The sequence below is a fragment of the Piliocolobus tephrosceles genome, chromosome 2, assembly GCF_002776525.5.
Source record: "Piliocolobus tephrosceles isolate RC106 chromosome 2, ASM277652v3, whole genome shotgun sequence".
NCBI lineage: Eukaryota > Metazoa > Chordata > Mammalia > Primates > Cercopithecidae > Piliocolobus > Piliocolobus tephrosceles.
The window spans coordinates 100,121,322-100,192,657 of record NC_045435.1 but is presented as its reverse complement, the minus strand read 5'-3'; the positions used below and the strand labels follow the sequence as shown (position 1 = coordinate 100,192,657).

At 40.2% G+C, this 71,336-nt stretch overlaps 3 protein-coding genes across 4 annotated transcripts; 1 reads left to right on the top strand and 2 right to left on the bottom strand.

Moving 5' to 3' along the window:
• Positions 1-13,336: 13,336 nt before the first annotated feature.
• CRYGS (crystallin gamma S) lies at positions 13,337-20,749 on the bottom strand. Its single transcript, XM_023187620.1, has 3 exons — positions 19,127-20,749; positions 14,238-14,480; positions 13,337-13,852 (listed from the first exon to the last, which is right to left on the bottom strand). The coding sequence occupies exons 1-3, from the start codon at positions 19,145-19,147 to the stop codon at positions 13,580-13,582; spliced, it is 537 nt and encodes a 178-aa protein (XP_023043388.1). The 5' UTR covers positions 19,148-20,749; the 3' UTR covers positions 13,337-13,579.
• Positions 20,750-20,870: 121 nt separating this feature from the next.
• On the bottom strand, positions 20,871-39,774 carry TBCCD1 (TBCC domain containing 1). 2 transcript variants are annotated; one of them, XM_023187619.2, is made up of 8 exons: positions 39,697-39,774; positions 36,423-36,801; positions 32,734-32,889; positions 28,870-29,236; positions 27,369-27,555; positions 26,722-27,219; positions 23,620-23,770; positions 20,871-21,755 (listed from the first exon to the last, which is right to left on the bottom strand). In XM_023187619.2, the coding sequence occupies exons 2-7, from the start codon at positions 36,756-36,758 to the stop codon at positions 23,641-23,643; spliced, it is 1,674 nt and encodes a 557-aa protein (XP_023043387.1). In that variant the 5' UTR covers positions 36,759-36,801; positions 39,697-39,774; the 3' UTR covers positions 20,871-21,755; positions 23,620-23,640. The 2 variants fall into 2 exon arrangements, 1 of the variants encoding a protein (XP_023043387.1); XR_002725465.2 differs by lacking the exon at positions 20,871-21,755 and adding an exon at positions 23,987-24,146 and having other exon boundaries at positions 23,628-23,770.
• A 3,340-nt stretch (positions 39,775-43,114) lies between these two features.
• DNAJB11 (DnaJ heat shock protein family (Hsp40) member B11) lies at positions 43,115-59,984 on the top strand. The gene is made up of 10 exons (XM_023187641.1): positions 43,115-43,403; positions 44,547-44,703; positions 49,999-50,096; positions 51,825-51,957; positions 55,529-55,671; positions 56,155-56,237; positions 56,881-56,938; positions 58,033-58,144; positions 58,600-58,759; positions 59,527-59,984. The coding sequence occupies exons 1-10, from the start codon at positions 43,336-43,338 to the stop codon at positions 59,589-59,591; spliced, it is 1,077 nt and encodes a 358-aa protein (XP_023043409.1). The 5' UTR covers positions 43,115-43,335; the 3' UTR covers positions 59,592-59,984.
• The last annotated feature ends 11,352 nt before the right edge of the window (positions 59,985-71,336 follow it).

Genomic DNA, 71,336 nt, shown 5'->3' with positions numbered 1-71,336 from the left:
GCTCCCTCACCTTCGAAGGAACGAAGTGAAGCCTTCCTTTTACACAGCATCCCTGCCAAGCTAATCTGCTTCTGGTTGTAAATATGGCAAACCTGGAGTATTTTCTTTACATAAGTAAGTAAGGCTCCCACAAACAGCTCAGCTCATTTGCTTTAAACACTGGAGCAACAGGTTTTCCTTTCTGACCGTCTCTTGATACCCTGTCAATCTCATAGGATGTCATTTCTGCTTTTTCTGTTTGCTGATTTCACTGACACCTTTGGAAAAAGATAGGCAGGCTTAGAAAAGAAAAGACCCTATGTGTTTCATTTGGGCCAATTGTTTTACAATAAGCATTCTTCTATTTCCAGAAATACTACCAAATGTCCAATTTCAAAATAATGCCTTCAAAATAATGGGTAGCATATGAAAAAGAGAGAATTTGTACTTTTTGCCAAGAATTTTACATAAAGTATCTCATTTGTATCCCATAATAACTTCAGGCAGGAGATGGGACCACCCCATTTTATAGAAACTGGGGCTCAGATAAGCAGGTGGGCAGCAGGGATTCCCAGCAGATCTGTCTCTAAAAAGCATACTCCTTCTGCTCTGCCCCGCCACCTCCCTCCATTTGCATGGCACTTGCAGTTTACAAGGCAACTCATCTAAACTATCTGATTTAATCCTCACAACTCTAAAATCTAGGAATTATTTTAATTCTCATTTTACAGAAGGGGAAAATTGAGGCTCCGAGATAGGAGCACAGAGTCAGCATGACATAAGAGAGAGCGAGAACTGGTCTGGGTGGGAAAAGACCTGTGTCCTACTCCTGGCTTTGCACTTTGAACTTTGTGGCCAGTCACACATTCTCTCTAGCCGTTTCCTATCTCCAAGGCAGGTCGATGGACCAGATGGTCTCATGTGCCCAGCAGCTCAAACAGTCAACGATCCTAGCAAACCTTTTGGTGTTCCTTGTAACCAGATTAGAACTTTAGTTACAAGAGGGAGCCAATGGAAACTTATGTATATAAACGGCTCCTGTGGGATATTTGCTGAAGTTCACATTTCTAAGTTTCTATAGTTACAATGTCTTAATCATAATGACACTGCTTCTACAGTGCTAGTAAGATTCCTGTCAGAGCCAAATTGCTAATAGCACCCTGGGGATTTTGCAACTCTTGCTATCATCTGCCTTTGGTGATTTTTAAAAATCACATTTAAGTGTATTAAAATATCAGTTTTTTATTTAAAAAGAGGGAGCTCGATGCCAGCATCTGTACAAATGCAGAAAAAGAAACTCTGTCCACCAGAAATAAGCCAGCCACACGGGTACCAACTCTACCGAGCTGATGGAAACATCTGAAGAACCCAGCTCTGCCTGGTTGCCCACGATGTGGGGGGGTTCCCTTTGCTAGTGGGAGTTGCCAGCAGCATTGGCAGGCAAGTACTGAATTAAAGCAGCAGCTGGAACCAGACGTAGGTGGAAGCGCATGACCCCCATCTGTGGCACAAAACTGGAGAGAAAAGCAAAAGAGTCACACATGGTAAGGCAGTGGGGGCAAAATGGGCAGAGCTTGTTTGAATCTGGCTCTGTCACTTGTGCCTTGTGATCCTGGGCCATTACTTCATCTCTCTGAGCTTACCGGATGTGTTAGGCTGTGTTCCACTAAAACCAAAAATAAGGATTTGAGTAGAGGTAAGGTATTTGGGAGGTGACCCCAGGAAGCCCTGGTCAGAGAGTGGGAGAGTGAGACAGGAATGAGAAGAAAACCAATGAAAGTTTGTCATGGAGCAGGTGACAACTCTGTGGAGCTCAGCTCCACTGTGGATCTCTGTGAGACAGTGTGGAACATGCCTCAGGGTTGCCCCACCTGAGGGGTGAAGAAATAGGCATATTGTCTTCCTACTTCTACCCATCATTGGTCAGGAATGATCCCAGGAGCATTAACTTCCCAGCATTTCTGGCCATCCCCATGCATTGGCTGAGAATTGCTGCAAAAATTGAATGGACTTATGAGTCTTGACAAAAGGAAACAATCAAGAAAGTAAAGAGACAACCCACAGAATGGGAGAATATATTTGCAAACTACCCAACTGACAAGGGATTAATAACCAGAATATATAAGGAACTCAAACAACTCAATAAGAAAAAAATCTAATAATCTGAATTTAAAGTGGGCAAAAGATCTGAGTTCACATTTCACAAGACTCACCTAGCCTTGAGTCCAGAAACCAGCTTCTGTCAGCACAGTGAAGATGGGTGGGTGCATCCAGCCTGGTAATTTACAATGAGTAATAACTATCATAGGAAACGAGCCCTTATGACTAATAGCAGTCACATTACTTGAAAGCCAAGTCAGAATCAGAGGTTTGCCTGAGAAACATGGAGCAGAATGAGGGATGTTAGAGGATTCAAGTGTCTGACAGCTAGAAGCTTGAGTCCACCAGCAGTAGGTGAGGGTCCTGCTTGCTCCTGCCCAAGGGACAGCAACATCTAAAGGCACTAACCAAGGCTTCCTCTTTTGGGAACAACACCTGGACATACTCACCTACTCATCCAACCTTAGTCCCCAGGACTCAACTTTTCTTATATTCTGTGGCTGGCCATGGGCCTCCTGTTTTTTGACTTGTTTCTGCATATAAGACATTTTTTGTTTCCAATCAAAATACAGTTAAACTGGAAGGATGGGGAGCCTATCTGTCTTGTTAAGATGACTTTGAGGATCTCTGCTGTATCCTTAATAAGGATACTTGATACATTTACATCTTCAAGAGGACTCTTATTTCTTTTAATTCTTGATGTATCAGTACTGGTAACTACACAAATAGCCTGACACATAGTAAGTGCATGATAAATGCCCATTTAACAACAAACATCTACCCTGGTGATATGTGGGCAAAAGACACAGTCTTTGACCTCAAGGAGCTCACAATCTAAAGGAGATGAGAAACCACTACTCTGGATACTAAGGACTGAGATGTGGTGAAGCTGGAGTGTCACAGGAGCACCAAAGAGAGGTATGTTGTCAGAGAAGCCCCTGAGAGGACATCTAAGCTGTTAAGAGTGATAGGGAGAAGACTCACAGAAAAAAAAAAAAAAAAAAAAAAAACATAGGGAGGGTTATTCCCAGTGGAAAACAGCATGACACCCTTGAAAAATTACCAGTGATTCACTGCAAGTGTATTAGATTGGAGGTGGGAGTCAGGGTCCTGGGGGAGTGGAGAGCTATGAACCCTTGTGCCAGGTGGAATTAAGGGCCCCTCTGCAGGCCTTAGGCTTTCCCAAGCCCCTTCCTCCAGCGGCTCTGCAGCCCCTTGCATTAGTTCATTTTCATGCTACTGATAATGACATACCCGAGACTGGGCAATTTACAAAAGAAAGAGGTTTCATTGGACTTACAGTTCCATGTGGCTGTGGAAGCCTCACAATCATGGCAGAAGGCAAGGAGGAGCAAGTCAAGTCTTACATGGATGGTATCAAGCAAAGAAAGAGAGCTTGTGCAGGAAAACTCTCCCTTATAATAACCATCAGATCTCACGAGACTTACTTACTATCAGGAGAACAGCATAGGAAAGACCCACCCCCATGATTCAGTTACCTCCCACCGGGTCCCTCCCACAACACATGGGAATTCAAGGTGAGATTTGGGTGAGGACACAGCCAAACCTTATCACCCTTCATGCCTGCTGGATGCCTCTGTGTACTGTATCATGAAGGACACATATCATGGTCCAGGAAGTTGGGATTTTATTTGGCAAACACTTGGAACCCAGAGGATTAGAGGGTTTAAATTAAAGATTTGACACACTCATCACTGCATTGTAGAAAGAATGCTCTGAAGGCAGTGAGGTTCTTGATTTTTGAGGAGTGACAGAGAAGGCTGTGAGACCTGTGGGAGGACACGCCAAGGACGTGTGCAGAGGCACAAGGCAGAGAAGCAGAGGATGGAGGATGGCTTTGAGAAATCCGCAGAGGGTGGATTGGACAGGATTTTCTAACCAGCTGGATATGAGAGAAGAGAGGATAGGATGATGGCTGGATTTTGAAGTTAAGAGAGAGTGAGTCAGGAGAGGTAGATTTGGAAGTCATATGTAGGAAGAGAGGAAAGCTAAATCCATGAGAGAGTCAAGCGTGAAGAAGACCAAGAACAAAATGTCAGGGAACCCTGATATATTCGAGACAGGAAGAAATGTGCTGGAGTGGGAGGAAGTTGAACAAACGTCTTTCTTTCCTCTACTAAGTAGAAGGTGGAGGTATCTGTGGAGGCCAGGCCGTGTGATGGGGGGGAGTTGGGGAGAGTGAGGAGGAAGCAGCTGCTGCCGAGAGTGGGTGAGGAAGCTGACTGGGGACATAGAGGAGAACTGCCAAGCACGGGTTGTTTTCTCCTGTCCTGACAACTGCTGTCAGTCAGGGGACCAGATGGAATAATGAGGTAAGATTCTCCCAGCACAGAAGCTACACCCTGGGAGCAAAGCAGGTACTTCTAGCAAAGAATTTATTCCTCTGAACCACCAGAGGGCCGCTGGTGCCTGATGGAGTAATTTGGTTACAGGAGTGTAGGAAGAAACTGTGAGATGTCCTCCCTAGTTACAACCAGGAACAGGTCCTCCCTAACATTTGCAGACCTGGAGCAAATGCCAGCCTGCATTCCTAGCTTGCAACCCAGAGGCTAAAGGAGCCCAGGCCACCCCTGCCACCTGTGAACCTGGGAGTAGCTCAGATCTGCTGGGACAAGATGGGGCTAAAGCTGGACATGGGTCCAGGACTCCCAGCTGATGACCTTCTGAACCCAGGATAGAAACTAACAGAAGAAACCCAGGAAGCCAAGGCAGATGGGTTTCACTTGTCATTTTCTCAACTCAGGATTTCCAGGTATTTCTAAGCACCTGCCAAAACTCCATCACTGGAGTAGAGAGAGGGGAAAGAGCACAGTTATCTTGGGGAAACTAGCCTGGCTATACACTCACTTTGGGTGGTTTGAAGCAACTATAAACAATAGTAGCCTTTCTGGAAACAATTCAATGTCCTTTAACCAGTGAATGGTAAAACATAATGGGACCAACCTGATCAACATGGAGAAACCCTGTCTCTACTAAAAATACAAAATTAGCCTGGCATGGTGATGCATGCCTGTAGTCTCAGCTACTTGGGAGGCTGAAGCAGGGGAATTGCTTGAACCCAGGAGGCGGAGGTTGCAGTGAGCCAAGATCGTGCCATCACACTCCAGCCTGGGCAACAAGAGTGAAACTCTGTCTCAAAAAAAAAAAAAAAAAGAAAAAGAAAACAATGGGATACATCCATACATACAGTAGAATAATACTCTAATTAAAAAGAACAAACCACTATGCATGCAACAACATAGATGTATCTAAAGAGCATTATTCTAAATGAAAGAAGTTAGACACAGAAGTCTACATACTGCATGATTCCATTTACATGATATTAAAGGCAAGCTATGGGGAGAAGAAACAGATCAGTGATTCCACAGCAGGAAGTGAGGGGGCAGGGACAGAGATTAACTGCAAAGGGACATGGGGAGTTTCATTGGGTGATGAAAATGTCCTATATTTTGATTGTGTTGGTAGTTAGCCAATTGTATGCATTTGTCAAAAGTCAGCAAACCAAACACTTAAAAAGGGTGAATTTTATAGTTTGCAAATGATACCTTAATAAAGCAAACCCTTCAAATAAGTAATTAGTAAGCAATTGATCAATCAATCAGACCCTCTTTCTCTGGCTTCCCAGAGAAGAGACTGTGATTTTCTCCTTTCACCCACCTCCCTACTTGAGAATTCAGATCCGTATCCCCTAGTCTACAGGGTCTATTCCAGCCCATTGCCCTCTCCCATAATTTCCCTTCGCCCAACTGGTTACCAAACCAGACAGAGACAGACAGAGAGATTTAGACAGGAAAGCCAGAAAATGTTTTTTACTGTAGAGTTTGAGATATGTAGGAACCTCCCCAAGGCAGGGAAGGGCTCCTCTTCCCAGGGCCTAATGACACTGTGAGAATGTCACTGACTGAGAGAATCTGCTTTGGTAAGTCTGGGCATAGGTCAACTTTTAACATCCTATGGATTTTTCTCTCATTTAACACACAACTATCTGATAACAGACATTCTATGAACACTGAATTTTTGTTGAAAGTTTGAGTGTACATTTTTAAGACAGTCCCATGGTCATTTTAAAGTGAATATTTCCCCAATCTACTGGTTGTACAAATTTGAAATTGTTCATGATTAGATTTGCTTAAAAGGAAAGGCACATGAAGAGTATGACCTGAGCCTCCATTGTGCTCTGCAGATCTGCCAAATTCATCCTTCCATTATGACAGGACCCAGACAGAAACCAGAGAAATGGAGGGCAGAAGAGCAAAAGATCAGCGAAACCATGGATAAATACATTTTTTTTAAAAATCTAACTTTAAGTTCTGGGATACATATGCAGAATGTGCAGGTTTGTTACATAGGTATACATGTGCCATGGTGGTTTGCTGCATCCATCAACGCGTCATCTAGGTTTTAAGCCTCATATGTATTAGATATTTGTCCTAATGCTCTCCCTCTGCTTGCCCCCCCCCACCCCACGACAGGCCCCAGTGTGTGATGTTCCCCTCCCTGTGTTCTTGTGTTTTCATTGTTCAACTCTCACTTATGCGTGAGAACATGTGGTGTTTGGTTTTCTGTTTCTGTGTTAGTTTGCTGAGAATGATGGCTTCTAACTGCATCTGTGTCCCTGCAAAGGACATGAACTCATTATTTTCTATGACTGCGTAGTATTCCATGGTGTATATGTGCCACATTTTCTGGATAAGTACATTTCTATTTGTCTTTCGGGTACATACTCACAGATATTCACACATCCCCCCAACTCTAGCACTCTTTTTCCCACTTGTATTTCACTAACGTTACTTGAAACCATAGGGTCCACTTACACTGAAAGCATGCCTTAGACTTGTGACAAAATGAGGAAAATGGCTTTCTTGAAATTGTCACATCACGGAGAAGACTTTTGGCATGAACCCCCCCATCACACCAACAGGCTGGTCTTAAATATGGCGGCATAGAAAGTCTGTAATCCACATGAAAGTCACAGAGCCTCTTCTCATTCAATTTAGTGAGTTGATTGAGAATAATGAGTAATTATCGTGAGTAAGATGGGAATAATGATAACTATCTCCTGTTTCTCACAAAACCATGGTGAGGGTCAAATGAGGTATCGTATGTCAAAGAGCCTTACAAACTCTTAAATACTATGTGCAAATATGAGCTGCTGCTTAAGTGGTTGCAAGACACAGTGAATGTGGCAGGTAAAAGTGACTCCCTCACAACTGCTAGGACCTCTGGCCTTTAGGGAGGCCCCAAAAGCTTGTGAGTGGTTCTAATTTATAACTATCTTGCAGGCAACTCTCTTCCCCCTTCTTTCATCCTTTCCTCTCCCCCTGCTCACAGAAACACAGTCTAAAGATTCATCTTTCTGTCCTGAGTGCTGGATCCTGGAGTACCAGCCTAGCTAGGGTCACCAGGCTCACTGTGAGCTCAAGCAAACCATTCATTGTGTACCCAGAAATTGTGGAGGTCAGCATACAGCCAGGCCGCACCATTGTTCTGGCCCCATGGTTCAATGGACAGGCTAATGTGGCCTGTTCAGCGGGGTGGGGCATGAACAATAGGAATAAATCTCTGTCTGCTGTATCCCAGAAGGCAAAGTGCTGGCAGGATTTCCTCTGAAAGCTAATCAATTCCAGAACCACTCAACCAGGGTGCTGAGACTTGCAAAGGGGCACACTGGTGCTGGGGAAACAGGACTAAAGTAAAAGGAAATGAGATCATTTAGCTGAGATAAGAGAAGGCCAGGTGGGCAGCTCAGGCCTGGCAGAAATAGAGTGAGATTAACTTCCCCTTTCTGTGCAATCAGCTACCCCCCTCAGCTGTAAAGAGCTCTCTGGCTCTCCTGTACTCCCTACTACTACCTCCCCTCCCTTCCCCAACTCCCTCCCCAACTCCCTCCCCAACCCCCTCCCCTGCACTTACTCCCAGAAATGATCTCATAAAATCATTGATTATTAAAACAGAGTGGGGTTGGAGAGACAAACATCCCTCTGGTTCCCAATCTGTTTACCACAAGGGACTCCTCTTAAGTCTCCTCTTTCCAGAGAGGTTCCATCTTTTAGAACAGCTGCCTTTATTCAGTACCTGCTCCTTTGGGTCATTCACTGGGCTGAGAATTTTTCTCCTATTATCTCATCTAACGCTGTGAAGTAGTTATAACTACCTCTATTTTACATATGAAAAATCTAAGACTAAGAGAAGTGTGTTTGCCCAAATCCTGCAACTAGAAAGTGGGAGAGGTAGAATTCGACCTAGGTCTGTATTGGCTTCAAGGCCCTGCATGTTTCCAGCATTTAAGAAATAGCTCAGATGCCCAGCAATTATACTCCTAGGTTATACCCAAAAGAAATGAAAATACATGTTCACATAAAAACTTATACACAGTCCGGGCACAGTGGCTCATGCCTGTAATCCCAGCACTTTGGGAGGCCAACACAGGAGGACTGCTTGAGTCCAGGATTTCAAGGCTGCAGTGTGCCATGATCATGCCACTGCACTCCAGTCTGGGCAAAAGAGTGGGCCCTGTCTCTGTTTAAAGAAAAAAAAATCAAAATAGCCAAAAGGTGAAAACAGCTCAAATGTCTATCTACTGATAAATGGATAAACAAAATGTGTAATTTCCATACAATGGAATATTATTTAGTCACACAAAGGAAGGAAGCAACAACATAGGCCACAATATCTGTGAACCTTGGAAACATTTTGCTAAGTGAAAGCAGCCAATCACAAAAGACCATGTGTTTTATCATTTCATTTACATAAAAGGTCCAGAATAGGCAAATACAAACACACAGAAAATAGATTCAGAAATCTACAGAAAGTAGTTCTTCAGGACTGAGGGGTTGGAGAGATAGATAAAACAGTGATCCCTAAAGGGTACTGGGTTTCTTTTCGAGGTGAGGAATATGTTCTAAAATTGCCTGTGGTTATGATTGCACACACACTCTGTGGTAAGGATACTAAAAAACACTGTATTGTATGCTTTAAACAGGTGGATTTATGACATGTGAATTATATCTCAATAAAGTTATTTAAAAAGAAATAGCTCATTCTATGATAGACAAGTTACTATGGTTCTGTCTTGAAAGTTGAGAAGCAGAAGTTGCATGGTACAGTGGAAAGAATGAGAGCTTTGGAACCAATGACTTCAGACGAGTTGTTTAGCCTCTTTGAGCCCCAGTTCCTCATCTGTAAACTAGGGTTAGTAAGCCCCATCTCACTGTTTTTATAGTATATGGGGAAGCCCCAGCCTCTCCTGTTCTAAAATTGCCTGACTTTGAAGTTTGAGGCTTGAAGGAAGAGGTAAAGGTGTGAGGTGTCTGTGGACAGAAAGGTTTTCCCTTGCACTGAAGTCACACCCATGAGGGACTCCTGTGTGTGTCAGAAGCTGGTCACCCAAAGCTCAGTGATTAGCTACCCTCTGTCTCCTGAGGAACCTCAGAAAAGAGAGACAAAAATAAAGGGGACTTGTGTGAACTCTAGGGACAATTCTGCTGGCTGTGGAAATTGCTGGGAGCTAGAACCAAGGGAGAAGCTTACGGGAGAGCTAAGAAAATGCTGAACTCCTATGATAACAAAAATAAGGCTCTTTTTCAAGGTAGTAGGATGGGTTGGACCATTCTGATATATTTCTTCCCAATTATGGGGTATCTGCCAAAAATGCAGAGATGCTTTTCTGAAAACTAGGGGATAGAAACAGGCATTTAAAAAGCTAGACAAGTTAAAACACACACACACACACCCCCACAAAATCTGATAATAGAAGTACTTTAGTGCTCAGAAACAATACTAATGTGGCAACCATGGTGGTAAAGAACCGGTGACCCTCATTATAATGTAGATTCCATACTTGCAAATTCACCCACTCCCTCCAATTTCATTGTAATCGCAAAAATCACTAATTGTGGTACTCTTGTGATCATTTATGGATATGAGCAGAGCAGTGAAAAACCTGAGTCATCCAATGAGCATATTCCCAGTTAAGGTTGAACAAATGCTCCCCCTTCTCGTTTCAGCTCTCATACTGTAAACAAGTCTCCTTTCAGCCTATTTAGTGCCATGCTTTCCACAATGCATTGTTCTTTATTGGTAATGTCACTGTTGAAAACATCCCCAAATGTAGTGCTGAAGGGCTGTCTAGTGTTCCTAAGCCTGAGAAGGCTGCGATGTGCCTTACTGAGATATCTATTAGATCCTCTTTCTTCAGGCAGCACTTACAGTGCTGCTGGCCCTGAGTTCCATGTTAATAAATCAACAACATGTATTCCAGAGTCTTTTAACAGAAACACATATGAAAAAAGTTTATATATTGATCAGTTGACAAAAATGTGACCAGAGGCTTACAGGAACTTAACCTAGTATTTTATCTAAGAGCAATAGTTCAGTATTTGCAATTCAGTGTTTGGGGTATTTTTATGGAGTAAAACTACAGCAAATAATGAGAATTAACTCTATATGCTACGTATTTTTCACATACCATCTCATTTTAATGCCCACAAATTAGGTGTTATGTTAGTTTCACAGAAAATTGAGGATATACATACATGTTAGATTATGTGACTTAGAGCTAACATATGGAAGTGGCGGAATTTGAATCCATTTCTGTCTAACTACCAAAAGAGGAAGAGAACTCTTTAGCCCTTTGACTGGAGAGTTGGCTCTTAGGGAAAGGTAGCCAGTCATCCATACCAGGGCTGGGCCACAGGGAGAGCTGAGCTTAGTTAAGAACAGTATAAATCAGAGAAAAAAGATGAAAGAACTGAACATAATCCTCCAGCACTGGTCAGACTACATACAGCTATGACAGTGGGGAGAGAGAAATGACCATTAGCATGAGGAGAGGCACCAGAATGGTGAGGAGTCTGGGAGCCCACACATCAAGAAAGAAAGGATGAAAGAAATAGACATTGCTCAGTGTAGAAATGCCACCATGGAAGCAAACTGGAGGCATCTTTATATACCTAAAGAGCTATCCTGTGGGTGAAAACTAGGATTGCAGGTTGACAGCTTCAGGGATCAGATTTTGGCTCAATCCAAGAAACAATTTCTGATATTCAGAGTTGTCCTACAAGCCAAGATTGGAAACTGGTGGTCCACAAGCCACATTCAGATACAGATGTATTTTGTTGGTGTGCAGTGATTTTTTTAAAAAAAAATGTATTTAAATGTCCTTCTATTGGGGAATGTGCTCATTTTCACAGCTTGCACCACTCTCTGTTCTTAGCCCCATGTCACTCCTGTGTAACTTGCCTTGTCCTTGAAGTAGGGTTGTTGGATTTAGCAAATAAAAATATAGAATAGTTAACTTTGAATTTCAGACAAATTTTACAAATATTACATGGCACATATCTATACTATATTTATTTTTCTATCCCAATACTTGGAAGTTCTAGATGGAAGCCTTTGATATTTTGTTTTGAGACAGTGAGCTCCATGTATGGGAATATTCAGAGACTTGTCTTAGAGAAATTCTTGTGATGGAAATAGGGCCAAAATGGTTTAAGGTTGTCCTCGCTTTATTTTATTGAGATCCCCCATTTCAGAGCGATAAAACAATAAAAGGTAGGGGGAGATAACTGAATTATCAGGTGCTGTTCTGGGTGTGGGTGGCAGGTAAGACACCGACTTCTTGTCCTAACAGCCGAATGTTCTACCAAAACAGCTGGGACTGACTGACAGATAAGGATATAAAGTGTTTTTGACCTCTAATATCAGTTGTTAGTCAAACTCCTTTTAAGCGTAAAGTTGATTGGTGTGTCTGCAGCTGGAGAAAATGATAGCAACCTCTTTCTAGACCAAGGCATGAACCAGGAGGTATGCAACACTCCAAAATAATAATCCTGCTTTTATCTGTCAAAAGTCATCTTCTACTTCTCTGTAACTGTGGTTAGTCATCCTGACACTTCTTGTTTTCCTATCCTGCTGCCAGAGCTGCTTTTCTAGTTGTTTTGAACAGACCGTGAGCAACTCACCAAAGAACATGGCAAGCAGTTGATATAAGAGACTGATACTAACTCAGTTATCACAGCCTATTTCTTTGGCAAAAAATCAGTGGATCTCTGAGGTCATTTCTGGAAATTGTGCCTCTAAAACTAAGTGTCAGTAGTCCTTGGTCATCAGCTAGTTTTTTAGTGTCCTCCTGCTGGTCTCTGGGGAATGAGAATGTCTGTGTTAGATGAGACTCTGGAGAGCATTTGGCTCAACTCCCTTGTTTTGGAGATAAGGAAATGTAGCTTCACAGTATGGTGACAAGATTCAGAGCTCATGGCTGCAGTCAGCTCACAGGCCAGAGCTCTCTGCAGCTCAGCAAATGGTTTCCCATTCCTTCTCCATTTGTCAAGTTTCCCTCCCTTACTTACACCCACTTTTTTTCAGTCTCTCACTTGAAACAGACAAAATGACAAAAGGGAGGGGAAGATAACAACATGAATAAACATATTTTGGGGCAACTGTGCACTATACACTACAGAGTATACCCAAAGGGAATTTAGCAATTCTAATTTGTCCTTTTGGGGAAGGCTCCTAGACGACAGGGGCTTTGCTATCTTGTTTACAGATGGGTGCATTCCGCATATCCCCAGGTTCACCTGAATGCTCACTAAATACTCCTGGTCATACTGTTTCCTTCATCATTCTCCTCTTCAAGATTAAATAAAATCTCAGGGGTTACTCAAAGCAAGTAAAACTTGATAAAACTCCATTTCAACTATTAAAACATAGGGACATTTTTAATGTGTGTCCTTTCTTTACACAAAAAGTCTAAACTTAGGGTTGAGAAGTAACTAACACAGCAGTCTTTGGATCTTAAACAAGGACTTCAGATGGCTTATGGTTCCATCATTTTCAAATAATATCCCTGTTTTCACTGGTTGTTCTTGATAGATACTCTGTTCCCTCAATTGGAACATCAGTGGACCCTCTCTTTCCTACCTTTAAAATTTTTCAGGGGCTTCTACAGACACTACATGCACAGATCTCCAGCCAATGTGTTGAATGCATGTGTTAGAAAGAAGAACAATGATTTTGGGAGCAGAAGTAGCCCGGACTGAATCCTGGCTCCTCCATTCACTAACTGGTGAATCTGGGCAAATTTTAAATTTCTCTGTTTCCTTATTTATAAAATACAGACAAACTACCTCTCACAGCGTTGTAAAGAGAAAATGAAATAATGTAGGCACTCAATAAATGGTAGCAATTATTACTGTGCCTGTTGAATTAATGCAAAACATAAGCAAAAGGAACCACCACCTTTTAATGAGATCTCATTTTGTTTGGCACAAAGATCTAGATCGGTGATCTGGTGGATGTGTTGCTTAGTGTAACTGTCCACTGTGGCGAGCATGATATTGCTGGTCCCTAGAAGCATTTAAGGAGAGGCATTATAGTCAGCAGTGGGATGCATGCCAACTGTTTTATTGATGATGCCTATTTGGACCACAAGGCCAGCCAGCATTTGGGCCTCAGGAAGAATATGGCCCCATTCATGTCATTACTCCACAATGCGGCGGAAAGACTGGACAGCTGGGGAAACTGCACCCCAATCGATGGGCTTCCGGTACTCCTTCTTGTCCAGGAGGTACTGCCTGCCACGGTAGTTGGGTAGCTCATAGAAAATCCAGACACCCTCCAGCACCTTACAGGAGTGGATCTCTCGCATATGAAATTGCTCCATGATGGAAGGGCAATCTTCAGTGGTTTCATACATCTGACCATTAAAATCCCCTTTCTCAAAGATCTGAATCTTATACTGGCCTCCACTAGGCTGAAAAGACACAGGAGAAAATGAACAGAAACCATTATGGAAATCACCAGCAGGTCAAGAACTTAGAGAGCAGTATTGTTCAGAACTTATCACCTTGAAAGCTAGATAATCTGAACTCCCATCTCACCACGTACTGACTAAAATAGCTAACTTTCAATAAGAAAAAATTAATTCTTCAAAACAGTCAAGAGGCAGAGATAGCACCCTGGAAATTAGTGTAGTCATTCTTGTGATGAACTGCTCTAAGATGTTATTCAAGCCCCAGCAGCCAACAAGCAGCTACTTATTTAGAGGTAGAAAAGACTCAAGAAAATTTTCACCTAAAAGCAAGAGAAAGCAGACAGAGGTATGGGAAAGAGAGGGACTGCACAGTCCCCAGACTCACCAGATGAACAGCTCTGCAGGAGCTGAGGCGGTCATTGAGGCCCATCCAACGCTGGTATTCAGGGTACTCTCCCTGGGGTAAGATGTACATGTACCCAGCAAAGTTGGGCCTTTCGTAAACAGCCCAGGTGCCTCCTTCCACTTTAATGGAGTTGCAGCGACTTAGGTATGTGTGGAAATCTGCACAGTCGCAGTCACAGTCATAGCGACGGCCTTGAAAATTTTTGTCTTCATAGAAGGTAATCTGAAGTAGAGGGCCAACAGAGAAAGAGCTGAGGAGTTGGTGGGCTTAATTCACAGATAAAAATTAGGACTATAATGCCTACTTTAGAAATTTCTTTCTCCTCAATTTTGAGGAAAAATATGTAGTTGTACGTCACGTTACAACATTGCTTTCTGACAGACAACTTCAGTTGTCAACAACAGAAATGAGTACTTCCTGAAAGCTGAACATGAAGCAAAACAGAAGAGGGCCCTAAGAGAAGTGAACAGTCTCAGACTCAAGTTCATTTTCCTTCCTTTACGTTCCCACAGCTCTCTGTACTTACCACATTATATTATAAATTATCCATTTATATGTCTACGCCTCCCACCAGAATCCTAGTACACTTTTTCCAAGGCAAGTACACTTTTTCCAAGCCTTATTTGAGCTATCAATCCTCTATGCCCATCACTTGACTTCAATAATTGTTTCATGAAGATGAATGACTCCTAGGTGATATGGAAGATACAAAGAGAAAAATAAAACATAAACCTTAGCTTTAGAGAGCTTATTTTAGATGGATGTAGAGATTTCATATATGAAAATATATCATATTTATGTTCTTTATTATTAGTTTATTGCCAACAGAGTAGTTGCAAAGTAACAAAATGATAAGGTGCCTCCAATGATCAAGTTTCTACCACAATGCCTGGGGTAAGTCTCCGATGGCACTGAAAAATATGCAGCCCTGTGAAACCAGAAACAGTAAGTTTGGACTACAGAGCTCCCTCTCCACGATTAGCCTTACGATCTTCATCCAGCCACCTCTCTGAGCTTCAGCTTCCTATTTGAAGACTACAGCAGACTGGAAGTCCAGGCTTTAATAAACAACTCTCAGAGCTTTTCTGGCTAAAACAGGAGACAGAGGTCCTGGGAACTCCCAAGGATTCAGCAAGCGGTTCCTGAAAACCACGATGAAAACTACAAATGGGCTACAGAGCTTGTCCCTTGTTATTCAATAATTCCACAACATTTTCATCTTTTTTTTTTTTAAGATGGAATTTCAGATCAATGCTAGGTTATAAACTGAAATCACAGGTGTCATGCTTTGAACAGTTAATTACCTGGCATTATGCTGCCACCTTGTGGCTGATTTACTTTATGGACTTCAGGGGAGAAAATTATGTGAGTCATTTCAGATGAAAGGAGCAGAGCCCAGGTATTGTCTTGAGAGGATCTTTGAGCTGAGGATTGAAGGATAAGTAGGTATTTTCCAGAGGCAAATGAAAAGGAACAAACATGTTCAAAAGAATATAGAAGTGAAAGAACACGGCCCATTATAGGGACAATAAGTAGTTCATTAAACCCAGTACATATTGAACATGTGGTGAAGTATTAGAAAATAAAGCCAGAAAAATGACACAAGAACCATGCTGGAATCCCTTTGGTGATTATGAGCGAGTTGGACTTAGTAGTGTGTGTCTAGAAACAGATGGCTGCTGTGGGCCAGGTGAGATATGATGACGGCCAACCAAAACGCAACTCCAATGTGAATGATGATGAGAAAACGGTAAAGAACTTCAGGATTTGGTGACTAATTAGATGGAGGGAATGAGGAGAGGAAGAAACCAAGAATGACTCACAAAAAGGCATAAAACATCATTCTCCTCTACCCTGGGTATTTCTTTCTATCTAGATACTAATATACTAATAATTATTTCCCTCCACCTTAATCTTTCCCTTCCCTTCCCATTTATTTCAACTATTCTCTTTCCTGTTCCCTAAAAGGGTCCTTTTTCCTTCCCACCCCTAAATCATCTACTTCATCTCCTTTACCCCCTGCCCAAATTTCTTTATGTGTGTCCGTTCCCTTCCCATCTTAGCACAGTATATAGATTTAGATACATGGCACCTCAGTTTATGGATAAAGAAAAAAAAAAAAAAAAAACCAGTGCTACTGCTTTCTTGCTATGTGACCTTGGACAGGGCAATTAACCTTTCTCTACAGCTCTTCATTTGCAAAACAGCATGACAGTGTCTCTTGCAGATGGTATGTTCTGAGAGTCCAAGGGGATGTTGATAAAGTACTTAGTTTAATAGCTGACTCACAATTGGCAATAAGCTTTTGCTACAGTTTTTACAGACGAAGAAGTTAAGTGATTGGCCTAATGTCACTACCTAGTTACAAGTTAGTTGCAGACAAGCTGGTGGGCTGCAGTGCAAAACTCCTGGTTAGTAATCTGTTGTTCACTTAATTTTCCTTTGCTGTCTTTCTGCCTGCACAGTTAGCTTCGTTTAACATGGCAGCACTTACTCTCTTGGACAAGAAACAAGGCTGGGCCTAAGCCTGAGGGGCCCTTCCTCGTGACCTGTGGAGAGATCTTTAGGAAGGTCAAATAACTTATGAGAATGGATAGATTCTAAACTCCTTAATTCACATGTTCTATTTGCCTTTGGTTTTTGACCAAATAGTCACCAAGAAGAGCCTTTGCAAAAGATATCCTACGGGAAATGAAGTTAATAATACCATCGATTTCACTTCATAGTTTCTCACATTTACTGCCTTCTGCACATTTGCTTGACTAATTATCAATATCTGCTAAGTAAAAATATACACGACACCTGGTAAGGTCACCTGATGTCCACCCTCCCAGGAGACCAGCCAACCATCCAACAGTTGAAACAAAGCCCTCATCCTGTTGCTATGGAATCATTACTGAGCTCCAAGACTAAGCTCTCCTTTCAGTGGGAGACCTTCTATATCTCAGAGCCAGAGAATGTTGCACCGAGCTGTGCTCAATTTCTATTTGTAGAATAACCATGAAATCCATGCTATTGTCAGTTTAGAGGTTTTGACCCTTGGGCAAAACGTTTTGTAGAGAAGGCTAAGAAATGTGCAGAAAGTTTTCTCAGAAATTATTACAAAATTCCTATCATTATCAGGTTTATTTGTGGAAAAATGGGCTACTAATCTAATGCAGCAGAGAGAAAAATGTCTTGAGTATCCCAGAGGTAATGAAAACATACTTAGTTAAATCTATTCCTTTTGCCAAGCCCATAACTCGTCTGATTAAACTGCTAGCAGGATAGTGGGAAAGGAAGAAGCAATGAGAAAGAGTAAGAAATAATTTACTATCTCCTTTACCCTAGCAAGCAAAAGTTATTTAACTAAACGAACAACTCAGCTATAAATAAAAAAGAGTACACTATTACTACTCTGCAAATCTTTAAAAGCAGATGTTTTCATCTAAGATGGTTGTATAACAGCTTTACCTCAAGACACATGGATATCCCTCCTCTAAGGACTTAAAATTCTTTTTTAGTGGATTTGCATGGTATATTTTCAAGAACCTCAGAGCACTAAAGACACTAAATTATAGAACAAGTTAACAGGTACCTTCTGACATGATGCAACAGGAAGTACACACCATTCCCTATGTAGCTTTCTTGGCAAAGATATTTATTTTAAATCTAAACATGAGGAAACAATTAGACAAATCTAGATTGCAAGACTTCCTAAAAGACATCTAACCTAGGCTCTGAAAAATGTCAATGTCTCAAGAACAACAACAAAAGGGTAGGGGGACTTTTTTAGAGAGGCTAAAAAAATGGAAGAGAATAAAGAGACATGACAACCAAGTGCAATACACGTTTTTGATCCTGTATTAGGGGAAAAGGCCACCATGAAGCACATTTCTGGGGACAATCGGGGAGATTTGAATATGGTCTCAATATTAGCTATTATATTTATGGTAAATCTTGGGGACACGCTAATGATACAGTGTTTATACAGGGAAATGCCCTAGTTTTTAGGAGATACATGCCTAAATACTCAAGGCAAAAGTATAATAAAGTTTGCTACTAATTTTCAAATGGTTTAGTAAAGAGAAAGAGATGGAGATAGGAGAGACCAAATATGGCAAAATGTCAACAACTGCAGAATATAAGTGAAAGATAAACAAATATTCATTCAACATTTCTTTCCCATTCTTTGAAGATTCAATGGGTTTGAAAATTTTCGAATAGCTGGGGGTAAAAATCACGCAGTGGTTTTGTCTCATCAGTGGAAGAGCTAAAAAGAAAATGAAGGCATATTCCCTCATTCCCAAAGCCCTACCTGAGAGAATAATTTCCAATCCAGCAATCGTGAGTCAAATACTTTAGAGGCAATTTTCTGACTGTAAGGGAGCACTTCATTTGGGGAACAAGTAAAAATAATTGCTTGAATGAAGGAGAGATGTAGGAGTTTATTCACCTGATTAGCCCATCCACTTTGGCCTTTTAGAACACTAATGGTTGAGGCTACATTTCAGAAAACAAAATTTTAATTGATTATTAAAAGTTTTCTTCTCCATATAATCCCCATTAGCATGTCTTATTCCTATGGAGAATATCAGTTGCATAGAATATTCGTTGCTAGAAGGCAGAAATAATAGTGATATTTATAAATTATTTACCTGTATAGTATTCAATATAGCACCATACATAAAGATAAACCCTTAATAAAGTGTTTGGTAATTCTGTTAAGAGTAGAAAATATAATAAGCATTTCTTAATCTTCTCTCTCAATCCCAGTTCTCTAACCACTATCATACTCACCTCTAGGCAAAGAAGCAAAAGCTTTTCTGTGTGTTTAATGCATCATTAGGTGAAAAGTGGGTAGGCTAAAAATCAATGTGACTACTTACCTTGGTTCCAGTTTTAGACATTTTTGGTGCACAGACTGGTTTTCCCAGTGCTGAAAGAAATTCAGGAATGGCTACAGAGAGTTAGAGGCACAGTGACATTTATATGGGCTGGTTTCAGTCAAACATTTGCTTAGTCATGAGAACAGGATCCAAAAATTGAGTCAGTCATTTAGATGCTATTGATGGTTTCTAGAAAAAACAATTGGGATTATAAAATAAAGGAAAGCTTCAGTACCGCCTTTAATGCTTACCAAGCCCTGCTGCATTATAGACTTTGCTGAGTCAAGAAACCAAAACCCAGACAAAGTTGTAAAAATTAAAAACAAAACAGTCCCTTTTTGCTTTTTTTTTTTAATAGGAAGCAGCCTCTCTGAAATTCCTAATGTCCTTTTTCTTCAACAAAGCTTGTGAGAGGTAAGAGTCAGAAGACTATCTCTAATTCTGGACAGAAGCGACATGTTCTAAAAGCAACAAAACTTACATGACAACTAAATGCAATGCATGATCTTGTGTTTGGGGAAAAAAGTCACTATAAAGAACACTGCTGGGACAATCAGGAACATTTTAATATGGACTGTAAATTAGATAATACTATTGTACCAAAGTTTCACTTCTTGAATTTGATCATTGTACCATGACTAGGTAGGAGAATGTCTGTTTCTAGGACATGTATGCTATCATTTAGAAGACAGGTTCAAGATGTCTGCAACCTAACTCTAAAATTGTTGAGCAAAAATGAAACAATACTATCATGTCGAGAGTGGTAAACAGAATGTAGCAAAATGTTAACAACGGACAAATCGAATCTAGATAAAGGGTATGTTAAAGTTCACTGACTTATTCTTTCAACTATTATTTAATTTTTTCAAAACACAATTTCTTTCTAGAAAAAGAGCTCTAATCCATAAGAAGGGTGCCACTGTATGTAGAAAAGTGACTTGGGACTCCTGAATTTGCCAAGGGTTAGCTAACTAAACACAACCTGCTACTAGCTAGGTGGTCTTCTTGGCCCACAATACAACATTTGAACCTGTTCGGAGAACATTTTGTGGCCCTAATACACCTCTGACTTTAGGAATGAGATTGCATCTTATGTAAATACAAAACAACAACAACAACAAATTAACTTTTCTCCATTTTCAACTTTAAATGATCAAGTATATTCTCAAAAGTCCAACTTCCTCATCTTCCTATTAATAAAACTATCCAACAAATATCTTAATAAATGGGATGTATTATGGTCAATTCAGAAAATGGCAAACATGCCTTGATATAAAGATTACTGAGAAAATATTAAGCTATATGCTTAGTTTTCTGAATTTTATAAACTTTAAAAAAAGTGTCTGAGTATCATTTATTTCATTAACAAATAGCAATATCTAAAATATATTTCTGTTACTCCAGTGTTTATTTGGTAATAGTCTGCTTCTTAAATTTCTTCTTAAAATAAAAACTATGTAAACTTCAATTAGAATTAAACATTCTGAGGGTTAATTTTTACTTTAGAAATACAAAAGACTTTTTTGATAGAATTACTAATTAAATGGCCAGAGAGCATATGAACCAATGTTTATCAGCAATCTGATTCGTTTCACTCGTTTGGTAATTTGACAATTTCACTCACTTATCTGAAAGAAGGTTTTCCCAGTCAAATGGAAACTTACTTGACATTTTGAGGAATGACACTGGAAACCTTTTCTAAAATTAAAAGTAAAGCTATATCTTTTACAAAAAAAGGAAATAATTCTTCAGAGTTTGTTTATTGAAAATTTGAAGCAGGACGTGAAAAATAAAGATTTTTTTACACAATTTCATTAAGTTCCATACTTTAAGGACTAAAATATAGTATAAAACTATTTCTGCTATATCTATATACCAACAAATCATACTTTCTTTCCAATTATTTTTTAAAAGGAGTAGCAATTTCCTTTTAAATAGTTACAAAGAACTATAAAACTCTTATTTAACTCTAGAAAGAATAAAATTCTTTCATCACACAAATGAAGATACATACTATAGTTGCAAATCTACACTCAGTTGCTTTAATATTAACATACATACAATGGTACTACCTTCACCAACTTTTTCATTTGGGCATCACAAAGATGAGTCTTCTGATGTTCTATAAACAATACGTTTATATAAAAGTCAGAAGTTTAGCGAAAATTCAGCCTACACAGTAATAAATGAATATGGAATGGAAATCAAAGTTCTTAAGTAGGACAGAAGGCTGGGTGTGGTGGCTCACGCCTGTAATCCCAACACTTTGGGAGGCTGAGGCGGGTGGATCACGAGGTCAGGAAATCGAGACCATCCTGGCTAACACGGTGAAACCTAGTCGCTACTAAAAATACAAAAAAAATTAGCCGAGTGTGGTGGCGGGCGCCTGTAGTCCCAGCTACTCAGGAAGCTGAGGCAGGAGAATGGCCTGAACCCGGGAGGCGGAGCTTACAGTAAGCGGAGATTGCGCCACTGCACTCCAGGCTGGGCGACAGAGTGAGACTATCTGAAAAAAAGAAAAAAAAAAAAGGACAGAAAAGTCCCAATGTCTCTTAAGCAGCAAGAGCACCTTCCCAATTTAGTTTCAAGATGAGCACCATCCTCCATTTATCCTTGTATTTCCAGGGCCCTGAAGATCAAAGAAAAAATAATATTAATCACTTAATTTTCTATTGCCTTCATGTAAATAATTTTAAAACTCTATGTTTAAAAAATCACATAAATTATCAAGGTCAAATGATAGATTACAATGCAAAATACACAAAGTTTAAGGTTAACAACATTCCTTTTTGCTAGGTGTAATGTTAGATCATAATAAAAGAGAAATTCATACATGAATACAAAAAACTGTTAAGCAGTGAAAATTAAACAAAAATTTTTACCCGCTTATAGTTCACATTTCTTTTGCATAATCTCCATCAGATTTCTAATTCTTTTTTTTTTTTAAAGAGATAGGGTCTCACTCTGTTGCCCAGGCTGGAATGCAGCGGTGCAATCATAGCTCATTGCAGCCTTGAACTTCTGGGCTCAAGGGATCGTCCAGTCTGTGTCCAGAGTAGCTGGGATTACAGGCATGTGCCACCATGCTCAGCTAATTTTTAAATTTTTTGTAGAGACAGGGTCTCATTATATTGCCCAGGCTGGTCTTGAACTGCTGGCCTCAAGAGATCCTCTCACCTCAGCCTCCCAAAGTGTTGGTATCACAGGCATGGGCCACTGCACTCAGCAAAATTGCTAATTCTTAATTCTCAGTATTTATGAATAAATATTGCTAAATTCTTTAAAAAAATACACCCTTAAGAAATGTAAATATATAAAGTAAAAAATACACTTTTACAGCTTTGGAAAACTGCAGTTCCTTAAAAAGTTAAACATATTCCTCACAATTCCACTTCTACGTATATACCCATGAGAAATAAAAACAAATGTCTACACAAAAACTTGTACACAAATGTACACAGAGCATTACTCACAACAGCTGAAAAGTAAAAACAAGCCAAATGTCCATCAACTGATGAATAGATAAACAAAATGGTAGATTCACACAATGAGTATTATCTGGCTATGAAAAAGAATGCAGTACTGATACATGGCTACATGGATCAATCTTGAAAATACTACGCTAAGTGAAAGAACCCAGACATGAGAAGTCACATGTCACATGATTCCATTTACATAAAATGTTCAAAATAGACAAAGTAGATTAGTGGTTGCCAAGGGCTAAGGGGAAGAGGAAATACAGGGGGTTGGAGGAATGAGGAGTGGCCTACAATGTGTACGAGCTTTATTTTGAGGGTGATGAAAATGTTCTGGAATTTTTAGTGGTGATAGTTGCACAAACTTGTGAATATACTTAAAAACAACTGAATTCTTTACTTTAAAAAGGTGAATTTTACTTCCCATAATGTTATGTGGTAATATTTTATCTCAATAAAATTTTTAAGAAGTTTTCTCCTACCCTAGACACCCAATCTCATTCCTCAAAGACAAACACTGTTTATAATTTATTTATATTCTTTCAAAGATTGTTAGGCATATAATTAGCATATAAATACACTGCATTTGGGGTGTTTCTAGTCTACAGTTTTTTCAAACAATGCCACATCTAACATCTTTGGTTACAAAATTTCAGTTAGATAGGAGGAATACATTTAAGGGATCTAATGTACAACATGGTGACTGTCGTTAATAACAAAACTATGTATGGGGGAATATGGTATCTTTGGACAGTATAACTTGTGCCAGGCAAAAAGCAAAAAAAGACAAAATTTGGCCATTATATTGGCCCCAAATTCTACAGGCTCCATCTGAATATTTTGGTTGATTTTCTCACTATAAAATATGGTAAATATAGGTACACAAAGGTCTGCGTATGCTGGTAGGAGTGGTAAAAAAAATTTTGGGCATGTTTAGTATATAATATTCTGTACCTTTTTTATTATGCTTGAAAGATTTCCCCACAAGAATCTGTTTTAAGTGGTATAAATGCCTACCAGTGTTTGCATGTAAGATCCTTATCCAGCCGCTTGTTTGGAGCCTGCTGCAGGGGGTACAAGGCTATCCAGCTGTTGGCGATGTCCTGTATTAATCAACCATTCATAAAACTTGTTCTCTACCAGTACCTGGAACTGCTTCCTTTGATCCCTAAAATTGCAATTGAGAGTAAAAAGAATGTAAGAACATGAATTCATATAAATTGTACTCTAAGCAATTATACAATAATAGGATAATGTTAAATGATTATTTCTTGTTATCCTTTTGTTCTCACTGTTCAGAGTACACTGGACACCCCCACCCCACAAAGGATTGATCAGATACAATGTCCTCTTTCTAAACACTTATTCATTGTCAGATACTTACCAAGGACCAAGTGAACACAGGGTAGTGTTCTGACTAATGGGGATAAATGTATAAAGAGAAGAGACAAGGCCCCTGTCGAAGCAGGATGACACTTCACGACTCCAGAGGGCACCATTCACATTGTGATCTATGTAATCCATGCTCCTGAGGACTGTATATTCTAGCAGGAAAGATAGGTAAAAATAAAATAAATAGGCCGGGTATGGTGACTCATGCCCATAATCCCAGCACTTTGGGAGGCCAATGTGGGCGGATCGCTTGAGGCCAGGAGTTCGAGACCAGCCTGGCTAACATGGTGAAACCCTGCCTCTACAAAAAATATAAAAATTAGCCAAGCATGGTAGCACACGTCTGTAAGTCCCAGCTACTCGGGAGGCTGAGGGCAGGAAAATCACTTGAACCCAGGAGGTGGGGGCTGCAGTAAGCTAAGATCACACTACTGCACTCCAGCCTGGGCAACAGAGTGAGATGCTGTCTCAAAATCAATACAATACAATACAATACAATAAAAATATAATATAAAGTTAAGTAGTTCTAGGTGCCATGGAGAAAAATAGAGCAGGGTGAAGGAATAGCAAGTTCTAGAAATGTTATTTCAGAGAAAGAATGGACAGAGATGGCCTCCCTAAGATAACATTTAAGCTTAGGTCTAAATGAAATGATGGAGTAAGCAGAATGAGTATTTGAAGAGGAATATACCAAGCAGAAGAGACCAAAAAAAGTACAAAGGTTCTAAAGTGAGCATATTTCACATGTTCATGATAAGAAAGAGAAGAGTAGCTCCTGACAGCCAGGAGCTAGCTTAGTACTGTCAGCTAGGCCTTGGTGTAGGATCTGGACTTGCTATTGTATTCTTTTGTTGAACACAAACAATACCTCAAACCACCAACATTAGACAAAGCCACTCTGGGATGATGATAAACCAAAGAAAGAACAAGATCACTCTGTAATAGTATCTCAGTTCAGAAACCACCCCCCAACCTCCAAAAAAATGTTGTGACCCAAACCATAAAACACCAAACACTCCTTTCCTGGAGGAGTGGCTGCTACTTCTTTACAATTATAGTTTTAGCTCTTCCTTCCTTCCTCTTGCCTTAGATATAAAAATTATTAAACTGCCAAATCGCAGATTACTCTCACTTCCAGATAGTCCTGCTTCCTAGAACTCTCCCCCAAATCACTAATACAAGCCAAAATCCAACAACAGGTTCCTTTTAACACCTATTTACTGAGTTGAAACACAGTTTTCCATGTTCTCCAACCTTTTACTGAGAAGAAACACACTTCTCTCCCCTCTTGCCATGAGTCAACACAATCTACCTTTGTTCTATAGATGTGTTCCTGGTGGTCTTTGGTCAGAGGGCAGTGATTAAGTGATAGAAAGATGACTGCTGTATGCCGAGAAGGAGTAAATGAGGAAAAGAATGGCAGAAATTGAGGAAGAGAGCCTAGTAAGTATGGTAAAGGCTTTGGATTTTATTTTAAGTATGAGGGGAGGCCATTAGAGGGGTCAGAGCAGGGAAATGACATGATCTAATCACTGTTAAAAGGATCACACTGGCAATTTGTTTCAAACTGATTTCTGTCTTCCTATATTCCCCAAGTTAAATTGACTACTTTCATTGTTTCTGGCATCACTGTGGATCTCACCACTTGAAAACACTATGATTCAGAGTCAGCATTTATTAAGTGCTTACATCCCACACTCTGCACATGTATATGTATAAGCTTTTCACATGTAAGAGAATCTAAGTATTTAATCATTTCTTGGCCTTTTGACTGAGATCAAGTGTACAGAATCTAACCATTTAAATACTAGAACCATTCAAACAACAGAACTGCTTTAAAAGAATGTTTTTTCAAGATCATCCATTTTTACAACACATTATTATAATGCTATTATTGTACAGTATGATATGGTATGACAATATTTGAAAGAAAACAATGAAGACACTAGAGGCATTTAAGAATCTCTGATTACTGAGAAGCCAGAGCAGAGAAAAAAAAAGAACCTCTGGAACCAGGCTAAGTGTGAACCCTGGCTCCTGTGTGACTTTGTGTAAAGTATTTAATTCTTCAGTTCTTCAGTTTCCACACCTGTAATAAGGCATTATTACGAAGAATAAATGAGTTAGTACATAGAAAGTGCCTAGAATGGTATTGGATTATGTGGCATACTCTATGTATGATTTTTAAAATTCATATAAGTCTTATATTTGCTAACTAAACTTTAGCTTCTTAAGAAAAGGGAGTCTAATACTGGATATTTACCCACTCCCATAGCCAACCTAACAGTGTTTGAAATACTAATTTGAAATCCAAACCGCAATTTAAAAACACACTTTTTTTTTTTTTAGACTGAGTTTCACTCTTGTTGCCCAGGCTGGAGTGCAATGGCGTGATCTCGGCTCACTGCAACCTCTACCTCCTCGGTTCAAGTAATTCTCCTGCTTCAGCCTCCCTATTAGCTGGGATTACAGGCACATCCAGGTAATTTTTGTATTTTCAGTAGAGACAGGGCTTCACCATGTTGGCCAGGCTGGTCTCAAACTCCTGACCTCAGGTGATCCACCCACCTCGGCCTCCCAAAGTGTGCTGGCATTATAAGCGTTAGCCACCGCGCCCAGCCTTACATTTTTTATTACTTTAACACAGCTGTAAAAATGTGCAAACTAATTGTTTCTCCATGGAGTTTCACAAAAAACCCAAACTGTTACTTGTAAAAAAATACTCACTTTGTCAAATGAGCCTCCTTCACAGTTTTCTGCCAGATCTGTATCTTCTGTTCTCTTTGACCCAGTGCTTTCTGATATACAGATGGAAGACCCCCAGGTATCTCTGTTGTGTCCCCTTCCATTTCAAAGGGAATAATAAATACATAGAATTCACAAGGTGGTAAAAGTCGGAAGACACTTGTGTCGCTGTTCTCTCTGCACACAACCATTGGATTATCCCAATAGTTAGGCACTGTAGCAAGGCCAGTCCTGGCCATATGGTCCTCTAGCATTGGGTAATGGGTATGAAAAGGGGCAAAAGTTACTGTCTGGTTCCCAGAGAGAATAAGTGGGCGCGTAGGCGTCAGAATGTGAAAGATGCAACCTATTGTAGAAGAGATGGACAAACGATGGCAAACAGCAATGACCTTAACATTGTCACAACTGTGGAGGTGAAGTATAGTCCCTACAGGGCCCAAGACAAAGATGCTATTCCTGCACTTCTCAATTGTCACAGATCTGAAAAAAAGGAAAAAATGAGGTAAATTCCTCTGAATGACAATAAGATTTTAAAAATTTGACTAAAATATTATTCTCTGATGGCAAAAAAAGAATCACAGTCCAAAGAAAATGTCAGAATGCCAGAACACCATGAAAACTGTGCTTACCGTAAGGGAGAGAGCAGATATATAAAAGATTCGTTGCAACGATGAATCTTTACATGTGCCCCCACCAGAGTATCTGAGCTCTTAGCCAGTGTCTGCTTGTAAACCTGGCTCATCACCACCAGTCGGTGCATCCTAGGGGCCACATGAGTATTACAAGCAATCTTAGCTCTTTTGGTCGTCCCTTCAACTATTTAAGAAAACATATACATTTGAGACAGTTTCAAATCAAAGAAAAACAAACATATGAGGTTATACATGTCTACATGTATACATGTCTCAAGTTAGATACCACATGTAGGGACAAAAATGTTAGATCTCGGCTTTGGATAGAGGTATCTGCTATACTATTCTCTATTCTTTTCTGTATGCTTGGAATTTTCATTGTTGTTATTAAAAAAATTTAAAACCTATAATGCATTTAGGATTGCCTATAGGTCTAAGATACTTTTTTGTGTCTATCCTTCAAGTTAAGTAATGTGCCTAAGGTCATATGGCTAGTAAGTGGCAGAGCTGTCCTAACTCAAATATCTTCTCCTCCAAGATGCTTTACTTTATCATCCCAAACATAATTCACCTCTCTAAATCACCATAATATTAATTCTGTATCCTTCCTCACTTGCCACATTATCCCATAAATCCTATTTGAGTTCATGCCTTTTTTTTTCTACTTTTTTGTGAGACAGAGTCTCACTCTGTTACCCAGGCTGGAGTGCAGTGGTGCAATCTCCACTCACTGTAACCTCCACCTCCTAGGTTCAAGAGATTCTCCTGCCTCAGCGTCCTGAGGAGCTGAGATTACAAGTGCACACCACTATACCTGGCTAATTTTTGTATTTTTAGTAGAGCAGAGGTTTCTCCATGTTGGCCAGGCTGGTCTCGAACTCCTGATCTCACGTGATCCGCCCACCCAAAATTGCTGGGTTACAGGTGTGAGCCACCGTGCCCAGCCTGAGTTCATGTCTTTACTGTAAGATCGTTAACTACCTGAGAGCACATCTTCCTATCACACACAGTGTGTTGCACAAACTGACACTCAAAAAATATGTGCAGGTTCCCCTCCCAACACAGTCACACCATTACGTGACTGCCTTCTCAGACTGTACTTCCCGGCAAGCCAATGGGACACCCTTGTAAACAATACTGGTGAAATGTTGAGAGGTCACATGACTATGCTATTATTCTTCTTTTAAAACATTTCTTGTTCATTTTTATTACATATGCTTACTTTTATTACATATGTACCAGGTACATAATATATGGTTATTTAGAAAAATAACAGTTAAAGAAGATAAAAATAATTTGTAATCCTACCATCACTTTTAATATTTTAGTATAATCCTTGAGAGAAAAAGTCATGCAGAAAAGACAGATGTTCCTTTTTCTCTTTTATAGGAGCAGTATTGTTTAGGTCTTCTAGAGAAGACATGTGATCACTAACAGAAAACACTAGGTTCCTTAACTTGTCATTCAATTTAATGTGGATTAAAATATTAAAAAATACCTTGATGAGCCCAAGCCAATTTCTTTCCAGACTTGAGGCAAGCTGATGTACCAAATGGATTCCCAGTCAAACAGGACCTCAACCAGGTTTCCAGTTTGTAGAAAGAGAAAGTCTTAGAGATCTTTGAGAAGCCACTATCTGCATGCAGTGGTTGCCACAGTGCAAGTTCATGAAGTGGATAGACCTTCCTGGCTCTACTTATTGTACCTTCAATAAGGAAGCTGAGTGCCACAACAGCTTCTCGAGACACTAGACTACTATGGGTTGAATGAAATGATGCAGTGAGTTGTTCTGGATCTAAAAGCAGCTCGAGGAGATCAGACAGATGATCATAGACAAAAGCTTGGTGACTGTAATCATTCCAGTTCTAAAAAAAAAAAAAGTTAAAAGAAAGCACTCTTAAAGAATAAAGAGATTCTACAAGATCTAAAATTTCTATATTTTAAATTTTGTATTTATACTCTGCCTCATCCCCCAAAAGGAATTAGGTAGTTATATAAACCTTATAAAGTCTTTTTTGTGTGTATGTGATAGGTATAAATAGATTCTCTCTCCACCTTAACTAACTAAAAAATAATACTAATAAGTAACCCTTCGTGTGTGCCAGGCATTAAGTGTTAAACATACTTTAACATATTTAAACCTAACAATAATCTTAAAACAGATGCCATTATGATGCCCACTTTACAGATGAGGAAATGAATTTACAAAGAAGAAACCTGCCCAACCTGCCCAAGATCACAGAGCTAGTAAATACTTTAAAAATTTTAGATCAAATATAAAAATAACTATCATGGACATTCAATGAAGCACTGGGTTTCTTAATTTGCCTTTTGCAATTACAGAAGGAATTTCAAATTCTACTGGGTGAAATGAGGCAACCAATTTTACTATGACAAGATTTAAGAAATTATAACTTTGGGAATAAGCTTTGAGTTGGCAGATGTCCCAGTGATTTGACCCATTCATCTGCCAGATGATTTTTACCCCTCTTATTTGGCATGAACAATGTTAAGTGATGAATATTCAAATTAAATAAGACATAGTTTTTCAGTCCTCAAGGAACTTAAGAGTCTATGTAGTAAGAAGATAAATAAATTACCATAACCGTGAGATAAGACCTACAGGAGAGGCCTGTAAAGATGTTCTATAAGCATGAAAGAAACAACTAACTCCATCTGGGGAAAAATAAATCATATCTGAGTGCTATTTGAATAGATTCTTGATTGATGTTGGTAGTTAGGCAAACAGATACGACAAAAAGCATTCTAGGCATGGAAAACATAATCAAGTGCCCACAGGAGAAAAGGTACCTGCTATGTTAGAGAACTGCAAGTTCTGAGTGGGGTACAGGAAGCATTCTGGGAAGTGGCAGTTGAAGTTAAAATGGTAGGCAGGGACCAATCGTGAAAGGCCTTTTATGAAATACTAAAACATCTGGACTTTATTTTGTATGCCAGGAACTTTCAAACTATTTTCTAAAAATAGCTATATATTTTTTTTCTTTTTAATAAATTTTCCTCTGGATGCCAAATAAAACAGATAAAAGCAGAGTTAGTCTCAACCTCTTCCTCCTTCTCACCCCATCCCCCTCCCCAAAGTAGGCCCTGAGGTGGTTCCATGGAGTACAATATAAAACAACAATGAGGATGAGGATTTGTTGATGGAGTTTAAACAGAGATAAATATAATCCATCTGCATTTTGAAAAGTCCAGTGTGGTAGTAAGTGGACTGCTGACTAAAGCAGAGTGACCAGGCAGGACCTAATTCTAGAAATCAAGGCAAAAAAAAAAAGTCATTCAATAAAAAAGCCTAGACAATAAGAAGAGAAGCAACAGAGTTAAAGTGTCTGAGGCAGAATCAGTAAGGCTTGACAATAATGAGATATGAGTGGTGAGAGAGAACATGGGTGAGTTTTACTCACATAAGAAGTACAGATTAACTCCAGTAAAGGGAGATTTTACTGTATGGACACTCCGTTGTCTCCCAAACTGAAGTAGAGGCAAACCTCATTAGAACTGGAACTGGAAAGCCATCTAGAACCTGCATGTCTGTTCCATTATCTTCTTTTTCTCTGATTATAAGTAACCTGTGCTTCTCTGATTATCTCAAAATTTCTTTTTTCTTTCTTTTTTTTTTTTTTGAGATGTAGTTTCGCTCTTGTTGCCCAGGCTAGAGAGCAGTGGCGCGATCTCAGCTCGCTGCAACATCCACCTCCTGGGTTCAAGTGATTCCTCTTGCCTCAGCCTCCTGAGTAGCTGGGATTACAGGCACGCACCACCATGCCCAGTTAATTTTGTGTTTTTAGTAGAGACGGGGTTTCTCCATGTTAGTCAGGCTGCTCTCGAACTCCGAACCTCAGGTGATCCGCCCGCCTTGGTCTCAGAATTTCTAATCCCTTATAACTCTAGTTCATTCATGAGCATGATGGCTGTTCTAGTCCCAGTGTCAAATGGGTTTTCAGTTCAAACACCTATCACCAATGCCTAACTTCTTCCTGGGGGAACTGACTGGCCCAGGTCATCACTTTAAATCTGGCCAATTTCAAATGTATAGCAGTAAATGGGCTACTCAAGTGTCCATCACTGGTCCAATCAGTTATTGCGAGAGGTCATGCTGTAGTATAAACCAAAGTCACCATTTACTGGTGCTTAACAAGGTCCACGCTAATATATTACTGAAGTCTCATAGCCATTCAGAAATATGCATTATTATCCCCACTTAGAGAAGAGAAGCCAAGGCCTAGAGAAGTTAACTGACTTGCCTAAAATCATATGACTAAATGATATTAAATGATAGAGGCAGAACTGAATGGAGCCTACCTTGGCTCAAAACGCATCTCCTAACAGTGCCCATTCTGCAGGAACTGCATGCGGAGAGAGAGGTAGTGACTGGCATCTCTAATACATCTGGGCTTGAACATTCTGAATTTAAGCTATAGCTTAAATTCAATAAAAAATATACAGAATATAAAGTGGTGAGTATAAAGCAAGAGCTCTGGGAAGGAGACAAACTTGGGAGTCACAGAGATATATGAAGTCATAGGAATATAAAGAATTATCTTGAATGAATAAGAGAAAATTGCCCCAGACAGAATAGCTGCTTGTAAGGGCAAGGGGAGAGAAATTTATGAAAGACAGTGAAAAGGGAGAGTTAGAAGCAAAACCAAGAGTAATAGCATCATGGAATATAAAGGAGGAGAGATTTATTAAAAAGGAGATTATAAAAGTTCCAAATAGCAAAGAGATATTTTTTCTTAGCTTTAGAACATTTTTAAAGAGCTTGTACATGGCATTAATACTGAGGTCTACATTTTACTTAAAGGTTTTCAAAATACTTACACAAGAATAAGTAAAAATATTTTGGTTTTCTTTACAAAAACAGAAAGAAAAAAGCAATAAGACATCCTCTAAAATTCACAATGTGAGGCAGTTAAATTTAGCTTCTGGGTTGTCACATATGTAATTACTTAAACAACATGAGAAGATATTTTTATAAATTTTTTCAGTAGATTTCAAAAGACTTTGCAAGCACTACATCTTCTTGATGATCCTTAGTCAAATAAGTTGATTCACATTCATTAACATTTTGAAAATGGGAATGCTAATTGAATACAGTGAATGACATGTCCAAAAATCAGGCAAGTGATTTTTCTATCAGTGAAGGAACTGAAACCATTTATCTATTTTGATTAAGACTATACACACTTATTTTGTTTTATAATTTAAACAAAAAGTGAAAAACAAAACAAGCCATCAAATCACTGACTTATGTAAGAAATCCCATCATAATTTTTAATGCAAGTGAACCATCTCCCTCACAAATTGTCCCTTTTAGAGAATGACATCAAGATATAAAGAGTACCTTATTATGACAATTAGATTTTTCAGTCAGGTCAGGAGACTGAGATCTGCTTCTGGGACTAGGCCACTCTTCACCAATCAAAGATGTCCTTAGGGAGACTTTGTTCAACTGTTGAATGTATAAGAAGAGCAGAAACTGTAGGGTGTCCACTGAAAGCTGTCCAAGAAGAAAATAAAAGACGAACAGATGTTTTAAAACATCAACCACTAGTCTAACAACTAAGTAGACATAGTAAATTCACGAGTTGGCTGACCCTAAAAAAAACAAACTTAGAAACACTGCTAGTTTTGATATGTATGTCTCTGTTACCCAGATGTAAGAGTTTCTCTTTTTTTTTGAGAGAGAGAGAGAGTTTTGCTCTTGTCGCCCAGGCTGGAGTGTAATGGTACGATCTTGGCTCACTGCAACCTCCGCCTTCCTGGTTCAAGTGATTCTCCAGCCTCAGCCTCCTGAGTAGCTGGATTATAGGTGCCTGCCACCACATCCAACTAATTTTTTGTATTATTAGTAGAGATAGGGTTTCACCATGTTGGCCAGGCTGGTCTTGAACTCCTGACCCTCAGGTGATACGCCCACCTCGGCCTCCCGAAGTACTGGGATTACAGGCGTGAGCCATTGTGCCTGGCCAAGAGTTCCTAAAACTAATTAAGGTGGAAAAACTTACCTTCACAGAAAGCTGTATAGCATCTATGGCTACAGAAATTATCTCCCAAAACTGATGAAAGGATGAAGTACATACATTTTTTAAGTACATTATTTCAGAAGTTTAACCTTACAGTTAAAAAAAAAAAAACCAACCTTAGCAGTTTGAATAAATAAGTAGATGAAGTAAGAAGAAAATTAAGACATAGAGGTTTAACTTAAGATTCATAAACTTATCAAGAAAGTTTAGGGTACCAGTGCAATCCCTGAAATTGTATGTAATTCTTCAGTATATGTGCATTTTTTTAAGGAAGTAGGCCTCAGGTTTTCACCAAATTCTTAAAGGGGTGTTTGACTTAAAGACAAAAACACTGTTGGTCTGATAGATGTACAGTCATTTCTTATTCAAGGAAGGGTGTGGTTGAAGCTCACGATTTGAAGCTCCTGATTACCCTCATCTACCTACCCGCAAACAGGAGAGGCAAAAACCTAAAGTAATACATCTGGGTCTACAGCTATATTCACCCTGATTCCCAACTTGGCTAAAAACACTATCATCTGAGAAACTTAAAAGTACAGATTCTCGGGATCACCCAGACCTATTTAATCAACTGTCAATGTGAAGCCCCATGAATTCGTATATTTTATAAAGTTTTACTTCCTTAACTGAACTCTTGAGATAATTGTAGATTGAGATATAGTTGTAAGAATTCACACAGAAAGATCCCATGTACCCTTTACCTGTCTTGCCAAACTATAGGACAGTATCACAATCAGGATATTGACACCGATACAGTCAAGATACAAGAATATTTCCATCAACAGAAGAATCTCTCATGTTGTCCTTCTACAGCCATACCCACTTCTCTTTCCCCCTCACCCCTTCCTTAGGCCCTTAGCAACCACTTACTTGTTCTCCATCTCTATAATTTTGTCATTTCAAGAATGTGAGGTAAATAGAATCATATAATACGTAACCTTTTGGGATTGGCTTTTTTTCACTAAGCATAATTCCCTGATTTTATATATACTTCCATTTTAAACAATTATTTGTTACATTATCATTGTTTCTTCATGGAGACTACAGGATCCCTGCTTTCTCCATGTTTATACCCCTAGTAACTAGCAAAGCATCTGGTACATAAAAAGCACTCAAAAAGTCTGGAACTTCCTGAAGATTTTATTCATCTTTATATGCACAGCATCCACTACTATACAGAGTACATAGTAGATAATAAATATTTGATTAATCAATAAATGTACTGCCCTTTCCCTCTTCATTGCTTGACAAACTTCTTTTCAATTTCCAAAACGTTGTTTAGATATTACCCTATACGGCAGAGACTGCTAGATGCTTACTAAATACTTTTTATCTTCTTCCTGGGTATGCAATTAGATGGCATTTCCCATCTTCCCTTGCAGTTAGATATGGCACAAATGAATTACAGCAACTGAATGTGAATGAACTTATCTTTATCACTTTCAAGTGTAATCATAAAACTCCCAAAAGAAATGGAAGCAAAAGGACTCTGAGGCCCCAATGGGCATGGCTGTGGCAAACTGTATTATTATTTGCTATTGTTCACTTTCAAATTCTCTAAGAGGCTTAGATATGCCTCTATAGCATACTGCCTAGAGATAACAATTATATGTTGTATACTTAAAATTCTCTAAGACAGTAGATCTTATGTTACGTGTTCTTAACACGAACACACACAAAATAACAAGAATAAAAGAGGAGGGGGAAACTATGGGGGGTGATGGGTATGTCTGTGTCCTTGATGGTCACGATGGTTTCACAGCATATACTTATCCCCAAACTTATTGAGCTGTATACATAAAATAGGAATTTAAAAAGAGCCATCATGAGTTTCCTCCATTCTGTTGTTCTTCCTTTCTGTTACAAGAACGAGAATGATCTACACAGAAGCTATTTCTTTAGCCTGTGTCCCTAAATGGGAAAACACAGAGCCTGGACAAATGCCATAGCAAAAATAAAGCCCACATGTAAAATGGGCAAGAAATAAATCTTTTCCCCTGTAAGCCACTGGAATTTCACATTCGTTTGTTCTTAACAAATGAAAGCAGCTTTTAACAAAGCTGATTAATAGTGACTCCAAATGATAGAAGCATGGATCCCTGGTCACCGCTTGGATGACAGCAGCCCAGAGATTTGTCCAGCCAGGAGCACCTGTGTTGGATTGCTGCCTGAATGAGAAGCCACTGAAATACTGGGCTGTCTGTTACTATAATCGGCCTACTTGATTAATATACTTTCTCTGTGAAGTCTTCCCTGATTCACCAAAATAAATCAGTCTTTATTCAATTTATGTACTTTGCATGTTCTTTTATCATACATATCACACTATTAAATAGCATCTCTTTTTTAATACCAGCTTCCTCTACTAGTCCATAAGCTCCATGAGGGCTGAGATGCTATTCTAATCATCTTTGAATCCCATCATGTAGCAGATTGTCATTTTAATAGTCAGGTGCTCTGACTGTAACATATCAGTTGTTCATAACACTCGTTCACCCCAAAATCTTTTTAAAGTCAGTAAAATCTTTCCCTTTTTCAATAACAGAGTTCCTGTAACATTACTGCTTTGGGAGTAGGTGAGTAATGTCTGGTAAGTAAGGACTAATTCACTGAATACATGAAATACTGCCAAACTGGAACTACTACAACTCAAATAATAACTTGGGCAAGAAATAAATCTTTTCCCCTGTAAGCCACTGGAATTTCACATTTGTTTGATTACAATGACCATTGGCCTAAAACCTAAAATTTTACAGCTAATACAAAAATTAAGAGTGGTTTATTGGGCCAGACATGGTGGCTCATGCCTGTAATCCCAACATTTTGGGAGGTTGAGGCAGGAAGACTGCTTGAAGCCAGGAGTTCAAGACCAGCCTGGGCAACAAAGTGAGACTGTCTCTATTTAAAAATGTAAAAATTATAATAATACACACAAAAAAAATTTTTATTTAAAAAAGAATGGTTTCTTTCCAAAAGTAATTAAATATACACACATATCAATCCATACCTGATTTCTCTGCTTTTCAACTTCCTCCTCAGACAGGCAGTTGGACAGAACCTCAGACCATTCCAGGCGCTCCTCAGGTGTCTTCACTGAAAGACTATCAAATATTTCGAAGTAAAGCCACGCCAGGTCCTTGGCCAACTGCAGCTTCCCACAAGCGATGTGCCTCCATGTAGACCAGTAGAGGCGCGGGTAAGCTCCTTCTGTGGCGCGGATTTGCACATAGGTGGATATCTTCCTGAGATAGTGAAGACTAAACTTGGATGGAGGGGGGACCTGCAAGGCACCCACTATAAAGGGTTCTGCTTTCACCCAGAGGAGAACGCTAGACTGATCCATGTTATCTCTAAGGACATCTGGGTGAAAAGGCTTCTTTGCATACCTAGGAAATAAAGTACCTTCATAAACTGATTTGAAACAAGTCTCATTTATGCATTTTTTTCTTGGAAGGCGATCCCTCTCTCTCAACTGTGTTGCATGTATTACATCATCAGCTTAAAAGGCAGCTCTAGTTCATCAACCAAGAGCGGAACAGTTTTTTTAATCAGATCTCATTATAATCTGAGAAAAAAAATTGTGATAAAACAAAATTATCTTACTCAAATTGTTAGAAATCCTTGTTTTAGGAAGTGTGTGTAGATGCATGAAGTCTGAGTGAGACCCCAGGAAGAAAAGGAATGAGGGGAAAAAAGTCATCCTATCACAGGAAACCTTCTTCTACTCTGAGGAGGAACACTGGTCAAAATCAGGGAAATATATTTCACAAAGTTAAATCATTTACACAGAAGACAGTTGGTTAAAGATCTGGACATGTTAGCTGACCACATAAACTCAATATGAAGTGCTAACGTGAGGGAGCAGGCAAGAATGCTAATGTAAACACAGACTGCAAGAATAGATCAGGAGTTACAGCATCTTTATTCTCTGTTAACAGTGAACCCACTCTGGCATATTCTACCCTGCTCAGTTCAGGTGTGATACTTTTAGATTTTGTTGTAACAATGATACATGATTTTTATGGAATGTTTATAAAATACGAAAACAGAGAATCATCCACAATCCCCCAAGTAAAGGGCAACTAATTAATATTTTATTGTATTTCCTTCTTCTCTTTTTCTTTTTTTTTTTCTTGAGATGGCATTTCCCTCTGTTGCTCAGGCTAGAGTGCAGTGGCATGATCTCAGCTCACTGCAACCTCCACCTCCCAGATTCAAGTGATTCTCCTGCCTCAGCCTCCCCAGTAGCGGGACTACAGGTGCCCACCACCACGCCCGGCTAATTTTTGTACTTTTAGTAGAGATGGGGTTTCACCGTGTTGGCCAGGCTGATCTCAAATTCCTGACCTCAAGTGATCCCTCACCTCAGTTTCCCAAAGTACTAGGATTACAGGAGTGAGCCACCATGCCCAGCCTCTTGTCTTTTTTCTACACATAAATTAGATGTTAGTTTTTGAATTTTCACAGTTGTGATGTTACATATACAATTCTGTACTATTTCCAAAGCTTTACAGTATTCTAAACAAATGTATCCCATTTTGTTCTCCCATTTTTAGACACCTTACTAGGTTTCAGATTTTTCACAAAAACAACATAGGCAAAATACTGATCATTACTGAAGCGGGGTGATGGGCACATGCAGGGCTCATTGATTCTATTTTTGTGTATGTTAAGAAATTTCATTACAAAAGTTCAAATGTTGTCACCAGTGTAAATAATGCTATCACAACCATCTTTCTTCATATTTTCTGCATTACAAATTATTTCCTTGAGAAAATTTTCAGATGTACTTTTGTGAAATGAAGTAATTGACATTTCTAAAGCTTGTGAAATATATTCTCGTTGCTTCCAAATGATTTTATCAAATTGTACCATCCTTTGACTATGGTAGCCACTTCACTGTGCACTCCTCAACATTAGCAACATCATTTTTTAAAAATCTAAAAAATCATTTAAAAAATCAATTATATGACTGATAAAAAATTTGTTATTATTATATTTTGCATTTGATTCTAAGAAAACTGTGCTTCTCTCTTTTTTTTTTTGAGATGGAGTCTTGCTCTGTTGCTCAGGCTGGAGTGCAATAGCTCGATCTCGCCTCATTGCAACCTCCACCTCCCAGGTTCAAACGATTCTCCTGCCTTAGCCTCCCGAGTAGCTGGGATTACAGGCTCCCGCCACCACGCCAGGCTAATTTTTGTATTTTTTTAGTAGAGAAATTTTTAGTAGAGAAAATTTTTGTATTTTTTTAGTAGACCATGTTGGCCAGGCTGGTCTTGAACTCCCTGACCTCAGGTGATCCGCCTGCCTTGGCCTCCCAAAGTGCTGGGATTACAGGCGTGAGCCACCGCACCCGACCTGCCAACTGCTTCTCTCGAGAATCATCTGTTCGGAAAAATAACTGACATCAATCAAGTGCTTACTATGTACCAGGTAGCATGCTAATCATTTTGCATACTTCACCCCCTTTCATCCTCACAACTACCTGGAGATACAGTACTAAAGACTGTACACATTTTCGATGAAAAAAATGAGGCTTAGCGAAATTAAGAGATTTCTGTAAGGACACCTACTTAGCTGGCACAACCCTGGATTAGGATTCGGGTCGACTTGAGAACTGCATTACTACAAATGTACTCTAGGAATCCAGTTTTGGGAGAATCTCTTAAAAACGGAAGTGGATCCAGAAGAGAATTTCCAGAATAAAGAGCCTTAGACAGGAGGCCAGGTGAGAGAATCAGAGAGTGTAAACTCAAAAGATGGGCGTGGAAGGGCAAAAGGCAGCTGTCTTCCAATGTGGAGAGACTGGCGTCATTTTGAGTAAAACCAGACGATAAAAGTTAGGCGAGGAAGACCTCGGTTCTCTCCAAAACGTAAAGAGGCTGCTCTGTGAGGTACTGAGCCCCTGTCAACAGCCAGATTCCAGGGATGAGCCCTCCATTCTAACTCCGAGAGTCTAGAGGGCTCAATCCGTAAACAAACACAAACTGGGGTTCTGACCCTGGCGGTGAGCTGGGGTTAAGGATTTTCAGGTCGGAATATCGGCGTGGGTCCAAGGCAGTTGTACTGGGGCTTCGCTGCCACCCTGGACGCGATCCGGGGTGGGACTCTGCGTGGGCCGCCCCAGCGTCGCGACTAGACTTCAGGAACACAGACACCCACCCTGACAGGGTCGGTAGCTGACCCGAGAGGCGGCGAGCGCGAAGGCAGCCTCCTTGGCCCAAGCCTGCAGCCTGACTGACCCACACCGCCCTCCCCGGCGCCAGCCCGCGCGCGATTACCTGCTAAGGCAGGGGCCGCTCCGCCGCACTTCTCCGCGCGCCGCCGCAACCCGCGTCCGCTCGCTGGGCCCGCCCCTCCCCTCCCCTCCGCCGCGCGCCGCCGCCCTGCCCACTGCGCAAGCGCGAGACCCCGCACCACTGAGACCTGGCCGACCCCGTTGCTAGAGCGGCAGATTGACGTTTAAGCGTCTGAGAAAATCCCGGCTGGGGCCAAGAGTCCGCGACGGTAGCACCAGGAGCCAGACCCACCACTTTCTGGTGTCGCACCTTTCAACCCAGGGGGAGTAGGAAGCTTTCTGTTGCTCCACATAACTGTGGTCAGCCAATAGCTGCTGGTAAGATCAGCACGCTTTCATCAGAAATACTACTAATGGCAGTTTGCATTTATAGAGCGCTTACTATGGTCTCAGCACTGTGTAAAGCAACTTTATATTTCCTCAGTGTTCTCAAGAGCCCTTTAAGTACATTGGTTTTACTGATGAAGGAACTAGGGCGTAGAAAGGTGAAAGTAACAGAACCCTAAAGTCACACAAGAGATGGAGCCAAGATTCAAACCCAAGGCGTCTGAAGCGAGACTGGCACTCCCTGCAGCCCCTCAGTGTCAACTCCTTATCTCTGTTAGCTTTCCCTCCGTGTTTCCACTTTCGTGAAGCTTTTTCAGATTGCCGGGCAGAAGCCATCACTCCTTTCTTTAAACTTCTATTTCAGGATTTCTGGACGTTTCCTTCTTTTTTTAGTTCGTTTATGGCCTATTTAGGTCCACACCTAAATATACAAAGGTAATTTAGACCATAAAATGCAATTTAGTTCCTCTTTTGTTTTTTAGTTCCTCCATTGTCCCTACTGGGTATCTTCCTGAAAGCAGGGGCTTCAAATTTACACAGACCTGGGTTAGAATCCAGGCTGCGCCACTTACTAGCTCAGTGCCCTTGCTGTTATTTGTTGAGTACCACTGTGTGTCTGGCACAGTGGTAGATACTAGAATGACAGGAGTGAACAAAACAGACAAGGTCCTTGCTTGGAGTGTGTAACAGGGAGAATAGACAATACATATTAAGGAGTAAAATAAGATAATTTCAGATAGCGGTAAATGCTATGAAAATTGGGGAAGGGGGGTCAGGGAAGGCCACGTTGTAGTGCCAAATTTGAGCCGAGGCCTGAAGAATAAGAAGCCAGCCATGCAATGATCACCATCCAAGTAACTTTTACTCAAAAATACTTCAGCACCTACTCCATGCCAGGCACTGTTCTAAGGTGCTGTCTTACATAGCTGTGAACAGAACAATGTAGATTCATGCTCTCATGAAACTGGCATTTCAGTGTGTACAGTCTAGGGACCAGGGATGAAAAAATAAAATAGGAGGCCGGGCGCGGTGGCTCATGCCTATAATCCCAGCAATTTGGGAGGCTGAGGCGGGTGGATCACTTGAGGTCAGGAGTTCGAGACCAGCCTGGCCAACATGGTTAAACCCAGTCTCTACTAAAAATGCAAAAAAATTAGACGTACACGGTGGTGTGCGCCTGGAGTCCCAGCTACTCAGAAGGCTGAGGCAGGAGAATCGCTTGAACCCAGGAGGCGGAGGTTACAGTGAGCCGAGACTGCGCCACTGCACTCCAGCCTGGGCAACAGAGCAAGACTCTGTCTCAGGGAAAAAAAAAAAAAAAAAAAAAAAAGGAAAGACAAAGAAAAGAAAACAGGGTGGTGTAAGAGTAAGAACTCAGTAGGGGCTAATTTTGATTGATTGGTCAGGGAAGTCTTCTCTGAGGTGGTGACCTTTAAGCTGATACATGAGTTAAAGAAGGAATCACTCATGTTAAGACATGAGGGAGAGTACAGTGTTTCAGGCAAAGGGAACAGCTAACACAAAGGCCTTTGGCAGGAATGAGCTTGGTGTATACAAAAAAGAAAGGAAGCAAGTTTTGCTGGAACATGGTTAGGAGTATAATAGGTGAGAGGACAAAGCATAAACGGCTCTGTAAACTAGCATAGAGCTGGGATTTTATTCTAAGTGCAAATGAAGAGCCATTCCAGGCTTTTAAACGGGAGTGACATGATTTGACTTTTATTTTTTATGTATTTTTTTTTTTTTTGAAATGCAGTCTCACTCTTGCCCAGGATGGAGTGCAGTGGCAGGAACTCAGGTCACTGCAACCTCCACCTCCCAGGTTCAAGCAATTCTCCTGCCTCAGCCTCCCGAGTAGCTGGGATTACAGGTGCTTACCACCACACCCGGCTAATTTTTGTAGTTTTAGTATAGACGGGGTTTCACCATGTTGGCCAGGCTGGTCTCAAGCTCCTGACCTCAGGTGATCCGCCCATCTCGGCCTCCCAAAGTGCTGGGATTACAGGCGTGAGCCACCGCGCCCGGCCCTTAAAAAAAAAAAAAATGGAGTGAGGGACAGGGATGAGCAACATGTATTAAGGTATTAAGGAAGATATTAAGAGTGGAGACAAGGTGGCCAGTTAGGAGGCCCTGGCCAGGTGAGAGATACACTGTGATCCAGAGACCTAGTAATGGAGATGTAGTGAACAGATTCAAGTATAGTTCAGAGGTAAAGATTTGGATAGCTTATACATGAAAGGAGTAAAAACACCTAGAGTTTTGTCCTGATCAACTAGGTGTTGTGTAACTGTGATGAGCAAAATTGGGGGGGAAGACGGGGAATCAAAAGAGTTATGCTCGAACAATAATAATGGTTTTTATTCATTGCCTGCTTACTATACGCCCGACGATTTACAGATTTTTTTTTCCCTGTTAAAATTCACAGAACTGCCAATAAGTGCTTTGCCTTAGTTTTGTTGATAAAGAAACTTAGGCTCAGAATTGGGAGGAGTCTCACCACTGAGAAGCGGTGGAAGCCGAATCCGAACTTAAGTCGGTCAGTCATCACTGTCGCCTTTCCGAGACTTATGGAGTTGCTTGGAGAACGTAAAATAAGAGTCCTAAGCAATGCGTCCGATGTACAGTTGTGGAATAACTGTCCCCGCTCATTCTGCCACAGTTCCCTCATTCTGCTCCCTCATTCCGCGCGTAGCTGGGTATGAATGAAATTCCAGACTTGAAACACAGAGAAAACTTCTCTCCCACAATTGGCTGGTGCTGGGGAGGAGCCTCCTGATTGGTGCAAAGTCCGAGGAAGTGGGCGAGCCGGTGGGGGGGGCGCGGATTTCGTGTACCTCAGGTGCCCTTACTCGGACCAGCCCCCTACCATTACGTAATTTTCTACGACTCGCGGTAGCTCGGGCAGAGCGGGTTCCTGCAGCGGCGCGACCCTCTGACGTCTCCTCTTCTAATTGGTCAAGAGCTGCGACTGTAGTTCTGAAGCCTAACTGGCTACCCGTGCCGCCTCGGAGGTGAAGTGTACTGCGCTGATTGGCTTTCAGGCGCCGGCCGCGTGTGATGTCCCGGGCAACGATTGGCTCTCGCCTACCGGGGGCTTCTCTCACCGGGACTTGGGACTCCCGGGAAGTGGACTGGCAGAGGAGGGGGCTAGCTAGCTGTCTCTGCGGACCAAGGCGGAGACCCCCCCGCCCCCCCGGTGTGAGGCGCCTCACAAGGCCGGGTGGGCTGGCGAGCCGACGCGGCGGCGGAGGAGGCTGTGAGGAGTGTGTGGGACAAGACCCGGGACAGAGGAACCATGGCTCCGCAGAACCTGAGCACCTTTTGCCTGTTGCTACTGTACCTCATCGGGGCCGTGATTGCCGGGTGAGGAATAGACACTCGCAGAGAGCAGGGCCCGGGGGTCAGCCTTTGCTAGGGGGTGGGAGGGGGTGGGGGAAGTGGCATTGCCAGACTGAGGGAGTGGAGAGGGGCGTCGCTGTGGGTTGGCGGGGTGGCGGAGGAAGGGGTAGTATGGGCCAGATTAGTGGGGTGAGAGGAGAACCGTGGGTGACACCAGTGAGAGGGCGTTAGGTCCAGAGAAGGTCTTTGGTAGAGCTAGATTTGCCCAGAGGAGTGGGAGTTGGATGCATTGCCAACGGCATTTGGGGGATGAGGGAAAGAAGGTGATTGTGAACTGAAGCAGTGTCACGTAGAGCTGGGGAAGAAAGAGGGATGCCTGACTGTAAGGAAAGGTAGTGACAGTGCCAGGCTGAGGTTGGGGGGATGGACGTTTGTTTGATCAAAGAGGTGGGTTGCTGTGCCCCGCTGAGCTGGAGAAGCGGACGATGCTCTATGCCAAGCCTGCGAAGAGCCATTGGGGGGCTGACATTAAAGTGGGTGGATGATGCCAGGCCGAGTTGGGACTGAAGGAAATTGGATGGGGAGGGGAACAAGAAGACTCTTTGGAGAGCCCTTGTACTTCCCAGCTTCTTGAGCTATTAGCTCGAGCTAGATAGCTCAAAGCTATCTTAAGTTGCTTCGTCTTTAACATTCTGGCAATGCTGCTGTTAGGACATTTATGTGGCATAATCTTTTTAAATTAGGAAAATCATTCTTTGAGAGTGTTATTTGACTTTTAGAAAAGTCAAAATCATTTGGAGCAAATGTAGAGAAAGGGGGAAGAGTTAATTTCATTATATGGTTATTGCCTAAAGATAACATGAGACCATAAAATAAGGAAGTGGTTTTCTTGACTGAAGGTGGTTCTGAAAGAAGATGCCACAGACGTTTTGAATAATCTAAAAAGAAGTATGTAGCCTCTTACTGTGATTACTTCAATATATGATTCATTACAAATTCTGGTGTTCTCTTTTTAGTCATTCTTTGTGTGTATATGTGTCACATAAACGTTCATTTTCGTACCTCTTTGCTCAGATACAAACCTAAATGTAGAGGAAAAATAAATCTTTTACTTTTAAAAATGTAACATGTAACTCTGATGAAGTATTCTTTCCCTCTGCTTCCCAGACGAGACTTCTATAAGATCTTGGGGGTGCCTCGAAGTGCCTCTATAAAGGATATTAAAAAGGCCTATAGGAAACTAGCCCTGCAGCTTCATCCCGACCGGAACCCTGATGATCCACAAGCCCAGGAGAAATTCCAGGATCTGGGTGCTGCTTATGAGGTGAGTCAGGAAAAGTGATAAAGAACAAATAAAATCTGTAGCTCTAGAAAAAACATACAATACAGAGAAATACTCTTTTCAGCTCACATGTATTTATTTAGAGACTGAGTCTCACTTTATTGCTTAGGCTGGAGTGCAGTGGTGCAATCTCTGCTCACTGCAACCTCCGCCTCCCCGGTTCAAGCACTTCTCCTGCCTCAGCCTCCCGAGTAGCTGGGATTACAGGTGCATGTCACCACGCCTGGCTAATTTTTGTATTTTTAGTAGAGACAGGGTTTCACTATGTTGTCCAGGCTGGTCTCGAACTCCTGACCTCAAGTGATCCGCCTGCCTCGGCCTCCCAAAGTGTTGGGATTACAGATGTGAGCTACCACGCCCAGCCCAGGTCACTTTTATTTAAAAGTAGATGGTAGATAAAAGTAAAAGTAGTACTTGATACTGTATTGTACTAGATATTACATTCATGTTAGTAGATACCATTTTCTGCCTTTTGATATTAATATTTATTTTAATAAGGAGAATAATACTGCAAAAGAATAAATGAAAGATTGGTAGATTAATAAGTAGATCAACTGATTGGTCTGTCAGTCAGTCAGTTTGGGAGCTAGAGCCAAAAATAAAAAGAAAGCCTTCATGAGAGTTGCAAACCTACGTGTTCATATGAACTAGACAAATAACATGCAGGGCAGGTATAAATTAAAACATGGCAGCGGATATTCTGCCTCCATGTTGGGAAGCAATAAGGATTGTTGAGGACTTTGACAAACTGAAGCCTTCTGGCCCCATTTCAAGGGAGCAGCTGTTACCTCAACCCTAGCCAGTTTTTGTCACACTAATGCAAACAGTATGTTCCTAGATGATTTAATTTTTCCAGAAAAGTTGAAAATCTAGACTTTTATGTAAGTTCTGCTTGTAAAAATGTTGGTAACTAATTCAGTTAAATTTCTTTTTTACGTAGATCAAACAAAGCTCAGTTTTAATTTGATTTTCCAACCTCTAATCTGGGGACCAAAACACTCTCCATTTGTATCATCTCATTTAACCTTCACTAGGACACCAGGAAATATATTAGAGCTAGGCATATTTTTATTCTCATTTTCTAAATGGACACAGAAAAAAATTAGTTGAACTAAAAGTCATAGAGCTAAAACTCCCGAATTTAAGTTTAAATTCTTATATATTGAGAAGGCTAAAAACAAATTGAAAAATATTTTAGGAAGACACAAACCTTGAAAGGAAGGAATCCCAAGATCTCTTAGATTAAAGAAACAATGGAACTGAAACAGTGAGTTATACCCAGGTGAACCCAAGAGCTGTTGGGGTCCTTTTTCTTTCAACACCTTATGGGATCCTATGGGACAGAAATTCTTTTTTTTTTTTTTTTTTTAAGACATAGTCCCGCTCTGTCTGCCAGGCTGGACTGCAGTGGCACAATCTCGGCTCACTGCAAGCTCCGCCTCCCGGGATTTACGCCATTCTCCTGCCTCAGCCTGCCTAGTAGCTGGAACTACAGGCATGCACCACCACACCCGGCTAATTTTTTGTATTTTTAGTAGAGACAGGGTTTCACCGTGTTAACCAGGATGGTCTCGATCTCCTGACCTCGTGATCCGACTGCTTCAGCCTCCCAGAGTGCTGGGATTATAGGCGTGAACCACTGTGCCTGGCCAAGGGACAGAAATTCTTAACCTGAGGCACATAAATAAACTTCAGAAGTCTCATGGCCCATCCTAAATTATATGTAATATTTTGTTTCTTGTTGATAATATGGATTCCGTATTTTGCACTGTATTTTCCATGAATAGTTCCCTTGTTTGCTAGGAACCCAATACTCAAAAACATTTTCTAGGGAAGCTGAATTTACCATGCTCTGTAAAGAATCTTCATGTTCTTTATCCATGACCTAGGCACACTATACAAAGGTCAATCATGAAATTATGGCTTATTTAACTATAACAACCCTTTTAGCCACTAGTTTAAATTTCTTTTTTCTTTTTATCATTCAAGCTTGATTGCCTTTAGTCTTAGGTAAATTAGTGTTCACAAATTAGAATCGGAGTACAGTTAGGAAGAATCTTTTGTGAATACAAATTTGTTTTCTCTACAGAGCTAGGATTACTGCTGGCATTTTAATTACTTGAGAATCTGTGTATTGGTTGGCCAATCAACTAAAAACCTTTTTTCTTTTAAAATAGTTTCCAAGACCATGGAATAAAATTGCATTCCTTGGTGGAAGAAAAGTGAGGAGGAAGTGAATGATAATAAATGACTTCACGAGTAGTTTTTAGGGGGTTATTACAGAAGCCTCTGATGTCTAAAAAGAAACTGACTTAAAACTAGTCTTTGGGGGTTTTGAAATGGTGTCTTTTAAAGTCTCAAATGCAGGGTTCATTTCTTTTCCAAGATCAGATCAGAGAAGTAGACTAAAAGTGAAAATATTGGAGATCCAGATAATAATAAGGGTTGTTTTTTTTTTTAAGTTAGCTGTGCCCATTTCTGCTTCCCCAAAATACCTATTTTCTAAAGATATTTGTGAAAACATTCTTTCCTTTCCCTTTTTCTATCATAGTGGCTTTAATCAAGTACTGTGGTCACTTCTGGAATAACCCATTTGCCTTCGCTTTTAAGAATGTTCACTCTCTTGTATACTCAATTTCTATTTATCCTTTCAAGGATATCTTAAATGTTAATACATTTTTTGCCATGACTCCTAACACCTCATTTGGGCCCTAAGCCAAAAGTGTGTCCTGTGTGAATATGCCTTTCTTTTAAGTCAACAAGCCCCATCTACTTTGAACCTCTCTTTTTCTGGGCCACCATGAGTATGGTTTTGAAATAACTGTCTCCTTCAGCCTCTTGTCTAAGTAGGAGTTTATAAATATCAAAGGAAGATTTTAAAGCCATTTAATTTTCACAAGTATATATGTGCATATATATCAGATTGCTCTAAATAAAAGAGAATTTTTGCATGTTGAAGACAAATTTTGAAAAGGATGGAAGCCTATTTTGTTGTTACATTCTTTAATATTATACAGAGAGGAAGCATATAGTCATGATTGTGTATGTAGTTCTCTGAAACTTAAAACTTCAAGAATTATTTCAAGCAATGAAATTGACCTTAAATAACCTTCATAGAGTATTTTCACTTATTATTCTCTCTACATTTCAAACTCAGAACATTACAAACTTAAACATATATATATCTGTGTGTGTGTGTGTATATATAGATATACACATATACATATACTGCATATACTCCCAGAGAAAATCCCACAGATAGAGGGCTATTTTGAACTGTTTCCCTGACTGCAGAGAACAAAAAGACTCCAGACAGCAAACAAAACAAAAACACCCCAAGAAACCAAACAAAACACAGTTAAACCAGTGGGCCAGGGCTCAGCCCACGATGCTCTGCAGGGAAAGGTAGTTACTGGTACCCATAAGGGAATATCAGCCCAAAGGCCAAGACAGCTGGATACCCGAGAAGGTCAATCATCTGCCCCGCAAAAGACAACAAACTGAATAACACATATATTTTAAGCAATTGTACTTTGCTTAAAAAAAGATAAGACCAGGAACTTAAAATAAGCATGATAATACTTAAGGAGGTAAGGCATTAGTAAAATGATATAGAGTAAGAAATAATGCAAGAATCAAGTAGAAATATTATGCATAAAAATATGAGTTGAAATTAAAACACAGCAGATGGGTTATTACTACTAGAATGGATATAGCTGAAGACTGAAGTAGTAAGCTAGGAGATCAAAATGAGGTACCTCCCAGAAGGAAGCAGTGAAAGATAAAGAAACATAATTTATTTTTCATATTTAAAAGAAAGTTAAGAGCAGATAGCTCCAGAAATAGTCCTGGATTGAGTTTCCTGAAATAAGGAGACATTTTCATTAGGTTAATCAGAGGATTGGATGGTAGCCACATACCAGGTTTTGAAGGCGGTGATTGTTCCTCAGGGGTTATGCTTTACACAGCTTGGATTTCTTAAAAGATAATCATTACGTGAACTACTTTAACTCAGTGACATTTAATTGTGGCTTAGAAATGCTGATATCATACACTTTATTTTTCGGTTCTCTTGTTTTCTTACTCCCATCTCTACTTCTCCAGCTTTAGAATTTGAGTCATTTAAGTATGTGTTTGCTTCATTCTATGTATCTACGTATACTCCCAGAACTTGTACTTTTGACTAAGAATAAGAGGTTTATAGGTACCTTCTCTCTCTTTTTGAGGGTAAGAGGGAGTGATCAAATGCACAAAATTGAATCAATTATAATCCTTGGTTCATGATACACTGATATCATTGTTTTATCACCCAGCTTAAGAACTAAGTAAAACATTACCATTACTTAATCTGCCTACATGCCACTTCCCTGTTCCATTACCCTGCCTCCCTTCACAGGTAACTACTGTATTGAATTATGTCTTTATTGTTCTTTTGCCTTTCTTATTTTATACATATATATATGTATAAAAGGCGGGCAGCATTCTTCCACAAGTGGATTTCTACATATACCAAAAAATGAAAAAAGGAGGAGGAAAAGATATCAGTGTAGACCTCTCTGGAGGGCCTGTCATTTGATTTCCTTGACTTGACAATCTCCTAATACATGCATCTGTGTGTGTGTGTGTGTGTGTGTGTGTGTGTGTGTGTGTGTGTGTTGGGTAGGGGGTGTTGTAGACCTGTGGGGCCAAGTTGTTTTGAAGCAGTGGAACTGAAACAGTGAGTTATACCCAGGTGAACCCAAGAGCTGTTGGGGTCCTTTCTTCTTTCAACACCTTCCGGGATCCTATGGGACAGAAATTCTGTGTGTGTGTGTGTGTGTGTATGTGTGTGTGTGTGTGTGTGTGTTGGGTAGGGGGTGTTGTAGACCTGTGGGGCCAAGTTGTTTTGAAGGCAGTATAGTAGTTAACAGCATAAGCACCAAAGTCAAACTGCATGGGAAGTAAACCTGAGGAATCCATCTTACCTCTTTCCTGTTACCACTCTGACCTTCACAGCTGCATTACTAATCTCAGGTATTATTTTTTAGTGACTAGGTGAGTTTTGACAACTTTAAATTAAAAACATGAATTGAGCAATGTGGAATGAACAATGCATCAAAGAATTTAGTCTTAGAGAAAATAACTTCGTAAATATGCCTTAATGCAGTACATAATGGAAACTACATTCTATTAGAATTTTAGACCCATTGTCAAAGTAAAAACAAACATAAATATGACTGTGCCTTAACTGGATATTACCAGCTCGTGATCTTTTCCTCCACTGGCTTTTATCCCCAGGTTCTGTCAGATAGTGAGAAACGGAAACAGTACGATACTTATGGTGAAGAAGGATTAAAAGATGGTCATCAGAGCTCCCATGGAGACATTTTTTCACAGTGAGTAATTCACCCATCTGCAACGTGTTAGTGTCTGAGAGAGGGTCACTTAGTGATTAAAGAATTCCTCTCATTCCCTAGTTCAGAAGCTTTTGATGAACGGTACAAGTTAGCTGATCCAAAGATCAATTATTGTCCTCCCTGTGGGAAGATAGTCTATTTTCACAAAGCTTCAGGAAAGATGGATGGCATTGAAAAGACATTCCATCTAGCCAACCGTATCAGTTAAATCAATGCTGACAATTCGCGGTGGGGACCTGTGTTGGAAATCAGTTCATCCTTGCCTACTTGCTATCTTGGAATCTGCAAACCACTTAATGAGCAAAATTATTGTTAGCAGAGACAGAAAAATTCCTACTCCCATACCCAGAACTGCCTCTCTCTCTCATCCTATCAACAAGTGAGGGTAATTATAATAACTAGCATTAGGGGAAGGAATTATGGTAGAGGACCTTTATCTCTTGCTTTCTGGGAGTGCTGGGTGGTTGGAATAATGAACACCTTTCCTCCTCACTCTTTGAACCTCTCTTTATTGAGCATTTGAATTTCCACATTCCCTGATGATTACATATACTAAGAGACCTTAATCTGGGGTTTCAGGTCTGAAATTATAAACAAAAAGATGTTTGAATCTGCATTTTTATGGGCAGAGTTCATTGTTTTCTTCAGATTCTCAAAGGGTTCTGTGAACCCTTCCCCAAAAGAAGTAAGAATCACTGTTGCATACAGTAGTTACCACCATTTAGTGCTTGGCTGGAGGGCCTGGGGTGGGGGAGTAGATTTTTAGGACCTGTAAAGATGTGTGAGTAACATGATTAGGACATCTTTTTCCCCCCCAGGATCAATTTGGCTGTCTGAAGTGATCCCTAGGGGATACCAGAAAGAGAAAAAGCTTCCCAGCCTACACCCTGTTCTCTCTCCTTGCCTTTATTTAAGATTCAGGGAATTCATTCACCTGAGTTGGTTGGTGGGAGAGGGAGTTATATAGTTATCATCATAGCTGTGCTAATATCTGAGTCTTCTTAATAACCCCAAAAATTAACATTAGATTAAACCACCTGTAGGATTGAAGGTCACCTTCTTTCTTGATCTCAAGTTACTCTTTCGTGACTTACAAAAATTAGTTTGGGTCTTATAGAGGCTAGAACTTCCTTCTCCTTAAGCACTAGGATTTTACTAAGGCTGGTGCTTTTTTAGCTTATTTAATTACATACTCAAGATTTTTGTGCAGAACAGTAGCTTCTTTCAACAAGTTCACTTCTAAAAAGCATGTAAAGGGAACAGTACATGTATTAAAATTACCAATAAAAATTTCTTAAACTAACCATTAAGTTTAGTATTACACAAGTTTATGTATACTGTACTCTTTCTCAGTAAGTCCACCATCTTCAGATTTTTCCCAATATTGAAAGATTATTATTTCATTGATTGGATCCAACATTGAATTCATTGGCATATTGTGTGTGTATGTACTGTACTATATGCATGGGCTATATTATATTAAAAAGTGAATATTTTTGTAGTAAGGGACCATATAGTTACAATATGGTTGATAGTATATAAATTGAAAATGATGTATGATGTATGACTCCATTGTATTAAAAAATACCTTGTAGTTTTGCACAATGCATTGGTAGAAACAATAGTTTATCAATGTAAAGAAAATGAGTTAATTGTGAAACATGGAGTCTTGATTTTTTTTCCTGATGATTTTGCACTTACCTTTAGCTTCTTTGGGGATTTTGGTTTCATGTTTGGAGGAACCCCTCGTCAGCAAGACAGAAATATTCCAAGAGGAAGTGATATTATTGTAGATCTAGAAGTCACTTTGGAAGAAGTATATGCAGGAAATTTTGTGGAAGTAAGTTCAAACAATATAGCTGTTCATATTGACTCCCAGAACTTGTACTTTTGACTAAGAATAAGAGGTTTATATGTACCTTCTCTCTCTTTTTGAGGGTAAGAGGGAGTGATCAAATGCCCAAAATTGAATTAATTATAATCCTTGGTTCATGATACACTGATGTCATTGTTTTATCACCCAGCTTAAGAACTAAGTAAAACATCACCATGACTTAATCTGCCTATATGCTACTTCCCTGTTCCATTACCCTGCCTCCCTTCAGAGGTAACTACTGTATTGAATTATGTCTTTATTGTTCTTTTGCCATTCTTATTTTATCATGTATATATGAATACCTGAATAATATATTGTTTATTATATTGTTTTTGATTTTTTAGAAATGGTATTTTATTCATGATTTCCTGAGACTGGTTATTTTTACTCACTATTGTGTTACTAGGATTCACCCGTGTTGCTTATTGCTATATTGTGATCATAATTTATTAATAGGCATTTTTGTTTCTTTCAGTTTTATTCAATTCCAAACAGTGCTTTTATGAACTTTTTAATCCATATATCCAGGTTCAGATAAACAAGAATATCTCTTGGGTGGATATGCTTGAGAGTAGAATTGCTGGGTAATATGAACCAATGTTCATTTTTACAAGCTAATACTGTATTGTTTTTGAAATTGATTGTCCTGACGCTTCTACGTGCAATTTATGAGATCCTGTAGATTCACTGCCTCACTAATACTTGGAATTATTAGACTTCTTAATTGTTGCCCATCAAATGGGTATAAAATATTATCTCATTATGGTCTTGTTTTACCTTTTTTTAAGTTACCAATTAGAATCAGCATCTCTTTCTGTGTTTATTGGCCATATTTGTTTCCTCTCTTGTGAAATGCCTTTTCATTCTTTTGCCTCTTTCTTACTGATTTCTAAGAGTACTTCACTCTTGCTGCTAATTCTTTGTTGGCTGTATGTAATGCAAATATAGCCTGTGTGTTTGTAACTTGTCTTTTCATTATGTTTAAGATTTATTTCAATTTTCAGCAAACAGAATTAATTAATTTTAATGTAATCAAATCTGTCAGTCTTTAATGGTTAGTTTTTGTGTCTTGTTAAAGAAATTCTTTTTTGTTCTAAAATAAGAAAGCAGCTGTGTGCAGTGGAGCACACTTGTAATCTCAGCTACTAAGGAGGCTGAGGTGGGAGGATCGCTTGAGGCCAGGAGTTTGAGGCTTTTGTGGCCTATGATTACATCTGTGAATAGCCACTGTACTCTAGCCTGGACAACATCACTGAAACTTATATCTGAAAAAAAATTTTTAAATAAGAAAGCTGTTCACCTATATTTTCTGCTAAAACTCTGGAATCTTTTAATATGAGGTTATTCATCTTTTTTAAATTCTGGAAAATATGTCTCATAATTTTTTTACAATTCTTTTATCACTTCTACTTCTGTCTGCTCTTAACTTTCTTTTAAATATGAAAAATTATGTTTCTTTATCCTTCACTGCTTCCTTCTGGGAGGTACCTCATTTTGATCTCCTAGCTTACTACTTCAGTCTTCAGCTATATCCATTCTAGTAATAACCCATCTGCTGTGTTTTAATTTCAACTCATATTTTTATGCATAATATTTCTACTTGATTCTTGCATTATTTCTTACTCTGTATCATTTTACTAATGCCTTACCTCCTTAAGTATTATCATGCTTATTTTAAGTTCCTGGTCTGTCTAATCTTTTTTTAAGCAAAGTACAATTGCTTAAAATATATGTGTTATTCGGTTTGTTGTCTTTTGCGGGGCAGATAATTGACCTTCTCGGGTATCCAGCTGTCATGGCCTTTGAGCTGATATTCCCTTATGGGTACCAGCAACTACCTTTCCCTGTAGAGCATCGTGGGTTGAGCCCTGGCCCACTGGTTTTAACTGTGTTTTGTTTGGTTTCTTGGGGTGTTTTTTGTTTTGTTTGCTGTCTGGAGTCTTTTTGTTCTCTGCAGTCAGGGGAAACAGTGCAAAACAGCCCTCTATCTGTGGGATTTTCTCATATATTCTATGTTGTAGTTACTGTTTCCTGGAATCCATGTTTTCTTGTAGTTTTTCCAGTATCCTGGAGGAGACAGCGGTAGCCTGTGCATATGTACCATTTTGACAAGAAGCTTATTCTTAGTTGTAGCTGCTTCTCTGAATAATTGAAAGGAGAGACGTAGACAATCACAGAAGATGCAACAGTAATACTGTTCAAGCTGTAGGAGAAAAGGGCATTAAAAATATTCATAAACCAGTGAGATTGTTTAGACGGGAGGAAAGAGGTGAGCCTAATTAGCGCCCATGTTCCCTTCCAAGCCTGTTCTGCAGTTGTCACTAATACACAGTAGACATCACTTTTTGCTGTTAGTGTGTTCCCGAACAAACTCTTTTTTAATCCAACTATTGTAAAGTCTGTAAATGGCTTTGCTGTTTCAATAACCCCATGTTAAATGCTTTTTTTCCTTTTTTTCAATCCTGCTCCTTCTGTATATAAATTATTTTTTAAAGAAAAAAAAATTACCTTGAGAAATAGGATAGCACAATAGTTAAGAAGCATGAACTTTGCAGCTAGACTGCCTAGTTTAGAATCCTGGCTCTGCCATGTATTAGTCATGTGGCCTTGGTCATGTTACTTAACCTTTCTATACTTCTGTTACCTCATCTGTAAAATGGGGATAATAACAGTACCCATCTCATACAGTTGTGAGGATTAAATGAATATGTAAAAGTGTTTGGCACATTGCTTGGCATGTAGTAAGTGCTATAAAGTGTTTGCTCTGATTACTGTTATTGTTGCTATAATTTACTCTGTTGACCTGGGCCTTTCATGTGTTGGTAGGCTTTAAGGGGTTTTTCTCCAAGCATTCATCATTTTGCTGCATGAGCACATACCTTGTGATTAGATGTTTGACTAATTAAACAGTCAAAACTAGGAATACATTTCTGCATATATATCAGTTTTACATTCTTAGAGGGATCAGAATGTTTGATTGCAGTCAAGTACAAAGAGATGGTCATTGTTTCTCTTCCTATGTGTTAAAGTATCTGAATGGAGATAGCTCCAGAAATAGTCCTAGATTGAGTTTCCTGAAATAAGGAGACATTTTCATTAGGTTAATCAGAGGATTGGATGGTAGCCACATACCAGGTTTTGAAGGCGGTGATTGTTCCTCAGGGGTTATGCTTTACACAGCTCGGATTTCTTAAAAGATAATCATTACGTGAACTACTTTAACTCAGTAGCATTTAATTGTGGCTTAGAAATGCTGATATCATACACTTTATTTTTCGGTTCTCTTGTTTTCTTACTCCCGTCTCTACTTCTCTAGCTTTAGAATTGGAGTCATTTAAGTATGTGTTTGCTTCATTCCTGTTTGGGGCCTGATTTGTACTCTTCAAAGAGTTTTGTCAGCTTTAGATTTCTGAGGAATAGATTGCCAGAGAAGGGGAAGTTTCAGTCCAGGCATATGTGCAGAGCCTTGATAGTTGAGGAAACAAAAGCCTATTTTACACAAGAGAGAAGCTGATGTTGTTTATGCGCTTCCTAGGTAGTTAGAAACAAACCTGTGGCAAGGCAGGCTCCTGGCAAACGGAAGTGCAATTGCCGGCAAGAGATGCGGACCACCCAGCTGGGCCCTGGGCGCTTCCAAATGACCCAGGAGGTGGTCTGCGATGAATGCCCTAATGTCAAGTAAGTGAAGCACCTTCTTTGTTCTACCAAGAAACACTTGTTAATTTCGTTTATCTAGTCAAACGCTAATGGTCCATACTAGATCCTTTTCTGTCCCCTCCCCACTGCCATGTTCTGCAAAAGGATAGAGCAAAAAAAATGTACATTTTTTTCTGAAGTATTTCTTATAAATATCTCCTTTTAAGTTTCTGAACTAACAAGCAGTGTCCTTTATTTCTGATATATTTTCAACAAGTATTAATGCTTCATTTTCTTCCTTCTTGTACTGTTAGAGCAGCCTTATATATTTATATAATGTATAGTAGCTTCACCCTGGATTTTAGCATATAGAAGATGTAAAAGATTATCAGATAGTTTTGTCAAGTAGAGGCACACTATAGTCTTCCAAGAGAAAGCTCTGATAAAATAGATAAAACTTTAATAATCTGATGTTTTGTTTATATTTTCATTATTTTTCTCCTCTTTCAATTCTCTTTACTTCAGACTAGTGAATGAAGAACGAACGCTGGAAGTAGAAATAGAGCCTGGGGTGAGAGACGGCATGGAGTACCCCTTTATTGGAGAAGGTGAAATATTGATATTTTATTTTTTTATTGTCATAACTTTCTGCTCTCTGCTTGTTTGTGAATACCTCTCATCCCTGCCTTGCTCCATCTTAATGTTCACATAGTAAATGCATATATAATTTCCAATACCCTTCAGCCAATTTTAGGATATACAAAGCTTTTTGTTTAACTGAAGCAGTAGCATTACCGTTTATCCTTTGAATGTCATGGCCAAAAGTTATTAGGAGGTAACCTAAGTTTCCTCAAAATTTAGGGTGTTCAGACCTTAATGAATTTTAACTCAGCAGTGAAAGAAGATATGTAACTCTAGTTGGCATTAATAAGATGTTCTCAGGACCTCACCTTTAGACTTAAGTTTAAAACTCTAAAAATAAAAAAAAAAAAGCTTTGAGACTTAGATTCAATAGACCAGTGAATCATTCTTGGTTTAGGAAATGGATCAAGTTATGTACTGCTGTATCTGAGGCAAAGGTGATGATTTCTAATAATCTGAAACTTGATAGAACCAGGCAGAGACACTGCCGTCACAGATTTGACAGATCAATGCCCAAAGTAGTAGATTAAAAAGAATTATCAGTTGCCAAATAGATTTGTGGTATTCAACTTGTATGATTTACAGTATGCTGTAATCTGCTCTGACTAGGTGAGCCTCATGTGGATGGGGAGCCTGGAGATTTACGGTTCCGAATCAAAGTTGTCAAGTAAGTAATCTAATTTTAGAGGTCTTCTTAGATGAGTCAGATTATAGAGGTGTGGGTGGCCACCAGAGCAGTTAGAGACTTTTTTCTCTGTTTCTTACCCTTATTACCCTAAACGATGATTTGTAACTCCTCTACAAGGCTGAAAGCTTGGGGTTGGGCCCTAGGATTGAGCCCCAGTTATTTATTTACTTAGGACTTACAAATGCAAAAGATGTTGAAAGGAAAGAATTGATAAGTAAGGAGTTATAAAAGAAAAACAAACAAGATAGGGAGTCAAAGCTGAGATTTTTTAGCTGAAGAACTATGGCACCATACAAGAATAGGAGACTTTGCCATAGAAAGAACTTTCTACGTGATATGCAGCTTCTGTGAAGAGAGAGCTTTTCTTTTGTGAGCTTCTCTTCAGCATGAAGTGCTGCTTAGACAATTTTGCCTGGGACTCTGGCTTTCTTGATTAGTATTTCTCTCTTGTTAGCGCTTTGGAAACCAGTAATATCTCTGCATCTATAAGGAGTCATCAAAACAGGGTTCCCACCAGAATATGGAGAAATAGCTGCCCACTGTCTGGGACTTTTCCTTCCTGCACTCTTTAATCTCAGTGTTGTTTTCCCCAGCTTCTTTGCCTACCTTGTCTTTATCATCACTTCTTAGAGAAACTGGAACGTGTGTTGTTTCCTGAATAAACCTGACACCTTCCTTGTCTTTGCCAGAATTCCTTCTCACTCTATTTCCCCTTCCTTCCACCCATTTTATCTGCATTTCTACAGCCAACTTAGTTTTGTGAGCCAGCTCAGGAAACTTCTATAAACCCATTTCTGAAGATGATCTCCGCAGAAACTTTCTTTCTCTCTTTTCCATAATCTAATGGTTATAGTTTTACTTATACTCTGGCTTTTGCTGATGGCGTGTTCCTTAACAGTAGCATTTAATAAGACTTAAACAACTTTATATTCTCAATTAATACTACACACAAAAGTATGTCTAAGAAATATTTATAGTTTGAAAGAGTGGTGTTCATCTTTTTCCAAGATTTTTCTAACAGCTCTTTGAACTTAAAGTGGAAATTAATGATTTTTTACCTATTCTGTTTTTAGGCACCCAATATTTGAAAGGAGAGGAGATGATTTGTACACAAATGTGACAATCTCATTAGTTGAGTCACTGGTTGGCTTTGAGATGGATATTACTCACTTGGATGGTCACAAGGTAAACAAACCAATTTACTTGTTCTCCATCCTTTTGAAGCCTTTATGTGGGTAGTTTTGAGATGTATCAGCTGTTTCAGTCATTGAGAACCAGAGGGACTCCTTTCTCAGTCGGATTCTCCATCTGTACTTACTCTGCTGCTGAGCATCCTGCAATAACAGTGCCAGACCTTTCAGCTACTCAGAATGGATTGCACAGCCTTTGACAGTCTTGTCCTTATAGTTTCTATTGATGAAAACCTTTCTTTGTTTACTTGTTTTTGTGTTTGATTTTTCTTCTTTAATAAAATCCTTTGTTCTTGACTGACATTGCCCTAATGATATTTCCTTTGCTCCTTCGTTCTTTCTTTTTGCTGAGCTGTGACATTAGCTTTGTGTACCAGTGCTCACTAGAAGCTGTGTGATGTACTTCAGATGTCCCGCTCCTGCTGCAGTGCATTCCCTTTTGTTTTCTAGGTACATATTTCCCGGGATAAGATTACCAGGCCAGGAGCGAAGCTATGGAAGAAAGGGGAAGGGCTCCCCAACTTTGACAACAATAATATCAAGGGCTCTTTGATAATCACTTTTGATGTGGATTTTCCAAAAGAACAGTTAACAGAGGAAGCAAGAGAAGGTATGGCATATGAGTGAGAGTGTGTGTGTGTGTGTGTGTCTGTGTGTGTGTGTGTGTGATGAGAAAAGGGTGGCAATAGAAGCAGAACTCTCCAGTGACATGAGACATCAAGACATCAATCATTAATGCTAGTAGAACACTAACATAGGAATGAACTCATCTTACTTTGTAAAGGCGATATATTAAAAATCCTACATCTTTGTGTTACAAAAGTCTGTGTAAGCTGTGCTTTGAAACCTAGGGAGTGATAGAGTATGTGGGAATGAAATAGAATCCCTTAAAACAAATGAGCTGGACCACTCCGTAAAAGGGAAGATGAGGTAGACAATAGAAAGATTAGAAGCTTATGGTTGCATGTCTAGGATGACTGGTTGAGAAGAGGGCCCCACTGGGGGTCCTAAATAGTAAGAGAAAGGAGAGCAATGAAGGAGGTAAAAACTAAAAAGAGGATACAGAAGAAGGAATGGGAGACTTAGCTGAAGAGTTTTCTTTCCCTTTTGATTGCCTCTTCTCATTCCTCATTTTGCAGAGCTTTGTGGGACATGTATGTGGTATGTGGGCCTAAAAGAGACAAGGGATCATCCTGGAAACGTATGTGCATGTGTGGGATTACCTACATGTGATTATGTTGGAGATTGGTAGTTATTTAATTCACATCCATGTTTGTCATAAGGCCTTTTATGAGCCTTTTCTTGAAATATGCTCTTTAAACACCAGGAAAGTAACATTTTTTTGTTAATGGAGTTATTTGTTCATTCATTCTTCAGGTATCAAACAGCTACTGAAACAAGGGTCAGTGCAGAAGGTATACAATGGACTGCAAGGATATTAACAGTGAATAAAATTGGACTTTGTTTAAAATAAGTGAATCGGCGATATTTATTATCTACAAGGTTTTTTTGTGTGTGTTTTTGTTTTTATTTTCAATATGCAAGTTTGGCTTAATTTTTTTTGTCTAATGATCATCATGAAATGAATAAGAGGGCTTAAGAAATTGTCCATTTGCATTCAGAAAAGAATGACCAGCAAAAGGTTTACTAATACCTCTCCCTTTGGGGATTTAATGTCTGGTGCTGCCGCCTGAGTTTCAAGAATTAAAGCTGCAAGAGGACTCCAGGAGCAAAAGAAACACAACATAGAGGGTTGGGGTTGTTAGCAATTTCATTCAAAATGCCAACTGGAGAAGTCTGTTTTTAAATACATTTTGTTGTTATTTTTTTCATGACTCCTGTTTCTTCTGTGAGCTATTTGGGTTGTCCTCCCATCAAGCAAGATGGATGCACAAGCATGCAAAAGAGTGATATAGATTCAGTCCCCATGCCCAATTACATACACAGCATCTGCTAGAAAGGAGCTTGGAAGAAACTGGTTGATTGGGGTCCATGAATGAAGGTTACACAAAGATCTAATTGTCCCTGAGGAAGTATATTTTCTCTCATTTAATTTGGGAATAATAATCTGGTATGGACACTTTACTGTTTAGGAAGCACCTTTCATGTACATAATTTCAGTTGACCTCATGGTTAGAAAGCCTTTGGTTTGTTTAGGAACAGGGACTACCACTGGTTCTAGAAAAGGAATTTAGAGTTGCAAATTATGTTTGCTCTTCTCATGGCACCTAATTCAGATGCTCTGTGATAAGTACATTTGACTTTTGCATCTCCCTCATTTTCATATGTATAGTCACATCACACTCCTTCTCGTGTACTTTGGACTTTTTTGGTCTCTGCGAGTGAGTATTTCAATTCATTGTGTGCAGAGCTGCCTTCTAGACATCAGCATAGTTCCAGCAGCATCCCTGCCTTTGGCTATACATATCTTAGAAATCACCAGGCGCGGTGGCTTACACCTATAATCCCAGCACTTTGGGAGGCTGAGGCGGGCGGATCATGAGATCAGGAGTTCAAGATCAGCCTGGCCAACATGGTGAAACCCTGTCTCTACTAAAAATACATAAATTAGCCAGACGTGGTGGTGGGTGCCTGCAATTCCAGCTACTCAGGAGGCTGATGCAGGAGAATTGCTTGAACCCGGGAGGTGGAGGTTCCAGTGAGCCAAGATTGTGCCACTGCACTCCAGCTTGGGCGACAGAGCAAGACTGTCTCTAAAAAAACAAAAAAAAATCAAGTGAAACCACATAAATATGTATGTAAATTTAGTGGGCTTTTTGTACCTATAAGATTCATTACGTACTGAATTGCCTCTAGTTGAGCATTTCTTAGGAGTCATCGTCATTTCCTTTATATATCTTAGCCCAGGCAAAATCTTGATCATTATTTGCACTTATTAATCCCCATTTTTCCAAGATGTATGCAAGGGTCAGTCATGATACTAAGAGCTAGAGCTACTAGTCTTGTTGAGAAAGACCCCATAGGGATAATGTGTTTCCTGCAAAGAAGAATTTTAATGGGGCTTTGTCACTTCTTATCCATTGTCTAGATTGTCATGATTTAATGAGTTAAGAATATTCTTTCATTATTGGACTCAACTTCAGGTAGCTTTAAGTGCTTTATCTGAGGCACATTGTATTTTGGAAAGATATATATTAAAGTTCCATCAATTTTCTTAAGAAGGTAAAATAAACACTATAGAGGAAGGATGCTAGGTAATTAATGTGGAAGAACAGATAATAGTGTCTTCAGTTCTGCAAGGAAAAAAGCCATTCCAGGGAGCTATATAATGAGACTGAAAGGATGCTTGGCCTGGAATCAGACTTAACCGCTATGACACTGAGGAAGCCTGTTAACCTCAGTTTTCTCTGCAAAATGGAGACAATGAAGGGTGATATTTTTGTGCTTGGTCTTTTATGCATCTTAAACATCTTTTTGGGCTATTCAGAGATTTATTCACTTACACATACTTCTGCCTCTTATCTGCATTCACTATTGGTTAGGTGCTGGATTGCCAAATCCTAGACGGATGTTAGTGCTCAGAAATCACTGAAAAGGGAACAGGATATGGAAACTTAAAACCTGTCTGAAAAGTTCCATCAGGTGTTACTAGAAACAGGAATGGAAAGATAATTTTATTCTATTCCTTGAAAAAAAGCTGCTATTGGCTCCAGTAGCAACCTTTACCGTGAACAAAAGATATCCAAGGACTCTGAAAGATAAGCAAGAGAAGAAGACACCAAGTGGTAAGTGTTCACTTTTTAAAATTCTAGTATTTTAGTCACTGAAATTGCCCCAGGACTCACAGTGAAGGGTTGGACACAGGTCACAGGCAGTGGGCACCTATACAGCTTCCATCATGATTTTAGATGTCAAAGAGCCCTGACCCTTTCTTATTCCATTAAGAGAAATAAAATATTTCTGAGTAGTATAACTTTAAGCACAGTTCCTCTAATAATGCAGCCAGCCTGAGAATGACATAATTTGGGGGCAGTCTCATAACACTGTGTGTCAGTGAAAACCCTCTAGAGCTGCATAGTCCAATCTGGTAGCCACATGTGGCAATTGAGTACTTGAAATGTGGCTCATCCAAACAGAGGTGCTATGAAGCATAAAATACACACTGGATTTTGAAGACTTAGTATTAAAAAAATGTAAAATGTCTCAATTTTATATTGATTACATGTTTAAATGATAGTATTTTGAATATAATTGGTGAAATAAAATAGATATTAAAAACAAGATATATTATTAAAATTCACCTGACCTTTTTTTTTCACTTTTTAGAATTTGGCTAATAGGAAATTTTAATTAATTACATATGTAGTTCACATTATATTTCTGTGGATTACACTGCTCTAAAGAGTATCGCCCAGCCTGCGCCAGGTCACTCAACAGAAGTTGACTAGTACTTTGGGATAAAGGGCCTCATATTCACTCCTATTCAGTTACCTCCCCCCAGCTCAGTCAGCCCAGTTGTCCAGTCTGTTACCATGTTTTGGGATCTTCCAATTCAGTCATTCAGTATGAGCCTCTCCACCTGATGTTATCTGTGCATTGTATTGACTGAGACATAAGATTTCCATCTAAACAGTGAATAAAAGCTCTAGCCAAAGAATTGAAGCCAACTGTTAGTTAGATTTTTGCCACTGAAAGCCTGCTCCAGATTGACAATCATCTGAACATCAGGGTAAAGTCATATCAACCTCCATAAAAATAACTGATTTTGCATCTAGCCATATTTCTTTTATCTTGTCCACACAGGTATGCTGAGAGACCTTGTTGAAATCCAGTTAGACAACTGCCTGTTAGGAAATTAGGTGTGTCTGATATGACTTACTCTTTGTGGACCCATACTGGGGCCTAGGGATCTTCACTTTCACATTTAGGTGATTTTCTCAGTATTCTGGAATTGTCTCCAGAAGACAGGATTTCCTTCAAAGAAAGTGTTTCTTATAATCAATCACCTCTTCCCTCTTGGGCTTCCATTTCCTCTTACTGATGTTCACTCTACCCTTTTATGTTGAAAACATCATTTTTTGACAGGATATAGAAACAAAACGGGAGGTTTTATATACCATAGTGGTTATCAGGTACATGCTCTAGAATCACACTGATCAGATTCAAATTCCACTTCTACCATTTACTAGTTGTGCCTTAATTTCTCCCTCTGTAAAATGGTGATAATAATAGTACATGTTTCATAGAGTTGTTGGTTGATTTGACATTTACAACTGTAATGCCTCTCTTGGGACAGGCAATAAAGAACGAGTTAATAATATATGTTGCACAACTGAGGTTTGGGAGGCTTAGGATTTTTTAAAATTTTCCTTCCATCTGCAATGCATGATGTTCGTGTGAAGGTGGCGCTAAAATAATGTGAGAGCTATCGGCTCTGGAGCCCCAGACCTTTTTTTTTGGAAAGCCATTTTCTAGCTATTGCCACTAAAAATCAGGATATTAAGTAAAACAATAATAATGATAATTTTCAACACAAACTCAATAATGCATTTAATGACCCTCCTCTCTTAGCCTCCCTTAATTCTAATGTAGGCAAGGCAGATTCCACACAGTCTGGATTTTGATTTGGAGCCTGATTCTGCCAAATAATAATAATAATAAATTAAGGAATAGTTCCTGACAATTAGTAACAGTTATGGAAGCCACTGCAAGGGGCCAAACTAGGTGATTAAGAACAAGGCCAAGCGCGGTGGCTCACGCCTGTAATCCCAACACTTTGGAAGGCCGAGGTGGGTGGATCACCTGAAGTCAGGAGTTCAAGACCAGCCTGGCCAACATGGTGAAACCCTGTCTCTACTAAAAACACAGTAATTAGCCAGGCTTGGTGGCACGTTCCTGTAGTCTCATATTCGGGAGGCTGAGGCAGAAGAATCACTTGAACCCAGGAGACAGAGGTTGCAGTGGGCCAAGATTGCGCCACCACTGCACTCCAGCCTGGGTAACAGACCGAGACTCCGTCTCAAAAAAAAAAAAAAAAGATCATATAATTAAGTCTTCTATGTTTTCTACCAGTTAGGTAACATTAAACTAGAACAGGAAATGTGATGATGTTTTCAGCAAGGTGTTTGATGATTCATCTTGTGGTATCCCCTGGGGATACCACATAGTTGGATTCATAACTCACTAATTACTGTTGAACGTACTGTTGATTAATGGATCAATGTCAATCTGGAAAGGAGAGAAGAGAGTCTTTGCTGGCACAAAACCAAGCTATGTTTTCAGTCCTGATCTGTTTAATAGTTTTGTCAGTGAGCATTTCAGAAAGAGAGCTTAAAACACCAGGTGCCTACTGTGTGTAAGTCACAGAGTTTTCACAGCTCTTATATGTTTGTCATTGCAAAAAGCCCTAGGAGGGGGCAGGACACATTAAAACTGACCAGATAAACTTTTGGCTGTTGTACAACGTTTCAAGTGGGAAAAAGCAACTTAACCTCTAGGAACAGGGTTGGGGTGGACCAGCTTCTTCAACAGCATTGAGAGGGAAGCATGATTTGACAGTAATGCTATCACGGTGTCATTTGAATTGATGTTTCCCAACAATCACAAGGGGTCTTGCACTAAATTTTGTGGGCAGAGTAACTGTAACAATATAGAGACAGTTGAATAAAAAGTATAACCACTAGGGCCATTATAAAAAGCTGTAAGTCTTCAAATTATGAGTTAAATGCCTCTGTGTTTTCTGGTAAAGAAATGTTGACATTGGTGAGAGCAAGGATCTTCCTCTAATTCTTCTCAGCAACTGGTATAGAAGAAAAGCAAGGGTCTCACAAGAAGCAAGGTGAGAGCCTAATGATAACCTAAGGGTGATGTCCCAGTTACTCCTGCCATGTAACACATTATCCTAGCATTTACTGGCTTAACGCAGCAACATTTGTTTTTTTCTCACAAATCGGCAATATGAGCTAGACTGATGGAGACAACTCCTTTGCTTTACTTGGTGTCAGCTGGGACAACAGCTTGAAGGCTGGGTCTGGAGTCATTTCTACTCACATGTCTGGCAGTTAATTCTGGGAGGTGGGAGGACTCAAGCAGCTGGGGACTGGAAATGGGGAGGCTCCTCATGAATCTTTGTCTCTGTGTGGTTTCTGCAGCATGGTGGCTATACATAGCTGGACTTCGTACATCTTGGCTCAGGGCCCCCAAGGCACATTTCCCAAAAGGAGGTGGAAACAGGTAGAAGCTTATTTCTTCTTATGACTTAGCCTCATAAGTCATGCAGCATCCTTTCCACCGCATTTTCATTCATGGAGGCAGCCACGAAGGCTCACCCCTCGTCCTGGGGAGGGGAATTAGACTTGACCTTTCAATAAAAGAATCTTTAAGGTTTGAAGGGTATGTAGATCTGCAAATATTGCTGTGGCCATTTTTGGAAAATATAGTTTGCCCCAGGTGATCAAATGAGACAGCCATACAATTAGCAGCTGAGACTGTGGAACATCAGAACAGCCATGGAGGGGCCACATAGTGCTCACAATAGGCAAGTGAATTCAAAAAGAATGAGGTGACCATCTGCAAGTCCATGAGTACCAACCCCTATCCCTGCCATCAAGGAAGGAAAGCATTCTGGCAGCTGGAGTTTCAGGGATGAGATCTGAGTAAATGTCACACCATTCTGGCCCCTAGGATTATCCTTTTCTCTGCTGGGGGGCCTGGTAAATGTGGATTACACATCTGTGATATTAATGAGAACATGAGAGATGCTGATCAAAGCTATGGACACTCAACACTGAGAGGAATGTCAAATGACAGATCTGGTTTCTCACTATAGCTGCCAACACCTCTCAGATCCCAGTTCCAGAAAAAGAGGACAACTATCTGTTTTTAAACCTAATAGTACGAGAAGAGTCCTTCAAGTCAATTGTATCTTCTACTACTCTACAGGACTCAACATAATCATCACTGAATCCATTTCTTCTGATTGCCAGGCACTGTGCTAGGTGCTGGGATATATAAGAGAGCTTTTTAACACAAATGCACACACCTAATTAGCCAGCACGCAAGACTAACAAAGGATGAATCATTGGCCAGTAAGAAATCTTAAATATGTTAGTTAAATATGGAAAGCTGAGTTCATTTACCACAGAAGGAGCACTTACAATTAAATTATGACAGTGGCTGGGCGCGATGGCTCACGCCTGTAATCCTAGCGCTTTGGGAAGCCCAGGCGGGCAGATCATGAGGTCAGGAGTTCGAGACCAGCCCGACCAACATGGTGAAACCCCATCTCTACTAAAAATACAAAAATTAGCTGGGCATGGTGGTGCACGCCTGTAATCCCAGCTACTCAGGAGGCTGAGGCAGGGGAATCACTTGAGCCCAGGAGGCGGAGGTTGCAGTGAACCAAGATCACAAGATCGCGCCACCACACTTCAGCCTGGGTGAGAAAGCAAGACTCCGTCTCAAAAAAAAAAAAAAAAAAATGACAGTAAAACACATTCCAATAGTCTATCCAATAAGCAGAGAAGGAGGCCACACTCTGCATTGCCTGCATTATCCATCCCAGGATTTGTGCCCTGGGCCTCACGAGCCCAATCTGCTGCTGAGCAAGTGGTTAAAGCGTGTTCCCTTCGTGCGTGGCCATTGCCCTTGTAGGGGCATTTTGAAGACATGGAAGAAGACCTTCACTGCTAGAGATCTGGCAGAAAGTTACAGCACTTGGTATGACCTGCTGCCTTTCCCCACCAGCACTGAGGTAACCAGATCATCTCTGTTTGCCTGGTACTTTTTCTGTTTTAGCACTGAAAGTCCCATATCCCAGAAACTTCTCAGTCCCAGGCAAACCTGGACAGTTGATCCTTCTAAGCCCCAGCGTGAAAGGTGCTGCTTGCACGGAAGCCCCTGCAGCTCACGTCATTCAAAACTGTTATGAGCAAGTGCAGAGTGGTGGCTGAAGGCACAGGAGAGGCTAGAGCCAGGCTGAGTTCTGAGACTGTCCGATGTCACAGACTGGCACACACTGAAAACAACATTCTACATTGCACATTGATGCAGGGGACGGGGAGAAAATAATTTTCTTTGGTACAAGTTGTATATGCACCCTCTTGCTTTATATTAAAGATAAATAAGGGCCGGGCGCGGTGGCTCAAGCCTGTAATCCCAGCACTTTGGGAGGCCGAGACGGGCGGATCACGAGGTCAGGAGATCGAGACCATCCTGGCTAACACGGTGAAACTCCGTCTCTACTAAAAATACAAAAAACTAGCCGGGCGAGGTGGCGGGCGCCTGTAGTCCCAGCTACTCCGGAGGCTGAGGCAGGAGAATGGCGTAAACCCGGGAGGCGGAACTTGCAGTGAGCTGAGATCCGGCCACTGCACTCTAGCCCGGGCGACAGAGCAAGACTCCGTCTCAAAAAAAAAAAAAAAAGATAAATAAATTATTACATGTACTATGTGATAAAAACATAAGCATAATTAGAATTCGCTTTCATTTCAGTTGTCCATTTATTTTAATGAATAATGTTAAACACTTATACATACTAAGAAGATAGGCTACTTAACATGGTTATGGGCTTAGAGGCCTCTGGGGGAAAAATACATATATTATATATTTATAAATAAATATAATATATAAAATATAAATATATAATATAAAATTTATAATATAATGCATAATATAAAAATTTTATATTATATATAAAAATAAATATATTATATATATATATATTTTTTTTTTTTTGACAGAATCTCACTCTGTCACCCAGGCTGGACTGCAGTGACACAGTCATGGTTCACTGCATCCTTGACCTCCTGAGCTCAAGCCATCCACCCATCTCAGCCTCTCAAGCAGCTGGGACCACAGGTGCATGCCACCATACCTGACTAATTTTCATATTTTTGTAGAGATGAGGTTGAAAATATCTTTAAAATTGTCTTTTTCTAATGGTATGTTGGCAAAATTCTCCCACTTTTGTTTGCTGTATTCCTTTAAAAATTTATTATTTTAAAAATGCTGCTTATTAATTTTTTTATCTAGAGATGGGGATCTCACTATGTTGCCCAGGCTGGTATTGAACTCCTGGGCTGAGGTGATCCTCCCACCTTGGCCTCCCAAAGGGCTGGGATTACAGGCAGGAGCCACCATGCTCAGCCAGTTTACTCTATTATTTTTAAAATTTTTGTTTGTCTCTTTTTGTTTGTTGTGCAGTTATTAATTTTATGAATCTCCTTAAGGTAAATTTTTTTTTACCTTAAGGGATTTTTACAATCTAGATAATAAAATATATTAGTTGTTTGACATAAACAGTGATATTTCAGATTTTTGGCTGACTTGGACTCCTGACAGCTGGCAACAGCCTACCGGCTGTTCTGAGAGTCCCTGTCACAGTCTTAGCTTGATGGCACAGCTTGCTTGCAAAAACCCTCAAGAAGGAAAGCCCAGAACCAGCAGAGAACACTTTTTGTTTTTTTGAGACCTAGTCTCACTCTGTCGCCCAGGCTGGGGCGCAGTGGCGCGATCTCTGCTCACTGCAAGCTCCGCCTCCCGAGTTCACGCCATTCTCCTGCCTCAGCCTCCCGAGTAGCTGGGACTACAGGCTCCCGCCACCACGCCCGGCTAATTTTCTTTTGTATTTTTCAGTAGAGACGGAGTTTCACCGTGTTAACCAGGATGGTCTCGATCTCCTGACCTCGTGATCCGCCCGCCTCAGCCTCCCATAATGCTGGGATTACAGGCGTGAGCCACCGCGCCCATCTGCAAAGAACATTTTTTAAAAATGTTCTTCTGTTTCCATGAGAGGGCACTGAATGCTGTGTAAAAGGATGGAGCCGGTGCATTCTATCAAGTACGGAGAGTCATGCAGGGAAACCGATTGGTTGCTGTCCAGCTTCTAGGTTATTCTAGTGTCATATTAACTCCCCTTTCCGGTTGGTGCCAGGCCTATTCATGCCCACCCCTCCCCATGTGACTCAGGGAGGGGCTCTCTGTACACTTGGCAGCCAGAGAAAAGCCCACGGTCTCTAGTGTAGAGATGAAGTGGGCACAGTTACATCAAAAGGAGAGAGGGAGAGCTCACTCATGAAAGTTTTAATTTGGTATAAAGAAACAATCAGAAGCAATTGCAGGTTTCTTCAATGGGAAAAATAAGATTAAAACAATATGCTTCATTGCTTAATTAAACATTTGTTGAACAGCCGCTATGTTTATGAACTTTAGGAGGCACTGGGAAACCAAGGATGCCAGAGTCCAACTCCTGCAAGGAGGAGTCCAGCCAGTGCAGGGTGGGGTGCAGGCCGTGCTCCAGCCTGTCCTCCGCAGCTGATCCCTGAGCTCAGACTCCTCCCAACACACAGCATAAGAAGGTGCCTTCCAATCTAGTAGGCATCCTAACAATGCCTACTAGGGCGTACAAAACTAGGATTTGCTGAAGATGAGTCTGGCTTTCTTGTCTGTCTGTCTGTCTTTCTTTCTTTCTTTATCTTTCTTTCTTTCTTTAACTTTCTTTCTTTCTGTCTGTCTGTCTGTCTTTCTTTCTTTCTGGCTTTCTTTTCTCTTTCTTTCTCTCTTTCTCTTTCTTTCTTTCTTTCTTTCTTTCCTTCTTTCTTTCTTTCTTTCTCTCTCCCTCCCTCCCTCCCTCCCTCCCTCCCTCCCTTCCTTCCTTCTTCCTTCCCTCCCTTCCTTCCCTCCTTTCTCTCTCTTTCTTTCTTTTCCTTCCTTCCTCCCTCCCTCCCCTCCCTCCCTTCCTTTCTTCCCTCCTTTCTGTCTCTTTCTCTCTCGTTCTCTCTCTTTCTCTCTTTCTTTCCCTCTCTCTTTCTTTCTTCTTTCTTTTTTGAAATAGAGTTTCACTCTTGGTCTCCAGGCTAAAGTGCAGTGGCACAATCTTGGCCCACTGCAACCTCTGCCTCCCAGGTTCAAACGATTCTCCTGCCTCAGCCTCCCAAGTAGCTGGGATTACTGGTGCCCGCCACCACACCTGGCTAATTGTTTGTATTTTTAGTAGAGACAGGGTTTTCACCATGTTGCCCAGGCCAGTCTCAAACTCCTGACCTCAAGTGATCTGCCCACCTCGGCCTCCCAAATTGCTGAGATTACAAGTGTGAGCCACTGTGCCCTGGCCTGGTTTACTTTTTTTTCTTTTTCCTTTTTTTTTTTCTTTTTGAGGAAGAGTTTCCCCTTGTCACCCAAGCTGGAGTGCAATGGCGCAATCTCGGCTCACTGCAACCTCCGCCTCCTATAATTCCAGCTACTCAGGAGGCTGAGGCATGAGAATCACTCGACCGCTGGGATTCCAGGCACATGCCCCCATGCCTGGCTAATTTTTGTATTTTCAGTTGACATGAGGATTTCACCATATTGGCCAGGCTCATCTCAAACTCCTGACCTCAAGTCATCCGCCCACCTTGGCTTCCCAAAGTGCTGGGATTACAGGTGCGAGCCACAGTGCCTGCCCTGGTTCTGGTTTTCTCCACTCCTGCAGCATATGGCTTTCATCACCTTCTCCCACCTCCCCTTCCTCCTCCTTCACACACATTCTTCTTTGAAAATGTCATCACCGCCTCCTCTGTGTATGGCACGGAACCAAATCCTGGCCACTGCTATTCACAGCGAGAGAAGCAGGCCATAGTAGAGGAGCTGTGCCAAGCAGGCCCTGTGCTGTCAGGACAGCAGTAAGTTGTAGCTGCTCCAGACCTGACACATGTGCTCTGAAAGGTGACTTCTTTTCTGGTTGATGAATGCATCTGAATGGAAAGTGTTCGAATGATAGGAACTTGAAATCACACTTATTTTAATATTTAATAAAATGCCTTGGCTAAGGAATAAACTAAGCAATTGGGGCAGCTGCAAAAAATCAAAGTCTGACAACCTCATGGTTATAGCCCTGTTTCCAGAGTAGTAGGCTCCCTGGCTCTGCCCTTGTGCACCCCAAAACAGCCTGGCCTGTAAGTGGAAAAGTACATGTGGCATGAGTATGTGTGTGTGTGTGTGTGTTAGAGACACCATCAGAGAGTGGCAGGGCAGAGACAGAACTTAGGCTCATAGCTGCTGGTGGGTTAGAATTTCTACTCAGGGTTGGAGCTCAGGTAACCTGGCCGGGGGTGAGGTAGAAGTGGGGAGGCAGCTGACACCTTACAAAGTGGCGCTCACATAGCATTTTATGTTCAACTGAGAAAACACCAGTCATTCATAGCAAAGAAAGGGAAGTGCTGGTGGAAATTAGAGTGCCCCAGGCC

What these genes read in the sequence shown, in the direction of transcription:
- CRYGS (XM_023187620.1), bottom strand. Translation starts at nt 19,147, where the DNA reads ATGTCTAAAACTGGAACCAAG. An exon ending in TGTCTAAAACTGGAACCAAG is followed by an intron (nt 14,481 to 19,126) that starts GTAAGTAGTCAC and finishes CCTCTACTTCAG; the next exon opens with ATTACCTTCTATGAAGACAA. An exon ending in CCTGCAGAGCTGTTCATCTG is followed by an intron (nt 13,853 to 14,237) that starts GTGAGTCTGGGG and finishes GTGTCTTTTCAG; the next exon opens with CCTAGTGGAGGCCAGTATAA.
- TBCCD1 (XM_023187619.2), bottom strand. Translation starts at nt 36,758, where the DNA reads ATGGATCAGTCTAGCGTTCTCCTCTGGGTGAAAGCAGAACCCTTTATA. An exon ending in TTGAAAAGCAGAGAAATCAG is followed by an intron (nt 32,890 to 36,422) that starts GTATGGATTGAT and finishes CTTCTTGGACAG; the next exon opens with CTTTCAGTGGACACCCTACA. An exon ending in ATTGGCTTGGGCTCATCAAG is followed by an intron (nt 27,556 to 28,869) that starts GTATTTTTTAAT and finishes TTTCTTAAATAG; the next exon opens with TTGAAGGGACGACCAAAAGA.
- DNAJB11 (XM_023187641.1), top strand. Translation starts at nt 43,336, where the DNA reads ATGGCTCCGCAGAACCTGAGCACCTTTTGCCTGTTGCTACTGTACCTC. An exon ending in ATCGGGGCCGTGATTGCCGG is followed by an intron (nt 43,404 to 44,546) that starts GTGAGGAATAGA and finishes TCTGCTTCCCAG; the next exon opens with ACGAGACTTCTATAAGATCT. An exon ending in CATGGAGACATTTTTTCACA is followed by an intron (nt 50,097 to 51,824) that starts GTGAGTAATTCA and finishes ACTTACCTTTAG; the next exon opens with CTTCTTTGGGGATTTTGGTT.